The sequence below is a fragment of the Ranitomeya imitator genome, chromosome 2, assembly GCF_032444005.1.
Source record: "Ranitomeya imitator isolate aRanImi1 chromosome 2, aRanImi1.pri, whole genome shotgun sequence".
Taxonomy (NCBI): domain Eukaryota; kingdom Metazoa; phylum Chordata; class Amphibia; order Anura; family Dendrobatidae; genus Ranitomeya; species Ranitomeya imitator.
Window position 1 is genome coordinate 355,132,903 of NC_091283.1, and position 72,089 is coordinate 355,204,991.

Consider the following 72,089-nt stretch of genomic DNA (forward strand, 5'->3'; position numbering starts at 1 on the left):
AAATCGCTGGTCAAATTTTAACCCTTATAATTTCCTAGCAAAAAAAAAATTTCTTTCCAAAATTGTGCTGATGTAAAGTAGACGTGTGGGAAATGTTATTTATTAACTATTTTGTGTCACATAACTTTCTCGTTTAACAGAATAAAAATTCAAAATTTGAAAATTGCAAAATTTTCAAAATTTTAGCCAAATTTCCATTTTTTTCAAATAAACACAAAAATTATCGACCTAAATTTACCACTAACATGAAGCCCAATATGTCATGAAAAAACAATCTCAGAACCGCTAGGATCCGTTGAAGCGTTCCCGAGTTATTACTTCATAAAGGGACACTGGTCAGAATTGCAGAAAACGGCCACTCCAGCCTAGACATTGCCTTTCTGTATAGAGTTTGTAATGGAAGATGAAGCCCCGCCTCTTCCTGTGACCTCATCACAGGTCCTGTGCGCACAGAGCAGCCATATATGTGGTGTGGGGCTCTGCAGGTGGAGGTAGGTGCTGGAGATTCCCCATTACTGGGGGGGCAGTAACCCCTTCAGTGCTGAGACTATTTTGGTGGATTTGTGTTGTCACTATATGAGAATAGTAATGTTTTTGATTCTTTTCATCTGATAGATACATACCACACAACTATGAAATAACACCATGGAAACCCATATTACTTTCACAGTACAGTGCCCCTTTCTTGCTCCCCAAACAGTATAATGTTCCCACAGTAACGCCATCCCCCCACACACAGTATAATGTTCTCACAGTACCACCATCCCCCCAGTACCACCATCGCCCCACACACAGTATAATGTACCCACAGTACCGCCATCCCCCCACACACAGTATAATGTTCCCAGAGTACCGCCATCCCCCCACACACAGTATAATGTTCCCACAGTACTGCCATCCCCCCACACACAGTATAATGTACCCACAGTACTGCCATCCCCCCACACACAGTATAATGTTCCCACAGTACTGCCATCCCCCCACACACAGTATAATGTTCCCACAGTACCGCCATCCCCCCACACACAGAATAATGTTCCCACAGTACCGCCATCCCCCCACACACAGTATAATGTACCCACAGTACTGCCATCCCCCCACACACAGTATAATGTACCCACAGTATCTCCACCCCCCACACACAGTATAATGTTCCCCCAGTACTGCCATCCCCCCTCACAGTATAATGTACCCACAGTACCGCCATCCCCCACACACAGTATAATGTTCCCCCAGTACTGCCATCCCCCACACACAGTATAATGTTCCCACAGTACTGCCATCCCCCCCACACAATATAATGTTCCCCCAGTACCGCCATCCCCCCACACAGTATAATGTTCCCACAGTACGGCCATCCCCCCTCACAAAGTATAATGTTCCCCCAGTACTGCCATCCCCCCACACACAGTATAATGTTCCCACAGTACTGCCATCCCCCCACACACAGTATAATGTTCCCCCAGTACCGCCATCCCCCCACATACAGTATAATGTTCCAACAGTACCGCCATCCCCCACACACAGTATAATGTTCCCCCAGTACCGCCATCCCCCACACAGTATAATGTTCCCCCTGTACCGCCATCCCCCACACAGTATAATGTTCCCACAGTACCGCCATCCCCCCACACACCGTATAATTTTCCCCCAATACCGCCATCCCCCCACACCGTATAATGTTGCCACAGTACCGCCATCCCCCCTCACACAGTATAATGTTCCCTCAGTACCGCCATCCCCCATACACAGTATAATGTTTCTACAGTACCGCCATCCCCCCTCACACAGTATAATGTTCCCTCAGTACCGCCATCCCCCATACACAGTATAATGTTTCTACAGTACCGCCATCCCCCCACACACAGTATAATGTTCCCCCAGTACCGCCATCCCCCCACACAGTATAATGTCCCCATAATACCGTAACCCCCCCCCCCACACACACAGAATAATGTTCCTATAATACTGCCGTCCCCTCCACACACAGTATAATATTCCCACATGATGTATGTTTATTTTGGGGCGCCTACCATTATGGACTATTTACAATTAGATAACACTGTGATAAATACCTGTTGATAATAGTCACTTGCAGCATGCCTGTCCCTGATTTTGTTGGGATTCTCTAGACAGTTTTAGCCCTTTTGCGTTCCCTTTTTCTGTTTTTTTACTATCAATAAAGATCTAATATTTTAAATTCTAGCATGGGTTTAATGATTGTTTTTTGTTTTTTTGTAATTTTTCATTGCTAATGTGTATGGGAGTCTAAAGAGGGAACTTATTGGCCGCTACCTCTAGATCGGCCTAATAGACTTTTGTATACTACAGACCCATTATTAGGCATTTAGGTAGCATAGAAACCCAGCAGCCCCCCAGAATTGTGCGGATGAGGAGGGGAACTGAGCAGTCCAAGGGAGTCCTGTAACTGTGTCAACCTTATAAGGCTAGGTTCACATTGCGTTAGTGCAATCCGTTTAGCGGATACGCTAACGGATTGCGCTAACGCAATGTCCAAAAAGGGATTGCGTTCGGCAATCCCGCTAGCATAGATGCCCGATCTGCGCTAGCGAGGAACGGACCCTGAACGCTGCAAGCAGCGTCCGAGGTCCGTCCGAAACTAACGGCACACCGCAGACACATGCCAAAAATGGCATACGTTTGCGATGCGTTAGGAATCCGTTAGCACATTGCAGTCAATGGGTGCGCTAACGGATCCGTTACATAGCGTTAATTGCGACAATTGCGCCATGTAACGGAGTCTGTTAGCGGACACCCACTAACGCAATGTGAACCTAGCCTTAGTTGCCATAGGTAGTTTTGACAAATAAAGCATTGCCAGAATTAGCATTATAGCCATGCCCATAACATCTGCAACATATACGTATGATGTGCAAAAAAGCGATTTTTTTTTTTTTTTTTCTTTTTCATATTTGGCATAAAAGTTGCGCCAGGTGTCTCACGATTGTAGCCTGGTTTTTTACAATCGTTGTTGGTTCAATTTTATTTTTTATGGTGGTTTTCTTTTAATATAGAGAAGCCTAAGCAGAAAATGGCTGAAAAAACTTATCCATAGTAAAAAAAAAAATACTGTGCATGTTGATTTTTTTCTTCAAATAACTGCTGATCCTGGAAGCCGAGTGTCAGAGGTCACTGCCAGGAGCTGTCCCGCACCTCTCCTGGCACTTTAACCCACTAAGTGCTGTAATCGCGATTGAAAGTGATCGCAGCATTTAGCAAGCTGGCAGAGTGGCGTAGAGGGAAGAAAGCCCTTCTGCCCTTAGATCGGAGACCCTGCGACACCATTGCTGGGTTCCGATTGTGTCATGACGACATCTGGGTCACCAGGCGCTAGGAAGTTAGATCATGTACAGTGCATGATCTAACTAGCTTGTGTCTGCTGGGCTAACAGGCTGTAAAGTGTTGCAATACTGCTGCATTGCTCTTCCTTTTAACTGCGTGAAAGTCCCATAGTGGGACTAAATAAAAAAGTGGGGAGAAAAAGTGAAAAAAACTTGTACAAATATTTTTGGAAAAAAAAAATCACAAAATAATACAAAAAACTAAAATATATTGTACCCATAAGTCAATATTATTAAAAAAACAAACAATAAAAGTGCACATACAGCTCTGGCATAAATTAAGAGACCTCTCCAACATTTTCAGTTTGTCTGATTTTTCTCTTTATAAGTATATTTTTGAGTAAAATGTAAATTGTTCTTTTATTCTATAAACTACTGACAACATGTCTCCAAAGTTCCAAGCAATAAGTTTTGTATTTATTTTCTGAAAATGAGAAATGGTCAAAATATCAAAAAAATGCATTGCTTGCAGACCTAAAATAATGCAAGAAAACAAGTTCGTAATCATTTAGTAACAACAATACTAATGTTTTAACTCCGGAAGAGTTCAGAGATCAATATTTTGTGGAATAATCATGATTTTTAATCGCAGCTTTCATGCGTCTTGGCATGCTTTCCACCAGTCTTTCACATTGCTTTTGGGTGACCTTATGTCACTTCTGGTACAAAAATGTAAGCAATTTTTATTTGCTTGATGGCCTGTGATTATCCATCTTCCTCTTGATTACATTCCAGAGGTTTTCAGTGGGGTTCAGGTATGGAGGTTGGGCTGGCCATGATAGGGATTTGATGTGGTGGCCCTTATTGTCCTGCTGGAAAAACCAGTCCTCAGAGTTGGGGAACATTGCCTGAGCAGAAGGAATCAACTGTTTTTCCAGGATAACCTTGTATGCGGCTTGATTCATACGTCCTTCGCAAAGATTAACATGCTCAATTCCAGCCTTGCTGAAGCATCCCCAGATCATCACCGATCCTCCACCAAATTTCACAGTGGGTGCAAGACACTGTGGCTTGTACGCCTCTCCAGGTCTCCGTATAACCATTAGACGACCAGGTGTTTGGCAAAGCTGAAAATTAGACTCATCAGAGAAGATTACCTTACTCCAGTCCTCTATGGTCCAATCCTTATGGTCTTTGACAAACTTCAGCCTGGCTCTCCTTTGCTTCTCATTGATGAAAGGCTTTTTTTCTAGCTTTACATGACTTGAGTCCTGCCTCTAGGAGCCTGTTACGAACTGTTTTAGCCGAGCCCTTCACCCCAGCTGCCATTTGCCATTGCTTTTGTAGGTCACTTGATTTCACTTGTTCCTGTGGTTGCTGAGTGACATTCAAATAAGATGACAGTCATCCCGGTCAGTGGAGAGTCGTTTTCGCTCTCTGCTGGTCTGTAGCTTCATTGTCCCCAATGTTTTCTGCTTGACCTTGTTGTAATGGCTGCCGTCTTAGAAATTTTAAGGATGGAGGCAACATGGCGCTTACTGTGTCCCTCTGCTAGTAAAGCCAGAATTGAGCCTTTCTTTTTCTCACTCAAGGTTTTTCTTTTCAACTCCTTTGGCATGGTTCAATGTTATTTTTTCATTCCTATTACATTTGTGATATTACTAGCACTTCTTTTGCCATCCAGATTGTCCTATTGCAAGAGGATTGTGAACACAACAGCAGTGTTTTTTATACTTTCCTTCATTAAATAAGATTTTGATCAGGTGATCACCTAATCAGAAGCACATAACTGTGCAGTGGTCTCTTAATTTTTGCCAGAGCTGTATTTGGTATTGCCGTGTCCAGAATGACCCGTCGTATAAAACATTCCCACTAGTTAACCCCTTTAGTAAACACCGTAAAAAAAAGCCAAAAACGATGCTTTATCCTATCGCCGTACACAAAGTGCAATTAAATGCGATCACAAACACAAATGTAAATAAACATTGTACCACTAAAATTGTCATCTTGTCTCTCAAAAACAAATCTTCCATACAGCTCCATCAGCAGAAAAAGAAAAGAAAGTTATAGCTCTCAGAATAAAGCGATGCAAAGGAAATTTTTTTTTCTATAAGGCTACTTTCACACTAGCGTCGGTACGGGGCCATCGCCATGTTTTGGCCCGACGTACCGACGCAAACTGCGAACAAAAAGAACAACGGGGGCAGCGGATGCAGTTTTACAACGCATCCGCTGCCCCATTGTAAGGTCCGTGGAGGAGGGGGCGGAGTTCCAGCCGCGCATGCGCAGTCAGAAATGGCGGACTCGACGCACAAAAAAAGTTACATTTAACTTTTTTGTGCCGACGGTGCGCCAAAACACAACACATCCGTTGCACGCAAACAACGCTAGTGCGAAAGTAGCCTAAAATAGTTTTTATTGTGTATAAGTGCCTAAACATAAAAAACTAACTGTGGTATCGCTGTAATCATACTGACAAGAAGAATAAAGCTGCCTCCTCCATTTTACCATGCGTAAAAGCCCAAAAACCAATTCCTGTATTGGTAATTTTTGTTTTATAATAGGGAACAGGAAAAAGAGGTTAAATACCCCTCCCCTTCTTGCAACCACCAATGTTTTTCCAGTCTCCTATGGGGCATGAAGAGGTCCCTTATAGTGCTGCCGTGGCCTGCGATCGGGAGCGCTGTTACCTATATATGCCGGGCAGTCGAGGTCGGGGGCTCCGCTCTCCTCCTCCTCTTACTGCTCTCATCTCCACGCCTCTGTGTGACTCGGGACTTTCCATCCCGCCCTTCCTGCGCCTCCTTGCAAGGTAAAGCAGGGCGGTGACGTGCATCCGGGGTCCTCCTGTAGCTCCCCGGCTTCCTCCTCTCTCCTGATCTGGAGCCGCGTGTGCACTGTAAGTGACGTTGCCAAACTTCCAATTTGCCCCTATGTGTTCCAAGCTGGAAGAAGCCTGGTAGGTGAAACGACGCTGTCAGAGTGGCGGCACGGGCGCAGTACTACACTCTTTGGCACGGATGTAAGTTATATTCCCTTGGATGTATACATTCATTTGTTGTCCATATTGTTTCATTAGGGTAGCATATATGGGCCTTTACTATACGGACATAGATATAGCATTTTGCATTATGTTTAGAGCCTTACACAATTTAGGATACAACTGTTTACTTGCGGGGACTACTAGGTCTTCATAGGACCGTATGTCTCTAGCACTGTTTGCACCTTATTGCAGCTTTTCCACTTTCTGCAGACTTTCAGTCATTTTTCAGAATGTATTATGATTAGACCCCCCATAAAATTTTGGATATATATTTATTGCTGGTGGTGACTATTAGGTCTTCACATGACCATATGTCTTTAACACTTTTGCACCTTACTGCAATTTTGTACATTTTTTGAAGATTTTTAATTATAATCTGGGGATTACAATATTACTATAGGCTCACCATTCCATTTGCTATTTGTTGTGCTTTACATTTGCCTTGTTGCTGTTTTGTTTGTAATTGAGATTTCCTCTGTATTTCATGGATTCTGTGGTAGACCAAGTTTTTAATTATTGGTTATAATAAAATATTGTACATTTTATTTGCGTTTTATGCCTTTCTTTTTCCCCCTTTCACATGTGGGGAATATTGTGTTGATTTATGTTCTGCAGGCAGTTGTCCCTCCCTAAGGCCGGTTTCACACGTCAATGGCTCCGGTACGTGAGGTGACAGTTTCCTCACGAATCGGAGACACTGATTCACGTAGACACATTGAAATCAATGTGTCTTTGCACATGTCAGCGTGTTTTCACGGACCGTGTGTCCGTGTGCAAAACACGGAGACATGTCAGTGTTCGTGGGAGCGCACGGATAACACGGACCCATTAAAGTCAATGGGTCCGTGTAAAACACGTGCTGCACACGGACGCTGTCCATGTGCAGTCCGTGTGCCGTGCAGGAGACAGCGCTACAGTAAGCGCTGTCCCCTCAGCCTGGTGCTGAAGCCGCCATTCATATCTTCTCTGCAGCAGCGTTTGCTGGAGAGAAGATATGAAAAAATCCTTTATTTTTTTATTTTTTAAAGTGTTTAAAATAAAGTTTGGGGGTTTCCCAATATATGAGACCCCTAAAGTGATTTCAGACATGGATAGTTCCCTAAAAAAATAAATGTTGTTAATTTCCTTGAAAAAATGAAAAATTGCTGCTACATTTTTAAACCTCCTAAAATGCTAACAAAATAAAAGAACATTTTACAAATGGTGCTGATGTAAAGTCGACATGAGGGAAATTGTATTTATTAATGGTTTGCTGTGGTATGACCATCTGGATTAAAGGGATAATCATTCAAACTTTGAAAATTGCTAATTTTTTAAAATTTTTCTCAAATTTGTGATATTTTTATCAATAAACACAAAAACTATTGACCTAAATTTACCATTATCATAAAGTATAATGTGTCACGAAAAAACAATCTCAAAATCACTGGGATTTGTTGAAGCATTGTAGAGTTATTGCCACATAAACTGACACTGGTCAGATTTAAAAAATTTGGCTCCGTCACTAAGGGGTTAAATGAAAAAACACAAAAGAGATTGAAGCAAAAAGCAAAACATTGATCATTTCACATAAAACTCCAAAAATGGGCCAGACAAAAGTATTGGCACCCTCAGCCTAATACTTGGTTGCACAACCTTTAGCCAAAATAACTGCGACCAACCGCTTCCGGTAACCATCAATAAGTTTCTTACAATGCTCTGCTGGAATTTTAGGCCATTCTTCTTTGGCAAACTGCTCCAGGTGCCTTCTCCAAACTGCCATTTTTAGATCTCTCCACAGGTGTTCTATGGGATTCAGGCCTGGACTCATTGCTGGCCACTAGGGTTGAGCGAAATGGGTCGGCCATTTTCAGAAGTCGCCGACTTTTGGCAAAGTCGGGTTTCATGAAACCCGACCCGACCCCTGTGTTGGGTCGGCCATGAGGTCGGCGATCTTCTGAATCTGGTATCGGAATTCCGATACCGAGTTCCGATATGTTTGCAATATCGGAAATCGGTATCGGAATCCATATTTAAGTGTAAAATAAAGAATTAAAATAAAAAATATTGCTATACTTACCCTCTGACGCGCCCTGGTACTAACCGGCAGCCTTCCTTCCTTAGAATCAGCGCGTGAAGGACCTTAGATGACGTCGCGGCTTGTGATTGGTCGCGCGACCGCCCATGTGACCGCTCGGTGACGTCGCGGCTTGTGATTGGTCGCGTGAGCGGTCACATGGGCGGTTTCGCGACCAATCACAAGCCGCGACGTCATCTAAGATCCTTCACGCGCTGATTCTAAGGAAGGAAGGCTGCCGGTTAGTACCAGGGCGCGTCAGAGGGTAAGTATAGCAATATTTTTTAGTTTAATTCTTTGTTTTACACTTAAATATGGATCCCAGGGCCTGAAGGAGAGTTTCCTCTCCTTCAGACCCTGGGAACCATAGCATCCCATTGCACTGCATTGGGTTTCGTGTTTCGACCGACCCCGACCCCGACTTTTCTATAGGATCGGCCGATTTCACTCGACCCGACTTTTGAGAAAGTCGGGTTTCGTGAAACCCGACCCGATCCTATAAAAGTAAAAGTCGCTCAACCCTACTGGCCACCTTAGAAGTCTTCAGTGCTTTCTCTCAAACCATTTTCTAGTGCTTTTTGAAGTGTGTTTTGGGTCATTGTCCTGCTGGAAGACCCATGACCTCTGAGGGAGACCCAGCTTTCTCACTCTGGGCCCTACATTATGCTGAAAAATTTGTTGGTAGTCTTCAGACTTCATAATGCCATGCACACGGTCAAGCAGTCCAGTGCCAGAGGCAGCAAAGCAACCCCAAAACATCAGGGAACCTCCGCCATGTTTGACTGTAGGGACCGTGTTCTTTTCTTTGAATGCCTTTTTTTTTCTCCTGTAAACTCTATGTTGATGCCTTTGCCCAAAAAGCTCTACTTTTGTCTCATCTGACCAGAGAACATTCTTCCAAAACGTTTTAGGCTTTTTCAGGTAAGTTTTGGCAAACTCCAGCCTGGCTTTTTTATGTCTCGGGGTAAGAAGTGGGGTCTTCCTGGGTCTCCTACCATACAGTCCCTTTTCATTCAGACGCCGACGGATAGTACGGGTTGACACTGTTGTACTCTCGGACTGCAGGGCAGCTTGAACTTGTTTGGATGTTAGTCGAGGTTCTTTATCCAACATCCAACTTGCGTTGAAATCTCTTGTCAATTTTTCTTTTCCGTCCACATCTAGGGAGGTTAGCCACAGTGCCATGGGCTTTAAACTTCTTGATGACACTGCGCATGGTAGACACAGGAACATTCAGGTCTTTGGAGATGGACTTGTAGCTTTGAAATTGCTCATGCTTCCTCACAATTTGGTTTCTCAAGTCCTCAGACAGTTCTTTGGTCTTCTTTCTTTTCTCCATGCTCAATGTGGTACACACAAGGACACAGGACAGCGGTTGAGTCAGCTTTAATCCATGTCAACTGGCTGCAAGTGTGCTTTAGTTATTGCCAACACCTGTTAGGTGCCACAGGTAAGTTACAGGTGCTGTTAATTACACAAATTAGAGAAGCATCACATGATTTTTCGAACAGTGCCAATACTTTTGTCCACCCCCTTTTTTATGTTTGGTGTGGAATTATATCCAATTTGGCTTTAGGACAATTCTTTTTGTGTTTTTTGATTTAAGACAAATTAAATGAAGATAATAATACCAAAGAATTTGTGCTTGCAATCATTTTCAGGAAGAAAATGAGTATTATCTGACAGAATTGCAGGGGTGTCAATACTTTTGGTCATGACTGTAGAAGTGGAGGGAGTGGTGTCACCAGGAGGGATTTGGTTCATGGCAGGGGGGGGTACAAAACTTCTGAGTGTGCCCCTGATTATAACTACGGCAACGCACCCTAAGGCCGGTTTCACACGTCAGTGGCTCCGGTACGTGAGGTGAGTTTCCTCACGTACCGGAGACACTGACTCAGGTAGACACATTGAAATCAATGTATCTCTGCACATGTCAGCGTGTTTTCACAGACCGTGTGTCCGTGTGCAAAACACGGAGACATGTCAGTGTTCGTGGGAGCGCATGGATTACACGGACCCATTAAAGTCAATGGGTTCGTGTAAAACACGTACCGCACACGGACGCTGTCCATGTGCAGTCCGTGTGCCATGCAGGAGACAGCGCTACAGTAAGCGCTCCCTCGCAGCGTCCTCTCAGCGCCAGCTTCTCCTGTATGAACGGTCACGTGGTGCCGCCGAATACAGTCATGAATATGCGGCTCCACCTCCCATAGGGGTGGAGCCACATATTCATGACTGTAATGGACGGCACCATGTGACCGCTCATGCAGGAGAAGGTGCGGCGCGGAGAGGACGCTTCGAGGGAGCTGGGTGAGTATTTTAGTAGCAGCAGCCGGGCGCACAAGGGTTGGGAGGGGGCTGGGGACAGGGATCTTTATTTTAAACACAAAAAAAAAAGGATTTTTCAGATCTTCCCTCTAGCGAACGCTGCTGGAGAGAAGATATGAATGGCGGCTTCAGCACCAGATGCAGGGGACAGCACTTGTAGCGCTGTCTCCTGCACGGTCCGTGTGGTACCCAGTTGGCACACAGGCGGCACATGGCTGCCGCACGTGTGCCACACTGATGTTCACGGTAAGCACACGGACACATGGACACGGATAATTCCGGTACCGATTTTTCCGGTACCGGAATTATCTTGACGTGTGAGACTGGCCTAATAGTGGATGTAGGAGAACCTCAGCAGATGAATTTGCTATGACTAAAAATATTAAATGCTCCATATAGTATAATGCTTCCCATAGTCCTCCACATAGTATAGAGCAACTGGGTGACCTGGAATTAAGTTTTTATAAGTATAATTCATCCCCATAGGCCTCTATACCATATAATGCACTCCCTATAGGCCTCCATATAGTATAAAGCACTACCTATAGGCCTCTCTATAGTATAATGCACTTAGCCCTGTATCTAATCTCAGCATGAGTTGCTCTAAGTGAATCCAATAGCGCACGTGATACACTCCACGTGTCTAACCCCAGGTTATGATACAGCGAACAGTACTAACAGAATCGGTGGTCCCTGCCATCTTCCGTGACATTGTACTTGTCAGTATCACTTTCAGTCACCAGCAAAATGGCTCCTTTCTTATATTTTTACAAACACCCAGAAGGGGAGGAGAGGAGTGATGCGCAGACCCCCGCCCACATTTACTGCAGTCGTAATATGAGGTAGTTGTACACTAGGTTTTCATGGCAAATTTCAGCAGCTGCCCCCCTACTGTTTAAAAAAGGAAATACCAAAACTTTTAACATTATTTGTCATATTTTACTTAATTAAAAACAAATGATAATATTTATTAAAAAAAAACATTAACCCCCTTTACCTCTCAAGGTGGTTTGCATGTTAATGACCAGGACAAATTTTACGATTCTGACCACTGTCACTTTGAGGTAATAACTCTGGAACACTTCAATGGATCCCAGTGATTCTGAGATTATTTTTTCATGACATATTGTACTTCACGATAGTGGTAACATTTCTTCTATATGACTTTATGCATTTATTAAAAAAAAAAAAATACAAAATTTAGCAATTTTCAAACTTTGAATTCTTATGCTCTTAGAGAGATTTGTCACACAAAATAGTTAATAAATAACATTTCTCACGTCTACTTTGCATCAGCACAATGTTTGAAACATTTTTTTTGTTAGGAAGTTATAAGGGTTAAAAGTTGACTATCGAATTTTCCTTTCTTTTCCATCTAAATTTACAAAATCACTTTTTTAGGGATCACATTACATTTCTAGTGACTTTGAGGGGTCTATATCAGAGGTCCCCAACCTTTTTTGCACCAGGGACCGGCTTTAAGCAAGACCAGTTTTCCATGGCCCGGTGGGGTGGGGGTGGGGCTCTGGTCATATGGGGGTGGGGTTATGGAGGGGTGGAGCTTAGTGCATACTTATCATGTAATTATGACATTTATAATGAGAATGTGATTCACACATTCACATTCTCACACACACATTCACACACACACATTCACACACACACACATTCACACACACATACACACACACATTCACACACACATTCTCACACACACACACATTCTCACACACACACACACACATTCTCACACACACACACACACACACACATTCTCACACACACATTCACACACACACTCTCACACACACACACATTCACACACACACACACATTCACACACACATTCTCACACACACACATTCTCACACACACACACACACACACATTCTCACACACACACATTCTCACACACACATTCACACACACACTCTCACACACACACATTCTCACACACACACACACACACATTCACACACACACATTCTCACACACACACATTCACACACACACATTCTCACACACACACATTCTCACACACACACATTCTCGCACACACATTCTCACACACACATTCACACACCCCTCTCACCTCTCCTCGCACTCTACCACAGCATCTCATTGCCTTCCTCTGACACAGCCGGCCGCTGAATGATGACGTCATCCAGCGGCGCGTCTGTGTGAGAGGAAGCAGGAAGACAGATCGCTGGGCAACGGAGCTGCGGGGATTTCTCCCTGCCCGTCGCAGCCACCCTGCAGGGGCTCCCCTCCACCTCTGCACACGTTGGGAGCCGGTGCTCTGCAGCTTCTCTGTGCCGGCTGTCAGCTTGACAGTCGGCACAGAGAACAGCTGACTCCCTGACCGGGGGCGGCAGAATGCAGCCGCCGAGGGAGACACTGCGGACCGCCGAATGAGGCGGCCCGACTGCGCCCCTCCCTGCCGGCTGCGCCCGGGGCAAATGCCCCGGCTGCCCCCCCCCCTAGATACGCCACTGGGCGTGTCAGTGAGGAGAGCCTGCCGCCCCACCCCATCAGGAACACACCATGCTGCGCAGGAGGGCTGCGTCACTAAGACCCGCCTGACGCCCCGCCCCGTCCTGCATAATGTTGTCTGCCGGGAGCTGCGAGCTGTCACAGAGCGTGCTCTGACCAGGCCCAGGGCCGCGAAGCTAGCTGTCAGCGGCGCCGCGGACCGGCTGAAAAACCTCAACGGCCCGGTCCTGGTCCGCGGACCGGTGGTTGGGGACCTCTGGTCTATATGACAGAAAATATCCAAAAGTGAGACCATTCTAAAAACTCCAGCCATCATGGTGCTTTTAACCCTTTAGGTGTTTCACAGGAATTTTTGGAATGTGCAAAATTAATTAACATTTTAACTTTTTTTTCACAAAAATGTTACTTTAGACTAAAATTTGTAATTTTTGCAATCGTAACAAGAAAAATGGATCCCAAAATTTGTTGTGCAATTTCTACTGAGTACACAGATACCTCACATGTGGGGGGAAAACTGCTGTTTTGGCGCACGGCAGAGCTCGGAAGGAAACGAGTGCCATTAGACTTTTTGAGTTGAACATTAGCTAGAATAATTAGTGAACACCATGTCGTGTTTGGAGAGCCCCTGATGTGCCTAAACAGTAAAAATCCCCCACAAGTAACACCATTTTGGAAACTAGACCCCTCAAGGATTGTATTTAGATGTGTGGTGAGTTCATTGAACCCCCAGGTGCTTCACAGACGTTTATAACGTTGAGCCGTGAAAATAAATCATTTTCCCCACAGAAATGTTTTAGAGCCCTCCATTTTGCATTTTCATAAGGGTGACAAGAGAAATTGCACCATGAAATTTCTCCTGAGTAAGCCAATATTCCATATGTGGGGAAAACTACTTTTGAGGCACAGTGCAAAGCTCAGAAGGGAAGAATCACCAGATTTTACTGCAATGGTTTGAGGGTGCGATGTCACATTGGCAGAGCCCCTGAGGTGCCAGAACAACATAAACTCCCTTTATGTGAAGTAATTTTACAAACTGCACCCCCCCAATGAATCTAGTTGAGCAGTGATCATATTAACCCCACATGTGCCTCACAAGATTTGTTTACTATTGAGTGGTGAAGAAAGAATAAATTACATTCGTACCACAAAAATGTTGTTTTAGCCCTATTTTTTTATTTTTCTAATGGCTAATAGGAGAATTTTTTGTACAACAAACTGAGGTCCCTTTTTTCCCAAGGGGGCCAATACACTATATATAATCTGGAAATACTTTTCAGGCTCAGTGCAAATCTCAAAAAGGAAGGCACGCCATATTAAAGTAAATATTTTTCTGTTGTGGTTTGAGGTTGCCATGACCCACTAGGAGATCCCATGAGGTGCCAGCATAGTAGAACCCCCATAAGTGTCCTCATTTTACAATCTACACCTCTTAACAATTTCATCTACGGGTGCAGTGATCATATTGACACCACGGGCATGTCACAGAATTTTATACTATTGTGCAGTGCAGAAAAATAATTACTGTACATTTTTACCAACACAATTTTGTTTTAGCCCCAGATTTTGCATTTTCACACAATACCCCAAATGTGACTGTATAGTACTGTACAGTACTGCTTAGCCACACGGCGAGACTCGGGAGGGAAGGAGCGCTATTTGCCTCATAGAGCTCAGATTTTCCTAGAATAGTTTGCATATACTGAGCCCCTAATTGCTAGAAGAGCAGAATCCAACCCTCAAGTGACCCCATCTTGGAAATTATACAACTTTGGGAAATTAATTACAGGTGTAGCGATGATTTTGACTTCATGGGTGTTTTTCAGAAACAAGCAGCAGTGGATGTTGCTGAGTGAAAATTGCAAACTGCCGTTGTAGTGACCAGTACGTTATGCCCAGCTCATACTTCCGGAGACACGCACCCGTAAATTAGGCGGGTTGTCATCGCTATAGAAATGCCACAAACATGTGGACACTTTATGTGGTTTAGGTACACTGTGGCTTCAAATGGAGGGGGGAATTTGGATTTGGGAGCGCAGAATTTGCTAAATTTCTCTTGCAGGGTGAGGAGCTATTTAACTTTTCCAGGCCTTTGTGCTACCAGTAATGTGGAAGTCCCCTATATTTCCATTAACACATGACAGACTTTAGTGGGGACTTGCTTTTTTCATGGATTGAGTTGAAGCTTTTGTTAGGAATATTTTACATAACATTTGGGATCACATTTATCCTGCGCTTTACACTGAGCACTTACTTTGGGGTTTCCATCGAAATCTCTGAGTGACGTGATTCAGATGAAACCCCAGAGGGATCCATTCACAATGATGAGGCGGCAGCAGACTTACTCTGGACTCCATCTAGCCTCTGTTCAGCGGTATCCTTCTTTTCAGAAGTGCACAAAACTGTGGCTAACTGTACTTTTATGCAATCCTAAAAAGATGGACACCGCTGGATCACAGGTCAGACGGCGTTCACAGTGCCTCCATCTGCCTCATTAAAGGGTATCTTCCGCCAGAGGTTCCGTCTGAATCACATATTTCAGAGATTTACACGGAAACCCCAGTGTAAGTGCTCAGTGTAGAGCGCAGGATTAATGTGAGCCGAACCTTACTGCGAGCAATCTTTGGGAGGCAGAATGAACAAATCAACAGCAGGTAAATAATTGGTTTTATTTTTTTTTAACGCTGTTCCTCGTGCGGTATAAGTGATTAGGCGACTTTATTCCTCGGGTTGGTGCGATTACAGTGATACCAGATTCATATCGGGCTTTTATGTTTGGCTGCTGCCTCACACTAAAAGACATTTTTTCTTTTTGCAAAAAATAGTTTTTGCATCGCCATATTTTGCGAGCTATAATTTTTCCATATTTTGGCAAACAGAGTTATATGAGGCTTTGTGTTTTGCGGGACGATGTTGTTGTTTTTATTGGTACCATTTTTGGGCACATTACATTTTTTTTGATCGCTTTCTATTTGGAGTTGAACAAAAACCTGCAATTTGGGATTTTAATTTTTTTTTAGTGTCCTATGTGTGGTAAAATTGATAATGCAGCTTTATACTACAATAACAGACATACCACAAATATATACTTTATGTATACCACAGGTAATAGATATCTACTGTTCTGTAAGTCCCAGTTTTTATTCCACACACTCGTTCCTCCAATATTGCACTGACTGATATATGTAACTACATTATACTAATCTGCCTATTTTGGGCTTTTGCAGAGAGATTGTAGCTATATATATTGATTCTATTTGATATCTATTTTAGCTCTTAATAAGCTATTAAATATCTGCAGTAACTTATGAATCTCTTGCATTATATGTTTTCCCTTAGAAGTGTTAATATCGCACCTGCTGTGACATTTGTTGGTTCCCGCTGTGGCTTATTATTTGTAAACTGCAGCAATATCTTATCCTTTGCTACGCTGCGTGGGCGCTTCCTCCGAGCAACTGACTATTGTGATGACAGAGGAGGCATGTGCTCAGCATCGATGGACTCGTACTATGCATGCACCAGTACGGGGCACTATTATAGACATCCTGACATTATCTGAGGCCCAGGGCACATGCACGAATAGCGATCTTGATACAATATGGGGACACATTTTTTTCTCTCTGCATTAGCGCTCTTGCATTCTAGCTTGATCGTTTGGTTTTTTTTCTCTGTTGTGTTGCCTAAAATATATGGGTTTTATTAGTAGATGTCAGGAAAAAAATAGAATGTAGTAAAGATAGTAACACATTAATGATTCCGTACTACCACTGCTTGAGTCCTCCATCAGTCTCTGTATTTCCTGGTCAGTCCCAACAAACTTATGATACTTGTGGCCAATTAGTTGCCAAAGCAATGGCCATCATTGACAGCGATTAGAAACATAGATGAGATGACTTGGTCATCAATTCAACTGATGTTCCAATCTGTATGATACAAAAGAATAGAAAATCTACAAATTATATCTCCTCATATGTTTCCCCTTGTTATCTCCAGTAATTGTATTATTACATGGGATTCTTTGACATTACATAGGCCTTATTTTCTTTGCATTCAGGTCTCTACACTACTGATTCTTCTCAGTGGAGATCTTCTATATGTGACATGCAGAAGTAGTGCTAAATGCTGTGCTTCAAAAGCATCCAGCATCTAAAGGGCTTAACACAATCACAGGAGACAAGGAGTGGTTACCAGAGCCCAAGGGGGATTGTGGGAAATTTGTTTACTGTTCTGGCAGCAGCCAAGGGATGAGTGTTGTGTGTCAGTGATATGTCTCAAAAACCTTCAGGCAAGTGAACCATAAGGGACACAGGGATTCCATTACAGAGTGGAGCTGGGCTAACACTTGGACTCCTAGTTGAGAAAATCTATCAGGAGCCGGAAGATAGGTACTCTTAGGAAATTGTGTCACATGGATAATCTCCCTCAGCAAACCCTCCCCCCTCTTCTATTACACTGTGCTAGAAGGAATGCTGTGTACTACTGTGCCTTTGTAAAGAGTCTTGATCTGTGCAATCAAAAGAGACTGTCAGTCAATGCGCCTCTAAGAAGCAGCTGTAATGTTATGAAGCCTGTGCTTAAGAGACTTGAATTGTACTGAATGTGCTGTGACATTAAACTACACTGTTCATGTTCATGAGGACTCGATCAATTGTATTTGTGTGAGCAAATGGATCCATCTTGTGCCTGTGGAACCTGCAGTGCATGGTTGTCCTCAGTAACGGTTCCCCCAGAGTTCCAAAGAATTAATGAGACCTGTTCCGCCCCTATCTGAATCTAGCGGCGTACATGTAACATTTATTTAGAATTTTGTTTCTAATTTACTCTTCAAGGATGGATTTGGACAAGAAAAACGTGGGAGAAAGGCTATTACAACTCACCCTAGAGATCCTCTTGCGGCTTACTGGAGAGGTGAGAGATTCTGATGATGTCACATTACATCATTCTTATCTATGGGAATAACAGATGGACAGAACTGGAGAGGTGAGGACTCTGGAAATGTCTGTAGTGAGATTTATTAATGTGTCTCTCCATAACCAGGATTACAAAGTAGTGAAGAAAACTTCTAGTGAGCGCTGTCGGGCTGCTGTGTCTGAGGGATGGGGAAGATCCCTGAGACATGAGGACATCAATGACCAGAAGATTTTAGACCTCACCTACAAGATGATTGAGCTGCTGACTGGAAAGGTGACACTACTGTTAATGCTGGGACATTATACAGTAACGCTATGAAGGAATTGTGGAATGACTGTATCATTGTATGTGTCAGGTTCCTATAAGGTGTCAGGATGTCACCGTCTATTTCTCAATGGAAGAGTGGGAGTATTTAGAAGAACACAAAGATGTGTACAAGAACATCATGTTGGAGGTTCCCCAGCCCCTCAGATCACCTGGTAATAGACAGGACAAAATACACACAGCCTATGATGATATGTGCAAAGAATTATTTCAGTCCCTGTATGTGTTTCCTCCAGTTCTATCCAGTAAGAGTTGTCCCCATCATGTTCTACCACAGGACTGTGAACAAGAAGATCCCAATGTTCCTCAGGATCATCAGGTAGATGAAAAAAGGTGTCATGAGATCTATGATGTGTAGACGGTCTTGTGCTCAGTCTTGTTTTCTCCACCAGTATTATATGTTTTATACTTGTGTAATGAGAACAGTGGAGATGGCAGGATTAGAGCTGATCATAGATGTGACCTTCTCCATCTGTCTGTGACTTTTAATATATTTGTTTCAGGCTGAAGATCTGACGCATATTAATATTACAGAGACATATGTGAGAGGTAATGAGCGGTGTAAAGAGGAGATTCCTACAGAAAACCGACCAAGTGAGTAGTAACCACTAAAGGTTGTTTTGCCCATGCGATTGTCCCAGTGACCTCTGCTCACGTGACAGCCGAGACCTGGCTGTCCCTGCTAGGAGTGCTGCCTGCACCTCCGTCGGCTGTTTAACTCTTTAAATGCCACAATCTATATCGATTGCAACATTTGCTAGGGGCTCCCTATCCCATCTGATCGGCACCCCCGTGACATCATCATATATAAAACCAAGTGGCTCTTGCACCCAAATAGACAGTATATGAGATATCTAAGAAATAGTTCATAAACATATAAATAGTATCTGACTAAGCACCTATCTAAAAACATATATTTATGTTAATAAAGACTTAAAGATTTTTGTACCTTTGGCTTTAGCTTCCCTATTCTTGCAAGTTTAATTAACTTGTGGAAGTGCCACAAATATCTAGGCCAGTTGATGCATTTTTTCAATCGGTACTAAAGATGATAATATCATGCAAACACGCCGACGCACACTTTTGATGTGGCTCTAAAACTATATACATCAGCCTTTGGAATGTGGTTAGGGCCTCATGTAATCCAAAAGGTAAGAGGACATAGTCCTAGAGACCATTCGGTGTTATGAAGGCGGTCTTTTCTTTTACTGACTCTGTCAAAGGAACCTGCCAGTAACCCTTGATCAGATTGGGCATCGTGAAGTACTGGATCTGCCCCAGTCTCTCAATCACCTTGTGCATATTTTTACACTTCATTCAGTTTTCGTAAATTGTTACAAAATTGTAACGATGCGTCCGGCTTCAGAATCCGTATATGGAGGATAGCTCAGCCACTCCTGGACTACTCAATAACTCCTAGCCTGGAACATTTGTTTCACCTCAGCCAAAATGTTACGCCGCCTTTTCATACTTACCTGTCCGGCCGGCGCGCTCCCGATGCTCCCTCCTCTTCTCTGTCTTCCTGCTTTGCCGGTGCTCGTCCCTCCTGTGCTTCGCGCATGCGCCGATGCGCTCCTTTTGTCGCTGGGGCTGCTGGGAGGTCGTGACCCGGCGGCTCCGCCTCCAATATGGCGGCGCCCGTCGGGTACTTCTTCCCAGCGCCTGCCCTGCTTAGACGCTTTTGCGTCTATTGCGTTTGCTGGTTTAACTGCCAGCAATTCCTTAGGTTCCTTGGCTCTGATCCGTGTTATCTCCGCAGTGTCCTTTACGTCCTCTGTTTGCTGTCTCCTGCCTGTCCCGTGTTCCTGCCGTATCCTGCCAAGTCCTGTGTTCCTGCCGTACCCTGCCTGTCCCGTGTTCCTGCCGTATCCTGCCAAGTCCTGTGTTCCTGCCGTGTCCTGCCAGTCCCGTGTTCCTGCCGTGTCCTGCCAGTCCCGTGTTCCTGCCGTATCCTTCAAAGTCCTGCTTTCCTGCCGTGTCCTGCCAGTCCCGTGTTCCTGCCGTATCCTGCCAAGTCCTGTGTTCCTGCCGTGTCCTGCCAGTCCCATGTTCCTGCTGTATCCTGCCTGTCCTGTGCTCCTGCCTTGTTCTGCCGGTCCTGCGTTCCTGCCAGCTCTACGTTCCTGTCATATCTTGCCAGACCTGTGTTCCAGCCGTACCCAGCCAGTCCAAAGGCTCCATTGTCTCCGTCTCTCGAGTACCAGCATCTTATCAGTTAGTACCCTGTCTTTGCTGCCTTCGCCATTTTAGTCACTTCACTAGTCCCGTCTCCCCGCTGCCTGTCATTCTCTCTGAGCTCTAACTACAGTCGTCCCTTTGGCTCCGGCAGTTGCGGCTTCACCTTCCTTGGTCCTGTCCCTAACTCTCCCTGTACAGGGGGTGGCTTCATCTGGTCCACTCGTCCTCGGGGGCTCTGAAGCCGTGACCCAGAGGGTCCACTTCCTTAGACCTAATAGTACGCAAAGGCCATGGATCCCACTGGAGCTTCAGCTGCGCAGAAAGAGCTTTTTCTGCGGGAGAACCAATCCCGTATGATGTCTTTCATGAAGTCTATGGACTCCCGTCTCTCAGCCCTCCAGATCTCCGACCCGGGGAATGCCTCTCAGCTGGCCGGTTTACAACAAGAACTGGCTCAGCAGCGCGACGCTCAGTCCCAAATTCTGGGGTATATGGCTTCAGTAGATAGTCGTCTACTTTCTCTCCAGTCTGCTTCGTCCGTTTCTTCCCCAGCTTTTGCTCCTCATCCCACTCCCCGTTTGGCCAAACCTCCTCGCTATAACGGAGATCCCAAACAATGTCGGGGATTTCTCAATCAGTGCCGTCTTCATTTTGAGCTCCTTCCCATGCAGTATCCTACGGATCGGGCCAAGGTGGCTTTCATTGTTTCCCATTTAGAGGGAGATGCTTTAGCCTGGGTAAATCCTCTTTGGGAGCGGGATGATCCAGTGGTTTTTCAGCTCACACCATTCTTGGAGACCTTTCGTCAGGTTTTTGACGAGTCGGGTCGCTTGGCCTTAACTACTGAGGCTTTGTTCAATTTACTGCAGGGCTCCTTGACGGTGGGGCAATACGCTATTCAGTTTCGGACTTTATCTTCAGACTTGGGTTGGAATAATGAGGCATTAGTAGGGGCATTTTGGCGGGGGCTTTCTAGTCATATTAAAGATGAATTGGCAGGTCGTGATACTCCAACTAACTTGGAGGATTTAATTGCCTTGGCTACTCACATTGACCTTCGCTTTCAGGAGCGAGCTCGGGAGAGAAGATTCCCTCGCTCTTCCATACCCTCTCGTAGACCTCCCAGTCCACGGCCTAGAGCTTCTGCTTCGGTCTCTGCTCCTGAACTAATGCAAGTGGATCGCATAAAACTCTCCGAACAATGAAGGAAGGAGAGACGCGCCCAGGGTCTCTGTTTTTACTGTGGGAGCTCCTCTCATCTTCTTCGAGCCTGCCCTGAACGTCCGGAAAACTCCTCCACCTAGGTCAGGTAAGAGAGGCCTCCCTAGGTGCATGTGAAACCTCTCTACCCCTCACTCTGCCAGTTTTGTTACACGCTCATGATAAGCGCATTTCTCTTGAGGCCTATGTGGACTCCGGTGCTGCGGGAAATTTTATTAGATTAGAGGAGGTTATTAAGTTCTCTGTCCCCGTTAAGTTTTTAGAGAATCCTCTTTTTCTAGCTTCCTTAGATGGAAGACCTCTGCAAGAGACTGTTACTCAAGTCACTCAGGTAGTTGAGCTTCAAATAGGGGCTCTTCACAGGGAGCGAATCTCGTTTTTTGTTTTAGCCAATATTTCTCATCCCATTCTTCTCGGTTTTCTGTGGCTACGGGTCCACGAACCATTTTTAGATTGGCATAGGGGCAACATTCTTCGCTGGGGGGATTCTTGTCAGGCTCGTTGTCTGTTGCCGGTGCATCCTGTTGGTGTCCCCAGTCCTATTCCCATTCCCTCCGGGTTGCCCTCTGTTTATGCCTCCTTTGCGGATGTTTTTGACAAAAAGGAGGCAGATACTCTTCCACTACATCGTCCCTACGATTGTCCCATAGACCTTGTACCTGGTACCACTCCTCCTAGAGGAAGAATTTATCCTCTGTCGCCGGCAGAGACTCAAGCTATGTCGGAGTACATTCAAGAGAATCTTTCCAAAGGTTTCATTCGAAAATCTTCTTCTCCTGCTGGGGCTGGTTTCTTATTTTGTGAAAAAGAAGGATGGTACCCTTCGTCCGTGTATTGACTACAGAGGGTTAAATAACATCACTGTGAAGAATAAATTCCCTTTGCCTCTTATTTCTGAACTCTTCGACCGCCTGAGGGGAGCACAAATTTTTACCAAACTGGACCTCCGAGGAGCCTACAATTTGATCTGTATCCGTGCGGGGGACGAGTGGAAAACCGCATTCAACACTCGGGACGGTCACTACGAGTATTTGGTAATGCCTTTTGGACTTTGCAATGCTCCTGCGGTATTCCAAGATTTCGTCAATTATATCTTTCGTGATTGCCTCTATACCAGAGTCGTAGTCTATTTGGATGACATCCTCATCTTCTCCCCAGATTTGTCTACTCATCGGCGTGATGTTCGTCAAGTTTTACTACAGTTAAGACAGAATAATCTTTTCGCAAAGATAGAGAAATGTGTCTTCGAACAGTCCTCGGTACCTTTCCTGGGTTATATTGTCTCTGAAGATGGATCCTGAGAAAGTGTCGGCCGTTCTTAATTGGCCACGTCCTTCAGGAGAGAAGGCTATTCAGCGGTTCCTAGGCTTCGCCAACTACTATAGACAGTTTATCCCTCATTTTTCTTCTTTGACCAAACCAATTTCTGCTCTGATCCGCAAAGGGGCAAACTCTAATCTCTGGTCTGCTGAGGCCGAAGCTGCTTTCCAAACTCTAAAGCAAGAGTTTGCTTCTGCACCAGTACTCCATCGACCTGATTCCAACAAACCGTTTATCCTTGAAGTTGATGCATCCTCTATTGGAGCAGGAGCGGTCTTACTTCAGAGGTCTATCTCGGGTCGTTTAGTCACTTGTGGGTTTTTCTCCAAAGCTTTCTCTCCTCCGGAACGAAACTATTCCATAGGTGACAAGGAATTACTGGCCATAAAGTTGGCTCTAGAGGAGTGGCGGTACCTCCTGGAAGGGGCTGTACATCCTTTTGTTATTTTTACAGATCACAAGAATCTGTCCTATGTCCAGTCCGCTCAGAGGCTTAACCCCCGACAAGCCAGATGGTCTTTGTTTTTTGGATGTTTCGATTTTGAGTTGCATTTCCGACCCAGGAATAAGAACATTAAAGCTGACGCTCTGTCAAGGTCTTTTCAATCTCAGGATGAAGAGGAGAGACCAGCACATATTCTTGATCCGGCTAAGATTGTCACGTTGGCCCCTCTGAAAGTGATCACTACACTCCCGGGAAAGACCTTCGTATCCAATCGTGACAAACTGAAAGTTTTGCGTTGGGGTCATTCTTCCCAATTCGCTGGTCATGTTGGGGGCAAGAAGACTCTCACCCTGATTTCTCGCCATTACTGGTGGCCTTCACTTCGGCAAGATGTTCTAGATTTCGTTGCCTCTTGCTCTTCATGTGCTAGAAACAAAGTTCCTCGACAGCTTCCTACTGGACCTCTTCATCCACTTCCTGTGCCCTCGGTTCCCTGGAGTCACATTGCTATGGATTTCATCACCGATTTGCCAAAATCTTCGAATTGTACTGTAATTTTGGTGGTGGTGGATAGATTCTCCAAAATGGCTCACTTCATCTCTCTACCTGGTTTACCTTCTGCTCCTGAGCTAGCAAAGGTCTTTCTTCTTCAAATATTTCAGCTTCATGGATTCCCTCAGCATATCATGTCCAATCGTGGTGTTCAGTTTACCTCCCGTTTCTGGAGAGCTCTGTGAGGACTTATGAAGGTATTGCTAAATTTTTCTTCTGCATACCATCCACAGTCTAACGGACAAGTGGAGCGGGTGAATCAAATTCTTACATCCTATCTTCGCCATTTTACTAATGCTCATCATGATGACTGGGTGTCTCTTCTTCCTTGGGCGGAATTTGCCTATAATAACCATACTAGCGAATCTTCGTCTAAATCTCCTTTTTTCATTGTTTTTGGGCTACATCCCGGCATTCCTCTCCCTGTTTCCCCCACCTCAGGTGTACCGGCGGCAGATTCCTTGTCTGTGGAATTCTCCAAAATTTGGCAGGAGGCTAAGGAGGCGCTTCAGAGAGCAAGTTTCAGAATGAAAAAGTATGCTGATAAAAAGCGTTTAGATGTTCCTCCGTATCGTCCTGGTGACAAAGTCTGGTTATCCTCTCGTTACATCAGACTCAAGATTCCCTCTCAAAAATTTGTCCCACGTTACATCGGTCCCTTTGAGATTTCTAGCCAAATTAATGATGTAGCCTATAAGTTGAAGTTGCCCTCCTCGTTACGTATTCCTAACTCTTTTCATGTTTCACTTCTCAAACCCGCAATTTTTAATCATTTTCATTCTGCTCCGTCGCATTCTCATTTTCCTATTTCTTCCGATGCTGCTTTTGAGGTTAAGGATATCCTTGCTAGGAAATTTGTCAAGGGTAAGGCTTACTACTTAATCGATTGGAAGGGCTTTGGTCCCGAGGAGAGATCCTGGGAACCCCTAGAGAACATCAACGCTCCTGTGATCTTAAAAAAATTCCTTTCCAGTTTTAAAGAGAGGAGGGGGGGTAAGAGAGGGGGTACTGTTATGCCGCCTTTTCATACTTACCTGTCCGGCCGGCGTGCTCCCAATGCTCTCTCCTCTTCTCTGTCTTCCTGCTTTGCCGGCGCTCGTCCCTCCTGTGCTTCGCGCATGCGCCGATGCGCTCCTTTCGTCGCTGGGGCTGCTGGGAGGTCGTGACCCGGCGGCTCCGCCTCCAATATGGTGGCGCCCATCGGGTACTTCTTCCCAGTGCCTGCCCTGCTTAGACGCCTTTGCGTCTATTGCGTTTGCTGGTTTAACCACCAGTAATTCCTTAGGTTCCTTGGCTCTGATCCGTGTTATCTCCGCAGTGTCCTTTACGTCCTCTGTTTGCTGTCTCATGCCTGTCCCGTGTTCCTGCCGTATCCTGCCAAGTCCTGTGTTCCTGCCGTATCCTGCCAAGTCCTGTGTTCCTGCCGTACCCTGCCTGTCCCGTGTTCCTGCCTTATCCTGCCAAGTCCTGTGTTCCTGCCGTGTCCTGCCAGTCCCGTGTTCCTGCCGTGTTCTGCCAGTCCCGTGTTCCTGCCGTATCCTGCCAAGTCCTGTGTTCCTGCCGTGTCCTGCCAGTCCCGTGTTCCTGCCGTATCCTGCCAAGTCCTGTGTTCCTGCCGTGTCCTGCCAGTCCTGTGTTCCTGCTGTATCCTGCCTGTCCTGTGCTCCTGCCTTGTTCTGCCGGTCCTGTGTTCCTGCCAGCTCTACGTTCCTGTCATATCTTGCCAGACCTGTGTTCCAGCCGTACCCAGCCAGTCCAAAGGCTCCGTTGTCTCCGTCTCTCGAGTACCAGCATCTTATCGGTTAGTACCCTGTCTTTGCTGCCTTCGCCATTTTAGTCACTTCACTAGTCCCGTCTCCCCGCTGCCTGTCGTTCTCTCTGAGCTCTAACTACAGTCGTCCCTTTGGCTCCGGCAGTTGCGGCTTCACCCTCCTTGGGCCTGTCCCTAACTCTCCCTGTACAGGGGGTGGCCGTGACCCAGAGGGTCCACTTCCTTAGACCTAATACAAAATAGCTTGCCTCTGACACACTGTATGTTTCATTCTTATCCTTGCCTGAGACTCAGTGACAATGTCATGTTGGATGACAGATGTTCATCCGGGCAGCTCTGGGAATACCTCCATATTCTGCTGTACCAATTTCTGAGCCTCTAGTCGCTGCTGTATAGAGAGAGCATTGCTTATCTTTACCTCTCTCCAGGCCTTCTCCGGGACTGTGTTGGAGAGTCCACTAACAATATGACTGGAGTCACATCCGTAATCATATATTCCCGGTCTTTCCACGCCTTTAGCAGATTTACATGATATTTTTGCTCAGGCTTCCTCTTCCCAGGCTGATATACCCTGTAATTCACTTCCTCAACCTATTCTCGGACTTCCTATGGCCCTTGCCACTTAGCCATGAGCTTACTTTCTGCACTGGGCTCTAAATCTAATACCCTATCACCTTGTTTAAAGGAACTGACCGTGGCCTTTCTATTATATGCTCGGCTCCGCGTTGCTTTGGCATCCAAAAGGTGCACCTTTACCGCCGCGATTCGGTCCTGCATACTCACCATGTACTCTATTACACTTTTTATCCCTTTGGCTGCATCCAGCAGGCCTCGGGGATGTCTACCGTACAAAAGCTCGAAAGGAGAGAACCTCATTGAAAACTGCACTACTTTTCAGACAGCAAACATTAAATAGAACAGAAACCTATCCCAATCCCTTCCATCTTTGGAGTCCACTTTTTTTAACATAGATTTTAGGGTTTTGTTAAACCTTTCCACTAGACCCATCGGTTTGTCGGTGGTACACCGATGTGCGCAACTGTTTAAAGGGAACCTGTCACCCCCCCAGGGCGTTTTTAAGTAAAAGAGCCACCTTTAGCAGCACTAAAGCTGCATTCCGTGAAGTTGGCTCTTATGCTTAGTATCCCTAGGAATGCTCAAATAATCACTTTTATAAATTGCACACCATACCTCTATTGTGTCCAGGAGGTATGTCTTCTCCCCCGGTGTCAACCGTCTTCGAGACGTCAATCATCTCCCTCTTGCGTCTTTGCGCCGCCTCCTGTGTACAAAATACCTGCCCGGCACCTGCGCTCTGCCAACATTTCTTGGGCATGCACCGTGGGCGCTGCCCGTGAACTTACATCAGGCGAGAAATGTTGGCAGAGCGCAGGGCATGTATTTTGAACAAAGGAGGCGGCGCACAGATGCAAGAGGGAGATGATTGATGTCTCGGAGGCGGTTAACACTGGGGGAGAAGACATACCTCCTAGACACAAGAGAGGGATGGCGGGCAATATATAGGAGTGATTATTTTAGCATTCCTAGGGATACTAAGCATAAGAGCCACCTCAACAGAATGCAGCCTTAGTGCTGCTGAAGGTGGCTCTTTTACTTAAAAACGCCCTGGGGGGGTGACAGGTTCCCTTTAATCTGGAACAGCTTGCATAGTTCCTTTGGACATAAAAGGTGTCGCCTGATCCGTAGATATCCTTAGGTAGTCCATGGCGGCATAACATGGCAAACGGCTCATGGGCAATAAGTTTTTTTTGTTTCAATAAATTTTTATTTGAAAAGTATCACATAGATCTCCCAACATGGGAGTATTGAATGTACAGAAATCACATACATATCAACAATAACATGGTATAGTAATTGGGGGTTAGAGATGTTGATAATATTAAGACAGGACAAAGACAAGACAGAAACGAGAGGGGATAAGCTCAAGATCATAAACACTATAAAACGGCTCCACAATTTTACAAAAAAAAAAAACAAACTTCTCTCATATCAACAAATATTAGTCGGACACCATCACCGGCCCAATCAGGCATCCCCAGACCACCACAGAGTCAAAAAAGAATCGACGACTCACGGAGAAAGGGTAAGAGCCAACCTCACTTGATCGTCCGGATGTAATTCCAGCCATGGAGACCAAATTTGAAAAAAAGAGTTCCAGTTATCAATCCTCGTCGCTTGGATGCGCTCGTATATCATGATGGTGTTCATTCTATCTTTGACAAGAGAAATCGAGAGCGAGGGAGACCTCCACTTTGACGCTATGTGTATTTTAGTCGCCATTCCCAGCAGGACCACCAATCTGTGTAGGTTTTTGGATAATCCCTTCGGTTTTAATCCCAGGAGGAAGGTCAATGGGCTCATTGGTATCTCTTTTCCATACATCCTCTCCACCAAGAGCTTCACCTCTCGCCATAGGTCAGACACCACCGGGCAGGTCCACCATATGTGACCCATATCTCCAGGTGCGTCACAACCTCTAAAACATCAGAAACCTGAGGATATATGGCATGCAGCCTCGTAGGGACTAGGTAAGTTCTATGTAAGACTCTGAGAGAAGACTCCACTAGGGATACTTGGTGGGAGCCTCTTGATAAGGCGTTACAACAACTCTGCCATTCTCCTAGCGATATGTCAAACCCCAGCTCCTCCTCCCATTGTTGCATAAATCTAAGCTTCTTCTCTTCCTGTATAATGGCGAGGGAAGAGTATAAGTAAGAGATAACCCCCCCCCCCTCCCAGCGGATCACTTGAGCATTTCTGTTCAAATCCAGTGATTCGGAAAGGCCTCCCACCCGGTGCACACTTTCTAGCAAAATCAAAGATTTGATTAATACGGAATGCTTCCCGGACTGGCGGTTCATACTTTTGAATGAACTCCTGTTTAGATAGGATTACATTAAACGGGGAGCAGAGATGTTTTATAGTAGTTATTCCTCCCAGAATCCACCAGGAAAAGGGTTGGGGATCAAGACCCGGGGGGAAGACCGGGTTGCAAAATAGTGAATTTAGTGGCGTATTCCTAGTTTGCAGCTCATTCTTAAACCTCTCTTTCCTCCAGAGGAGCAGTGACTGAGCCGCGAAGGGTGAGACGTCAGCGATATGTTTAGGGAGTTTAGCTTCAGTCCATAGCAGGCTGTTGTGGATTCTGTTTTTGGGCTCCCTCTGGTAGTTACAGATGGTACTGGGTGACTTGTGTTTTCTGCGGTCTCTGGTGTCCACCTGTTCTATCAGGATATGGGAGTTTCCTATTTACCTGGCTTTCTTGTCATTTCCTCGCCGGCTTTCAATGTAATCAGTGTGTCTTTTTACCTCTGCTTCCCGCTTCTGTAATCTCCAGGACAAGCTAAGTTTTTGATTTTCCTGTTCCACGTTTTGCTTAATTTTTGTCTTAGTCCAGCTTGCAGATATGTGATTCCTTTTTGCTGGTTGCTCTAGTGGGCTGATATTACTCCTCATGTTCCATGAGTTGGCACATGAGTTCAAGTAATTTCAGGATGGTTTTTTTGTAGGGTTTTTCGCTGACCGCGCAGTTCACTTTTGTATCCTCTGCTATCTAGCTTTAGCGGGCCTCATTTTGCTGAATCTGTTTTCATAACTACGTATGTGCTTTCCTCTCATTTCACCGTCATTACATGTGGAGGCCTTTCAGGAACTTAAGCGCCGGTTTTCTTCTGCTCCTGTGTTGCGTCAGCCAGATGTTTCGCTTCCTTTTCAGGTTGAGGTTGATGCTTCCGAGATTGGAGCGGGGGCGGTTTTGTCGCAGAGAAGCTCCGATTGCTCAGTGATGAAGCCATGTGCGTTCTTTTCTAGAAAGTTTTCGCCCACTGAGCGGAATTATGATGTTGGTAATCGGGAGCTTTTGGCCATGAAGTGGGCATTTGAGGAGTGGCGTCATTGGCTTGAGGGTGCTAGACATCGTGTGGTGGTCTTGACTGATCACAAAAATCTGATTTACCTTGAGTCTGCCAAGCGTCTGAATCCTAGACAGGCTCGTTGGTCACTGTTTTTCTCCCGTTTCGATTTTGTGGTTTCATACCTGCCAGGTTCAAAGAATGTGAAGGCGGATGCTCTTTCTAGGAGTTTTGTGCCTGACTCCCCTGGAAATTCTGAGCCCACTGGTATCCTTAGGGATGGGGTGATTTTGTCGGCTGTCTCCCCAGACTTGCGACGTGCTTTGCAGGAGTTTCAGGCGGATAAACCTGATCGTTGTCCGCCTGAAAGACTGTTTGTTCCGGATAATTGGAGCAGCAGAGTCATCTCCGAGGTCCATTCTTCTGCGTTGGCAGGTCATCCTGGAATATTTGGTACTAGAGACTTGGTGGCCAGGTCTTTTTGGTGGCCTTCCTTGTCGAGGGATGTGCGTTCTTTTGTGCAGTCTTGTGAAGTTTGCGCTCGGGCTAAGCCTTGCTGTTCTCGCGCCAGTGGATTGTTGTCACCTTTGCCTATCCCGAAGAGGCCTTGGACGCACATTTCCATGGACTTTATTTCGGATCTCCCTGTCTCTCAAAAAATGTCCGTCATCTGGGTTGTGTATGACCGCTTTTCTAAGATGGTTCATCTGGTACCCTTGCCTAAGTTACCTTCCTCCTCTGAGTTGGTCCCTCTGTTTTTTCAGAACGTGGTTCGTTTGCATGGGATTCCGGAGAACATCGTTTCTGACAGGGGATCTCAGTTTGTGTCTAGATTTTGGCGGACGTTCTGTGCTAAGATGGGCATTGATTTGTCCTTTTCGTCTGCATTCCATCCTCAGACGAATGGCCAGACGGAACGAACTAATCAGACCTTGGAAACTTATTTAAGGTGTTTTGTTTCTGCTGATCAAGATGACTGTTTTACCTTTTTGCCGCTTGCCGAATTTGCCCTTAATAATCGGGCTAGTTCTGCTACCTTGGTTTCTCCTTTCTTTTGTAATTCGGGGTTTCATCCTCGTTTTTCCTCTGGTCAGGTGGAGCCTTCTGATTGTCCTGGAGTGGACATGGTGGTGGATAGGTTGCATCAGATTTGGAGTCATGTGGTGGACAATTTGAAGTTGTCCCAGGAGAGGGCTCAGCAGTTTGCTAATCGCCGTCGCCGCGTGGGTCCTCGACTTCGTGTTGGGGACTTGGTGTGGTTGTCTTCTCGTTTTGTTCCTATGAAGGTCTCTTCTCCTAAGTTCAAGCCTCGGTTCATCGGTCCCTATAGGATCTTGGAAATTCTTAACCCTGTGTCGTTTCGTTTGGATCTCCCGGCATCGTTTGCTATTCATAATGTGTTCCATCGGTCGTTGTTGCGGAAGTATGAGGTACCTGTTGTTCCTTCGCTTGAACCGCCTGCTCCGGTGCTGGTGGAGGGAGAATTGGAGTATGTTGTGGAGAAGATCTTGGATTCTCGTGTTTCCAGACGGAAACTCCAATATTTGGTCAAGTGGAAGGGTTATGGTCAGGAGGATAATTCTTGGGTGGTTGCCTCTGATGTTCATGCTGCTGATTTGGTCCGTGCATTTCATAGGGCTCATCCTGGTCACCCTGGTGGTTCTCGTGAGGGTTCGGTGACCCCTCCTCAAGGGGGGGTACTGTTGTGGATTCTGTTTTTGGGCTCCCTCTGGTGGTTACAGATGGTACTGGGTGACTTGTGTTTTCTGCGGTCTCTGGTGTCCACCTGTTCTATCAGGATATGGGAGTTTCCTATTTACCTGGCTTTCTTGTCATTTCCTTGCCAGCTTTCAATGTAATCAGTGTGTCTTTTTACCTCTGCTTCCCGCTTCTGTAATCTCCAGGACAAGCTAAGTTTTTGATTTTCCTGTTCCACGTTTTGCTTAATTTTTGTCTTAGTCCAGCTTGCAGATATGTGATTCCTTTTTGCTGGTTGCTCTAGTGAGCTGATATTACTCCTCATGTTCCATGAGTTGGCACATGAGTTCAAGTAATTTCAGGATGGTTTTTTTGTAGGGTTTTTCGCTGACCGCGCAGTTCACTTTTGTATCCTCTGCTATCTAGCTTTAGCGGGCCTCATTTTGCTGAATCTGTTTTCATAACTACGTATGTGCTTTCCTCTCATTTCACCGTCATTACATGTGGGGGGCTGCTATCTCTGTGGGGTGTTCTCTGGAGGCAAGAGAGGTCTGTGTTTCTTCTAATAGGGGAAGTTAGTCCTTCGGCTGGAGCGAGACGTCTAGGATCATCGTAGGCACGTTCCCCGGCTACAGCTAGTTGTGTGTTTAGGTTCAGGATCGCGGTCAGCTCAGTTTCCATTACCCTAGAGCTTGTTTTGTTTTTTGTGCTTGTCCTTTTGGGATCCCCTGCCATTGGGATCATGACAGCAGGCCTGACAGAGAGCAAGGTTTCAACAGAAATGATTCCAGTTGGACCCATCTAGGCTTATCTACAGTTGAGCAAACTCTGGTTAGTTGGGCAATCTGGGCCGCTTTATAATAATTTATGAAATTGGATAAGGAGAATCCTCCTTTTTTTCGGTAAATAAACATAATCTGTTGTTTGATTCTGGGTTTTTTCCCCTGCCATATAAATTTAGAAACCATTGAGTGTATATCACGTATTACTCTCGAGGGGACTGGGATAGGGAGGGAGCGGAACAGGTATAGAAACCTTGGGAGAGAGACCATTTTTATGGCATTTATTCTGCCTAGCCATGAAAGTGTCAGCGACGACCATTTAGTCAAATCCCGTTGAAAATTCTTTATTAGGGGGGTATAGTTCCATTTGTATAAAGTAGATCTGTTAGACGTGAGGTTAATCCCCAAATAGGTTAGATAATGTTCTTTTTTTTCAAATCCAAATTGCGACACTAGGTGTGCTTGATCTTTTTCAGATGTATTCAGGAAGAGAGCTTCTGACTTGTCTATATTTATTTTAAGCCCTGATATCAGCTCAAAGTCATGAAATAGTGAAAATAAATTTGGAAGGGTGGTATGGGGATTAGTGAGGGTTAGAAGTAAATCGTCGGCGAACAGACTAACTTTATATTGATCGCCCAGATCAGCAGGTCCTAAGATGTCGGGGTTTTTCCTTATGGCTTCAGCTAGAGGCTCCATTGCCAGGGCGAACAGCGCTGGGGAAAGTGGGCATCCTTGTCTAGTTCCTCTCATTATTTTTATTGGGGTAGGTTGCAGTGACGGGAGTTTAAGGTATGCAGTTGGTTTATCGTATAGTAAAGTTAGGCAGTTGACTAGTTTGTGGGGCAAACCGAACAAAGATAATACCTTGAAAAGGTATGGCCATGACACTGAGTTAAAAGCCTTTTCAATGTCTAAGGCTAGAAGCATAGTAGGCCTCTGAGAATTGGTTGCTGAGTGTATTATATTTAGATTACGTCTTATATTATCCGGTCCCTGTCTCCTCGGTATAAAACCCACTTGGTCTCTATGCACAAGAGAAGGGAGTACTTTATTGATTCTATCTGTAATAATGGATGTGAATATCTTTAAGTCTACATTAAGTAACGAGATAGGTCTGTAACTTTTAGTTAACTGGTGATCTTTTTTGGGCTTGGGAATCACTGCGACATGAGCTATATAGAATTCTGGGGGCATTTGGCTACCATTTAAAAGTGCTTTACAGAATTTTGTAATGTGTGGCGTGAGAGTTTCTTTAAATTTTTTATAGTATGGAGCTGTAAGTCCATCAGGCCCAGGGGCTTTATCAGTTTTCAGTTTTTGGATTATTAGCTCTACATCTTCGTTTGATATCTCAGCCTGCATTATCTGGGAAGAGGATTCATTAAGTTTAGGGAGTGATAGGTGTTGCATAAAGTTTTGTAGAAGATGCGAGGGAGGGGACTTGGGTGGTGAGTATAGATTTTGATAAAAACTATGGAACTCTTTATAAATATCTTCAGGATGGGCAGAGACAAGCCTGTTACTTTTTTTGATTGAGTGGATAGTATTTAAAGACTCTTTTTGTCGCAATTGTCGCGCTAGTAGTTTGCTTGGCTTGTTTGCCATTCTATAAAAAGAGGCCCTTGTCCATGTTAAGGCACGTTCTGTTCTATGTGTGAGGACGGTGTTTAACCCCTTAATGACCGTCAATACGTCTTTTAACTGACCTGAGATATAAGAGAATAGCCTCCCCATACAGATGACAATCCAGCATCTGTCGGCTGTCCACTATAGCTGACAACTTGCTGTACCAGCCACGATCAGTATTTGCACCATCTAAATCTGTTTAACCCCTTAGATGCTGCTGTCAATAGTGACTACATCATTATAAATGGTTAACAGAGTGTGGGGGCTTCTTCTTTGTCACAATTGGTGCCCTCAGATCATGATTCTGTTGTCCTGATGTTTGCCATGGCAATTCATGACCAAATAGCGGCCTTAAGGTACCGTCACACTAAGCGACGCTGCAGCGATACCGACAACGATCCGGATCGCTGCAGCATCGCTGTTTGGTCGCTGGAGAGCTGTCACACAGACAGCTCTCCAGCAACCAACGATGCCGGTAACCAGGTAAACATCGGGTTACTAAGCGCAGGGCCACGCTTAGTAACCCGATGTTTACCCTGGTTACCATCGTTAAAGTAAAAAAACAAACACTACATACTTACCTACCGCTGTCTGTCCCTCGGCGCTCTGCTTCTCTGCTCTGGCAGTGAGCACAGCGGCCGGAAAGCACAGCGGTGACGTCACCGCTCTGCTTTCCGGCTGCCCGGCGCTCACAGCCAGAGCAGAGAAGCAGAGCGCCGGGGACAGACAGCGGTAGGTAAGTATGTAGTGTTTGTTTTTTTACTTTAACGATGGTAACCAGGGTAAACATCGGGTTACTAAGCGCGGTCCTGCGCTTAGTTACCCGATGTTTACCCTGGTTACCAGCGAAGACATCGCTGAATCGGTGTCACACACGCCGATTCAGCGATGTCTGCGGGGAGTCCAGCGACGAAATAAAGTTCTGGACTTTCTTCCCTGACCATCGACAGCACAGCAGGGGCCTGATCGCTGCTGCCTGTCACACTGGACGATCTCGCTAGCCAGGACGCTGCAACGTCACGGATCGCTAGCGATATCGTCTAGTGTGACGGTACCTTTAGAGTCTGACGGCTGCAGTAATCTGTTTAGAAGTTAGCAACATTTAGGTGGTAAAAATACACATTTTCATTTCTGTCATACCACTTTGCATTAATTCCTGTAAAGCACCTGAAGCGTTAATAAACTACCTGACAGCAGTTTTCAATATGTCAGGGGGGGCTGTTTTTAAAATGGTATCACGTTTGTGGGTTTCCCAATATATGGGACCCCTAAAGTCACTTCAAACATGGATAAGTCCCTAAAAAAATAAATTTTGTAAATTTCTTTGAAAAAATGAAAAATTGCTGCTACATTTTTAAACCTCCTAAAATGCTAACAAAATGAAATAACATTTTACAAATGGTGCTGATGTAAAGCAGACATGTGGGAAATGTTATTTATTAATGGTTTGCTGTTGTATGACTATCTGGATTAAAGGGATAATCATTAAAATTTAGAAAATTGCTAATTTTTTAACATTTTTCTCAAATTTTTGATATTTTTTATAAATAAACACAAAAAATGTTGAACAAAATTTACCATTATCATAAAGTATAATGTGTCACGAAAAAACAATCTCAAAATCACTGGGATTTGTTGAAGCGTTGCAGAGTTATTACCACATAAAGTGACACTGGTCAGATTTAAAAAATTTGGCTCGGTCACTAAGGGGTTAACTGGAGTTTGACGTCCTGTATCTGCTTGATCAGGTACCGTGAGGGGGTCTGCTGGTTAGCTTGTTCTAGATTTAATAATTTGTTTTCTAGTTTGATTTGTAATTCTGATCTATTTTTTTTCCTGGCTGTTGCCAGTTTAATAATGGTTCCAGTGATAAATTTCTTATGGGCTAGCCATATGTTTCCCGGGGATGACTCTTCACTAACATTCGTCTGAAAGTAGAGCTTAAGGTCACTGTTGATAGTCGCCGCTATTTCTGGGTCTGTCAGTAGAGAGTTATTTAGCCGCCATCTGAACAGTTTAGATGTGCTTACGTTAAACTTAAATTCTGAGAGTACCGCGTCGTGATCCGACCGAGAGGACAGAACATGGCGGGAAAACAGAACCCCCGGCAATGTGTTTGCTGTGGTTATGTGTAAGTCTATTCTTGAGTAGGTTTTGTGTACAGCGGACAGAAAGGTATATCCTCTTGTGGTACCATTTGTCTCCCTCCATACATCGACCAGTCTATGCTCACTCATTAATTTAATTATCTTTCGTCTGTCTCTCTTGGATATATCAGATCGCTTTGCTGCAGTGCAGTCAAAAGTGGGATTCAAAGTGAGATTAAAGTACCCACACCAGATCAAATGTTGATAGGAGATTACGGATATCTTAGATAGTATTGATTTAAATACTAGCGTCTGAGTTGCAGTGGGCATGTAACTGTTTACTATACAGATGCTTTGTCCTTGCAAATTACCGTATATAATAATAAATCTGCCCTCCGTGTCTTCAACAGTGCCCTCTACCTGAAATGGCAGGCTATTTTTGAATAGTATGGCTACTCCTCTGGTCTTACGTTCCCATGCCGCCAAATAAAAACGGGAATAATTGGAGTCAAAGTATTTAGGGCTAGAAGTTTTAGAGAAGTGGGTTTCCTGTAAGCATATGATGTCTGGTTTGTGTTTGTGGTAGTCCAGAAACGCCTTTTTATGCTTCATGGGTGAGTTAAACCCATGTACATTATGGGACAATACTCTACACATGGATGCAAAATTTGTTACCGCTAATGATCCTCCAGTGACCATTGTCCGCTTTCCTCAACTTGCCGGGAAGTCGCATTAGAGATATGCTAAACAGTGGAGCACATTCACATCTGTAGAGAAACGAAAGGGGAAAAACAACACAAGGGGAGACAAAGACATTAAACAAAGAACAAATGAACATTTGGGTAGAATACCCTTTTGAGGCAATATTCTGGGGTCCCATAGCAAAGGGAATCCCAGAGATCAGCCCAGTCAGGCAGCACATACCTGAGCCCAACAGCCTAACCCTTGCTAGTTATAAAGTAAGTAGGGGTGGATTATGTATTGAACATAGGTTATAACCATCTGCAATAACCAACTGCAATTTTAACTTTCAACCACAGCAGATTGACTCTGCTAGTAACTATCCGGGAGTGTCTATAGTAGAACTAAGGTACCGGAGCTATATCACTATAGCTCTATTCATAGAGGAGTTCACCATGTGGTCCCAGAGGAGATTCAAGTAACCCGCGCATTCTGGCTCCTGGTTCTAGGGGTCTGTGTCCATTCTCTCGGCAGGCGTGATTTTCGTCTCGGTTGAGGAGGCAAGGCTTCCAGAATTGGTATTCTGGCTCGTTCGAGAGCTTTTGTTCCTTCTTCTAAGGACCAGCATATAAATGACTCGCCTCCATGGTTGAATAATAAAGCAAACGGGAACCCCCATCGGTACTTGACACCCACTGCCTGAAGTGCTGCTGTGACCGGTTTAAGTGACCTTCTCCTCGCAAGCGTAGAGGGTGAGATATCAGCAAAAAGTCGCACTGAGTTTGGTAGTCCAGGTAGGGAGGACATTTCTCTGGTTGCTGACAAGATTAAGTCTCTCCACTCCTCATAGTGCATTTTAAGCACAACATCCCTGGGGAGGTCTGATGCCCTCGGTCTGCCCAATACTCTGTGGATTCTAGTAATGTGAAGCACAGAGGGTTCCACATCTGGGAGTAGTGCTTTAAACAGCGCTGCAGCTGTGTCTTTAAGAGCTATGATGGACTCTGGGAGGCCCCTAATGCGTATATTGCCTCTACGGGACCTGTTCTCAAAGTCTATGCACTTCAGCTCTAAATCCATTATACGCTCTGTGTGGACTTTAATGGTCTCCGGGTCTTCCTCCAGGGCCCCCACTGCCGCCTCCATCTTATCCTCCAGATTGGAGGTGCGCTGTATGATCTCCTGGATCTGTGAGGTCACACTGTGCATGGCTGATTTCAGCTCAGAGCGGAATGTCTCTTGCAATGTCTTTATTAAGGCAGCCATGGGAACCACTGCCTCCCCTGCTGTGCTGGGCTCTTCTCCTTCAGTGCCGCTGCTTACCGCTGTGAGGGAGGCTGAGGAAAGAGCTGCTGCGGCGGCCATCTTGCCCACGCTGCTGTTCAAAAGGAGCTCTTCTATTGTGCGGTTAGCCGACTGACCTGCGCTCCCCTTCTTCGGCATAATCGCTCCTGCGGTGCTCTGTGGTGAGTCCCCGCTGTAGCCGTGGATTTCACTGCTTTCCCGATGCTTTAAGGGGTTAAATTGGCTCGCTAGGATGCGGAGCTCAGCCGGTCATGTCCGACACAGCCAAGTCCCGCGCATGCGCCCCGGGCAATAAGTTTTTAGCCCGAGGTGTGATGAAGCGGAATTTCCTCCAGGTAACGATCATCTACTACTACTACTACTACTAATATGTGTTGTTGGCCATGAGCTGACTTTACAATGGGCACTACCAGATCCATAGCAATTCGTTCAAATTGTACCTCTATAATAGGCAGAGGAACCAATGTACTATGTGGAAACTTGCATGGGGTGTGGTCAGGTGACACTATGCAAGACTCACAAAAATCTCTGTAGCATGGCATAAATCCCCGGCCAAAAGAAAAGCTGTAGAATCCACGCTTGCATCTTTTTAACCCCTAGGTGACCACCCAGGATATGTTTGTAGGCCATCTTGAGCATCGCCCTATGGTATGATTGGGGTACTACCAGCTGGTCCACTACTTTGTCCTGGATTTTGTCCACCCAATATAGCAACTACTGGTTGACCGCCATGCACGAAAAACCCGTCTCTGCCCAAGTTGCTGAGCTACTCCATTTATTTCATTTATTTCTATCACCCTTTCCTGGGCCCGGGTCAGGGTGGAATCCTGGAGCTGGGCTGTCCCAAATGTTGCCCGGAACACTTTCAGATCTGGGATTGATGGGGTCTCTTCATCCTCTCCTGCCAATATATCTAGGGGAAACCTATAGGGTTTACACTCTGATCTTAAGTGGATGACCCCTATAGCAGGTTTCCCTGACTCGGGATCTTTGGGTTCTGCACCCGGACAGACCTTTATCCGTCTAGCGTTAAGTTTACCCTCCCACAAGGACCAAAACATTGGTAAGTCTCCTCCCAACACAGTCCTGAAAAGAAGGTTTTTTTTCTACCCGTCTACATGTTTTCCACACACATATTGGAAAAGGTAACTTCCTCTGTTGGATACTCTCGAAGTTTACTGTGTATATAGATGAGCCAGACTTTCCCAACAGTGGGTTCTAGGCTGGAGATCAGTGACCCATTGATGAATATCACTAGGCTCCCTGTGTCCAAGAGAGCCTCTGCTCCGTCTCCATTGATACACATCTGGCACAGATGGGGTTCACCAGCTTCACCAACGGCATCCCAGGTATAGATGGTCTGAGCATACTTTAACACCCGGCGAGTAAACAAACAGTCTGTAGGTTCAGGGGGCATGTGGCAGTAACATGTCCTGATAGCGGTGGCAGTGCTAGTCCACGAGACCACTTTAGGGGTAACTGGTCTCCTGCTATCCTCACTCCAGGGTACCCCCTCAGTATGGGCACGGTTCTAACTGAGCACAGCGGAGGGCCGTGATCCTTTCCCAGGCTACAGGCCTGCAGGGGCTGTCATGATAGCTGCAGTGGGGCAGAGGCCCATATGAAGTCCTGGGTGCTCGTATAACACTTGATCAGGCTAACCATGTGGTCTATGGTGCCTGGGTCCCATTGCCACACTCAACGCTATATAGCCGCTGGCAGAGTTATCACCAGTCGGTCGACCACCATCCTCTACCATCTGGGAAGGAGTCAAGATTTCTGGATGGAGCTATATTTTGGCTACCTGCAACAAGTCATACTCCTGAGACCTAGTGGGTCGGGCCTCCACAAAGGACCATTGAAACACTCGTGCCCACACATATGTATTAACCCCCAGGATCCCACCTTACAGTTTCCTATAGTCCAGGGCATCCCGACAGAGGTCAAAGTAGACCTTCTGGGCACCTCCTATCAGAAATGGGGCCACTACTTCAGCCCACTGGGAAGTTGGCATGCTCTCCGGCTCCGTTGTGCGTTCAAAGGCGGTAAGGAAGGCTTTTACGTCGTCCTCTGAACTCAACTTTCTCAATGCTGACCTGACTTTGTCCCCAGCCTCATGATGAACCAGGGTCGGCGGTGAGGGCGTCTCTCGCAGGGCTGCAATCTATTGCAGAATCAGGTTGTTAGTCTGCTGCTGCTTCTCCTGCTGACCGAGGACCAACTGCTTTAGTAGCTTCTACATTTTGTTGGCAGGCCTGAGCTAAATGGACATGTGCCACTCCCAAGACCCTGAATGCGATCCATCCCACTACCCATCGTATTACCCATCATGCAGATCTCTCCAAAAATAAAATACCATGTCAGGTTTTAATAAATCTGACTTGGTCAAATAGTTTGACCAAATCAGCTCTCTCTTTAATTTTGTATTGTAAACACAGCTGTGGTTGTAATTACAATGCTCTCCAGCGGGTTCAGTATGCTTCTATGCTCATCCTGGGGGACACATAATGATTTCCCTCACTGCCTCACAAAGGACTAAGTAAAAAAAAAAAAACCATAAAATTATGCAAATAAATAGCTTTCCGTCTAAATCTGGCAGAATTCCAGTTTTCACTCAGCAACATCCACTGCTGCTTGTTTCTGGAAAACACCCATGGAGTCCAAATCATCATGACATCTGTAGATTAATTCCCAAAGGGGTACAATTTTCAAAATGGGGTCAATTGAGGGGGGATTCTGCTCTTCTATAGCACTTGGGGGCTCTGCATATGGAGTCCGCAAACTTTTCTAGGGAATGCTGCGTTCCAGGATGCCTCTTGCATAACAGTACTGCTTAGCCATATGGTGAGACTCTGGAGGGACAGATCACTATTTGCCAGTAGCACACCGTCCCTCCCGAGTCTCGCTGTATGGTTAAACAGTACTGTATTGCAGCATTTGGGGTATTTCTATATTCAGCAGAAATTGTGGGACAAATTTTGGTACCATTTTTACCCATTTCCCCATGTGAAAATGTAAAATCTGGGGCTAAATCAAAATTTGGGTGGTAAAAATATACAGTGGGTATGTAAATTATTCAGACCCCTTTAACTTTTTCACTCTTTGTTTCATTGCAGCCATTTGGTAAATTCAAAAAAGTTCATTTTTTTCACATTAATGTACACTCTGCACTTCATCTTGACTGAAAGAAAGCAGAAATGTAGACATTTTTTCAAATTTAATAAAGAAAAACTGAAATATCACATTGTCATAAGTATTCAGACCCTTTGCTCAGACACTCATATTTAAGTCACATACTGTCCATTTCCTTGTGATCCTCCTTGAGATGGTTCTACGCCTTCATTGGAGTCCAGCTGTGTTTAATTAAACTGATAGGACTTGATTTGGAAAGACACACACCTGTCTATAAAAGTCCTCACAGCTCACAATGCATGTCAGACTAAATGAGAATCATGAGGTCAAAGGAACTGGCCAAGGAGCTCAGAGACAGAATTGTGGCAAGGCACAGATCTGGCCAAGGTAACAACAAAATTTCTGCAGTACTCAATGTTCCTAAGAGCACACTGGCCTCCATAATCCTTAAATGGAAGAAGTTTGGGACCACCAGAAGTCTTCCTAGACCTGGCTGTCCAGCCAAACTGAGCAATTGTGGGAGAAGAGCCTTGGTGAGAGAGGTAAAGAAGAACCCCAAGATCACTCTGGCTGAGATCCAGAAATGCAGTAGGGAGATAGGAGAAAGTTCCACAAAATCAACTATCACTGCAGACCTCCACCGTCGGGCCTTTATGGCAGAGTGGCCTGATGGAAGCCTCTCCTCAGTGCAAGACATATGAAAGCCTGCATAGAGTTTGCTAAATAACACATGAAGGACTCCCAGACTATGAGAAATAAGATTATCTGGACTGATGAGACGAAGATAGACCTTTTTGGTGATAATTCTAAGGGGTATGTGTGAAGAAAATGAGGCACTGCTTCTCACCTGCCCAATACAATCCCAACAGTTAAACATGGTGGTGGCAGCATCATTCTATGGGGGTGTTTTTCAGCTGCAGGGACAGGATGACTGGTTGTCATTGAAGGAAACATGAATGCAGCCAAGTACAGAGATATCCTGGATGAAAACCTCTTCCACAATGCTCTGGACCTCAGAGAACTTGGTCAAGGGTTCACCTTCCAACAAGACAATGACCCTAAGCACACTGCTAAAATAACAAAGGAGCGGCTTCAGAACAACTCTGTGACCATTTATGACTGGCCCAGCCAGAGCCCTGACCTAAACCCAATTGAGCATCTCTGGAGAGACCTGAAAATGGCTGTCCACAAATGTTCACCATCCAACCTGACAGAACTGGAGAGAATCTGCAAGGAAGAATGGCAGAGGATCCCCAAATCCAGATGTGGAAAACTTGTTGCATCATTGCCAATAATACTAATGGCTGTACTAGCTCAAAAGGGTGCTTCTACTCAATACTGAGCAAAAGGGTCTGAATACTTATGACCATGTGGTATTTCAGTTTTTATTTTTTTTATAAATTTGCAAAAATTTCAGGTTTTTATCAGTCAAGATGGGGTGCAGAGTGTACATTAATGAGAAAAAATAACTTTTTAGAATTTACCAAACGGCTGCAATGAAACAAAGAGTGAAAAATTTAAAGTGGTCTGAATACTTTCCGTACCCACAGAAATTATTTTTTTCTTCATTGCCCAATGGTATAAAATTCTCTGACCCACCTGTAGTGCCAGTATGATCACTGCAACCCTAGATGAATTCATTGAGAGGTGTAGATTGTAAAATAGTCTCTTGTGGGGGGTCTGCTATTCGGGCAACTCAGGGGCTTTCAAACCAGTCCAGTGCCACCTACTGGAAGTAGCAATCCTAACAGTCAATGTCGACCCATTAACGAGCCTTGTCACATGACGTAGGATAATAGCCAAACCAGAATCTCAATTTGCAGACACTGTGTTTCGGGGTACTGCCCCTCGTCAGTGCAAAGTGGAGATCTGGTTTGGCTGATTGAGAGGCGTCTGACCGGGGATGTACCTGCGCCATATTGATGTTACCATTTTACTGGACTGGTTTGGGATCCAAGAAGTATCGTTTCTCCTTATGGAGAGTGACATGATAGGCATGTCGAGGTGAGGAGACTTAAAGCTGCAATGCTCCTCTGGGAAATATGCAAATTGTCTCTTCGGAGAGGAAGAGGACTAGAACGCTAGTTCCACCTATTGGAAGTGGTAATCTTAACAGTCAATGTCGACCCTTTAACGAGCCTTGTCACATGACTTAGGATAATAGCCAAACCAGAATTTTTGGGAGGCAGAATTAACAAAATCAACAATGCAAGAATTATTTTCGGGGCTTCTTTTAATGTCATTCTGCGTATGGTAAAATTGATAAGGCATCTTTATTCTCCAGGTACAATTATCTGAACAAGGGACCTGATGGAGCTGATTATTTCAGCTGAACAGCACATACTGCCAGACTGGATGGTACTACTGGTCCCTACTACCCTATTAGTGGCTGGACAGAGCATATGCCGCCCCGAGCTTCTGGTTCCAATGTCTCCCCAATCACCAAAGCTGCCCGCAGAATGAATGATGCCGGCAGCAGATATTGCAGATGCAGATCTCAGAGGAGATGCGACACCCCTTGCAGAAGCCCCAATGTTGCATAATAGCGGAGAATTGGACAACAAAGTGACTCAATTTTGTAAATTATAACCATCACTGATTTAATCTATAGGAGTAGTGACTCTTTTGACACCTGAGCGGGGGCTTCATTTTTGCTGAATAAGTAGAAGCTTTTATTGGTATCCTTTTTTTCCTACATAACAATTTTTGGTACCTTTTTATTCCAATATTTGGGAGGCAGAATGAACAATTAATTGAACTCCACTGGTTCATGCTATGAGGTCTTCTATTAGTCTTTGAGCTGTCATTCTTTTAGTGAATAATTCAGTTTCTCTACATACTGTATATACTCGAGTATAAGCCGACCTGAGTATAAGCCGAGGCACCTCATTTTGCCACGGAAAAGTGGGTAAGCTTATTGACTCGAGTATAAGCTTATTGACTCGGGTATGCATTGTCCCCTCATCCCTGTCCTGCTATGTGTGGTTCCCCTTGTTGTATGCATGGCACCCCTGTACTCCCACATGTATGCATGGCTCCCCCGTACTTGCCCTTGTATGCATGGCTCCCATGTGTATGCATGACTTCCCCGTACTCCCCGTGTATGCATGTCTCCCCTATACTCCCCCATATATGCATGGCTCCTCCGTACTCCCCCGTGTATGCATTACTCCCCCATGTATGCATGGCTCGTCCATACTCCCCCGTGTATGCATGGCATGGCTCTGCTCCCCCATCATACTCAACCCCTCCTGGCGCGGTCTCTGCACTTCCCTGCTTTTCCGTTGTCCCGGGGCCGACAGCTGCGTCCTGTGCAGTCACGTGGTACCGGTCATTAAGGTCATGAATATGCGATCCACGCCTATGGGAGTGGAGTCGCATCCATATTCATTACCTTAATGAGCGGTACCAGGTGGTTGCTCTGCACAGGAAGAAGCTGCAGGCTCCCTGACAGTGGAGATGCAGGGATGGAGATCCAAAGACGGAGGGTGAGTATTGATATCTGACTTGTGTATAAGCCAAGAGGGGCATTTTCAGCACAAAAAAAGTGCTGAAAATCTGGGCTTGTACACGAATATATACCGTAACTTCCCATTTCTATGGTCATTTTGAGTAGAAATTTTCAAAACTATAAATTCCAAGGATAGTTTATTCAAAATATTAATTGGTTTTATATCTTGGCAGGTGACTGTACCAGGAGATCAGAGGGACAACTGACAGCTTCAATTTTTAAATCAGATGAACTTGAGATCACACGGGGTACAATTGAAGAAAATGTCATTACTTCAGATATACCATCATCCCTTTACAGCAAAGATCTATCATCTGATCTTTCGAAACTGGTCCTAACTTCTGATTCATTACAAACTACTAAGAACAATAAAAGTCAGAAAAGAGGCATTAAAAAACAAACTGCACTTAAAGCAAAGAAGCCAATTACACATTCACAATATGGAAATAGTTTTCCCCTCAAAATCTCTTTTGTTAAACATCAAAAAATTCACACAGAGGAGAAGAGATTCCCTTGTTCTAAATGTGAGAGATATTTTAACTATAAATCAGATCTTGTCAGGCATGAGAGAATTCATACTGGGGACAAGCCATACTCATGTTCAGAATGTGAGAAATGTTTTGCAGAGAAAGCAAATCTTCTCACACATCTGAGAAGTCACACAGGGGAGAAGCCGCATCTATGTTCAGAATGTGGGAAATGTTTTGTACATAAATCACAGCTTGTTGCACATAAGAGAATGCACACAGGGGAGAAACCTTTTTCATGTTCAGAATGTGGGAAATTTTTTGGACAGAGATCATATCTTCTTATACATCAGAGAACTCACACAGGAGAAAAGCCTTTTTCATGTTCAGAATGTGGGAAATGTTTTGCATATAAAAAATCGCTTGTTGCTCATCAGAGAAGTCACACAGGGGAGAAGCCTTTTTCATGCACAGAATGTGGTAAATGTTTTGCAAATAAATCATTTATTGTTACACACCAAAGAACTCACATAGGGGAGAAGCCATATTCATGCTCAGAATGTGGAAAAAGTTTTGTAGAGAAATCACACCTATATAGACACCAGAGAAGTCACACAGGGGAGAAGCCATATTCATGTTCAGAATGTGGGAAATGTTTTGTTCAAAAATCAGTTCTTGTTAGCCATCAGAGAACTCACACAGGGGAGAAGCCATATTCATGTTCAGAATGTGGAATATATTTTGGACATAAATCATATATTCTTATACACCAGAGAAGTCACACAGGGGAAAAGCCTTTTTCATGTTCAGAATGTGGAAAATGTTTTGCACGGAAATCACACCTTAAGAAACACCATAAAACTCACACAGGGGAGAAGCCTTTTTCATGTTCAGAATGTGGGAAGTGTTTTAAAAAGAAATCGCACCTTGCTATACATCGGAGAACTCACACAAGGGGGAAACCTTTTTCCTCTTAATGTGAGAATTATTTTAAACATAAATGTCTCTTGTTATACACCGGAGAATTCACACAAGGGAGAAGCAATGTTCATGTTAAGAATGTGCGAAATGTTTTGAACGATTATGCTATTTTCTTAAATATCTAATATCCCACACGGGGAGAAGCACTTATCATACCAGGAATGTGAAAAATTATTTGCTACAAACATATTTTGATAACCATCAAACATAACTCACACGGGGAGAAACTATATACTTTATTGACAGATGGGACTATTAGATGTACTTTTAACATGAAAATAGCTTGCTAATAAGTGCTTAGCCTCTTATAGTCTGGAGACAGCTTCCTTTGATGGAGGAGAATGCTGAGACAGTGTCCTTCCCGATCACTGAGCGAACTGCTCCACACTGATCTATGTGATCGCTGCAGAGCATGAGAGGAAGATTGCAGGTCATTAACAGAAGCTGCTCCTCCTGAGTGAGCAGCTGAAGAACCTTCCACCTAACCTGGAAGGAACTGCAAAATGGACTAATTTATATGCAGTGTATGTGTATGCAAATGTAAACATGTAGTAGAGCTGTGTATGCAAATTTGTATGTAAATATGCAATGTGTGTATATATACTGTTCCTGTACTGCAGAGTGTTCATTAATGTCTGCTCTGTGACGTTTTATGTAAATATAACACATGGCGCAGAGAAACGCTATTAATAGATTTTACTTTCCAATTCTACCTCAGTGCATTACAATTAGTGATATTGACTCCTCCACTTTACCAAGGAGGGTTTAATTAGTAAAAAAAATGTTTTACTATTTTCTATTGTCGAAAAATACAGAATTATAATTACATAATTAGAATAAAAAATATCTGAAGTTACTAATATCTTTCATGTAATAAGCAAATAAAAAGTAAGATTATATGTGCACTGAAAATTTCACATCTATATATGGATAAATATAGCAACTCTTATCCCCATCATTAAAAAAAAAATGTGCCAAGTGTGAGGGTGATCTCTTAAAGGGCCACTGTCACCACCCTCCAGCCGTTATAAACTAAAAGAGCCACCTTGTGCAGCAGTAATGCTGCAGTCTAACAAGGTGACTCTTTTAGTTTTTGTTGCTGATATTCACACAATAAAGGTATTTATAATTTTGCTCAAATACCTGTCTTTGTACCTGGAGGCGGGTCTGAAGCCTCCTCTTTGAAGTGCCCAACTGCCGTCAGTCATCTCTTCTGGGGCGATTGTCGCCGCCCCCTCAGCACTGTTATTGTCCAAAATCCGGCGCCTGCGCTCTGCTCTTCTGCCTGGAGCAGGCGCATAGAGCAGCGGCCGTCCTATCTCTGATGCCGGGTTCCGGTCTGCGCCTGTGCTAGGACGGCCGCTGCTCTATGCGCCTGCTCCAGGCAGAAGAGCAGAGCGCAGGCGCCGGATTTCGGACAATAACAGTGCTGAGGGGGTGGCGACAATCGCCCCAGAAGAGATGACTGACGGCAGTTGGGCGCTTCAAAGAGGAGTTTTCAGAACCGCCTCCAGGTACAAAGACAGGTATTTGAGCAAAATTATAAATACCTTTATTGTGGGAATATCCGCAACAAAAACTAAAAGAGTCACCTTGTTAGACTGCAGCATTACTGCTGCACAAGGTGGCTCTTTTAGTTTATAACGGCTGGAGGGGATGATAGTGGCCCTTTAAAGTGAGATCAATATGATTGCTTGTACCTGACCAAATATAAGCTGAGTGCTAGCTTAGAGGCTAGGAATGCATCGGAGACACAGACGCACACTGCCTCTCTCAGTCAAGGTTTGTTCCCAGCTGAACTTTATTCTCAAAACAAAAGCATATACTAAGAGTAGGAAATAGGGGAGGTCGCACAACTTCTGTACAGCTAGTCACTTTGTAATTGGTTTAGTCCAAGCTTCATTTCCAAATATGGTATATTCATGTCTTCACTCCTGCGTTCCAAAGATTCTTTCCAAGACCGTTTCAAGGATCCTCAAGACAGTTTCAAAGACACAATCGCCATCTTGCTACACCATATCTGAACTGACTAATATAAGGTTTAATAATTGATTTCATTAGACATTTTCTCCTTCACACAAGTGTTCTCCCTCTTCTTCCTATCTCCCAATGTCAACGATCTGCCATTCATTACAGTTACTTTCAGCGCAAAATCTCCACCTCTCCACACAGGGTCGATGAACACATTTTCTATTATTTTAAATGCTTTTGGTTTTGTATCCAAATTGTATAATATTTGACAGCACATAGAAAATTGTTGGGAAAGTGGACCAGTATTGTTTTTAGAATCAGATTTTTTTTAAAAGGAAAATTAGAATTAAATGTCCTCAATCCCCCTTTTCCTTATTGAAAAAGCTGGGGTAAGATTATCTCTAGAGATCCCTGTACAGAAATATTAGGGCTACAGCCACATCACATATGTTATATGCAGAAGAATAGCGCTATCTCCATTGTTCTTTATACAAGGACATATAGATCATACAAGGTCCTCATAATCAGGCAGTTTCTATTATTCCCACACACTCTTTATATGAACAGAATCTCATTTTACTGAGTAGAGAAGCTCCAGGGACAAAGACCCCGTCTGGTCCTAACTATTCAGCAACACGGTCCTGGTTTCTCTCATTTTTGGCTCTTAACGGTTCTTGTAGAATAAATCTGTTTCATACAGTTTTGTAGTAATGGATTTGTTATCATGTTTTGTAGGAGGGTTTGTCTGAATCCATCTAAATGTTATCATTTTATGTACAAGAAACAAATGTCCTACCACAGTTTTACCGTGTGTGCCCAGTGTCCGTTCTTCTATGTTCCCTAATAAAATACCTTGGTGTCTCCAACCAAGGCGGCTGATTATAATTATACAGTTGTACAGTAATAACTCCTAAAACTTATTTAGAATCCCACAGCATGTGTATAAGATCAGCAGCTTCCGCTTTCCTCTTTTCGTGGGAAGCTAAATGTTCAAGTCACAAAATAAGGGATCTAGTAGGACATGTAGTAGCAATACTAGGTTTAGTGATGAAGATACAGATGACCCCAGGACATAGCACCGACCTCCTAGGTCAGTTTTCCCGAGTCTGGGAATGTGGATCTAGGACACCCAGCAGATCTGCTGTATGAGGGGCTGTTATTAGTGATGAGCGAGTGTGCTCGTTACTCGGGTTTTCCGAGCATGCTCTCTTGTTCTCCGAGTATGTATAGCGTGCTCAGAGATTAGGTTTGTGTTGTCGCAACTGCATGATTTGCGGCTGCTAGACAACCTGAACACATGCAGGGATTGCCTGTTTGTTGGGGAATCCCCAAATGTATTCAGGCTGTCAAGCAGCCGCAAATCATGCAGCTGCGATGACACAAACCTAATCTCTGAGCACGCTATAAATACCCAGAGACCACCCGAGCATGCTCGGAAAACTCGAGTAATGAGCACACTCGCTCATCACTAGCTGTTATGATTGGTCCTTTCTGGTGTACCTCAGATAAAATGGAGGCAGCCCTCTCTTTCCCATTATTATAGATGGATTGTACAGTGTAGTGTCTATGAGAAACAGCTGCTGAGTTGGTCAGGAAACACCAGTTCCCAGTAATGTATCAGGAGGCAGGAAACTGAAGAACGTGGTCAGGGACAAGAAAAGTCTTTACCATCAACCACAATAGAGAAGTAGCTGTGCCCACAATGGAAATCACAATACCTAATGCTGAGCTCATAAAACCTTATATAGCAGACTGTAAAGAATTTAAAGGGGACATGTCATGTACAATAGCACTACTCACCTGTACATGTTTGGCTAATCTGCAGGTAAGTAGCATTTTGACACTGTGTGGTGCTTGCCCTTAGAGCCCCATTGCCATAGGATGTGAACGTTATTTCCCCCAGTAGCTCTGCTCTTCCAGTCATACGGGATTGGCCAGTATGGATTCAGTCACTGCATTGTGTATAGAGAGTGGTGCCTGTAAATGCGCCACTGGCACCGACAGCTGACTCATCATTACAACGGCTGTCAGTGAGTGACGGGTACAACAGTAACTGAAGCTATGTCGGTGCCTCCCCTTTGTCTGAAAGAGTGAAACTGCTGGGGGGAAATAAAGTTCCATTCCTCCCAGCAGTGGGGCTCTCCGAGTTGGCGCCACAGCATTTCAGAACGCTTTAAACCTGCAAATTATCCCCATATCTGCAGGTTAATAGTGATATTTAACATGACAAGTTAATATCCCCCTTGATTATCCGCTCTCCCCATCTTCTACTCATCCTCTCTATCTAACCTCCTCTCTTGACCTTTAACAGATACTAATAAACTTGAGAAGACTGTGAAAGCGAAATACACTCCCTTCTATGTCTTTCTAATGCTAAATAAATAAGTCTTGCTTTGCAAGCCCTCACGAAATCAATACAACACAGCCTTGTATTGTGTACTCAGGACTTCTGTGTTATTCTGCACATGTAGAGGTAAATGAACCAAGGGTCGAGCTGCTGGTCTATGACGCCCTGGCACTTTGCAGGAAAATCATGTGTCCGTCCCAACGTGCTGTCATGTGTGGGGTATATCGTATTCACTTGTAGGCCGCAAGCCTTTGCCGTCTCCAGGCCTCTATCTTCAGGAGCCGCCGCACTTAGATCAAGGGACACCCGGTTCGTTTTTACAACCAAAAGTTTACTGGTCAGTTCAAGTTCATCAGATTGTAACACATAGTATTGGGCACAGCACTTATTGTTTTCTTAATACAGTACGTTTTAAGCATTGCTGTCTGTTCTTCCTGGACTATCCCTACATTTACTGGTTCCTTTAGCCCAAGAAATTCCCCTTCCGGTTCCGCAGTACAGACGGGATCTGTTACCTTCCTTTCACATGGTTCCACGTCCACCATCCCCTGTGTTCCGTTGGATAAGGCACTCTCCATCATACCAGTATCGAGCTTTGTGCTCCAGACATTGCAGGAATATCCGCAAGGTATTCCAGTAAGGCCTCCCCTTGCCATGAGCGATAGATCCTTGCTGACACTAGTAGCCCACTACACTTGACCTTGGTTACTGTACTTACATATCTGAGTAACTCTCAGGAAGCAGTTCCTTTTTACTGGGACTTGTCACTCCCACTATGGGTTAGTCCCAAACTATAGCTCTGTTTGTCCCTGAAGTATGTAGCTGGGCAAAGCACCCATCTGTCAAAACCTATAGTAACTTATCTTTACATTAACCCCTTTCTACATTAAAGGGACTATGTCAGCTGAAATTGGCGGGATATTAAAATTATTTCTTACCTGTCAGATGGGCGACGTATCCTCTCTATTTCTCCAACCCATCCGTCCCTGCTTTCCACATTATTTTCGGGAATAAGAGTATGCGTGCGCCATAGTTGGCGCGTGCACCATACAGTCTTCGGTAGCGCACGCGCAGTATGCTTTGCCCTACTGCGGGCAAAGCCGAAAAGCATTACTGCGCATGCGCCCTCGGAACACAGCGAAATACTTCTGGGACATAGTGAGATGATGAAAACTCCCAGAGGTGAAGCAGTTACTGCAGGGTAATAGTTGGCCCCAGAAAGACACTTTAGAAAATAACAGATCACAGAAAAGACAGATCCACTGAGGGAATTTCCTGTTAAACTTATAATCCTTCTAACGTCCTAAAACATAAGAAGACATTGAAAAATGTAATATCGCCATATAGTAGGCATCCGGTGACTGGTGATAATTCCCTCGTGTGGGGTCTATTTGTCTCCAAGCAGAGAAATTGAACGTTACATTCCACACATAAGGCCGGTTTTACGCATCCTGATATTTCCAGTTTCATAGATATCCGTGTCCTTTTGTGTAATGCTTGCGAGATACGTGTGCCGCATCAGTACAACATGTACCAGCGCCTGAGAAGCAGCAGTACAGTAAGCGATGTTCCCCAGCGCTGGTTGCTGAAGACCGCTCTCATCATTCTCCCCTCCTCTGCCGGTGATCAGCACTAGTAGGGGAGAATGATGAGAGTTATATTCAGCGGATAACAGCTAAAGCTGACAGCTAGGGCCTGGTATTCTCAGGCCGGTATGGGGCCATGGATGTTGACCTGCTGATCTGCGGTGACTTCATCTCAGTGAGTTGGCCGCAGAGATCTGCGGTGAAAGATCTGCGATGAACTCACTGAGCTGAACTTTTTTGCATAGTGCTGAGGTCACCGCAGTGCAGACTGGCTGGGAACATAGCCTGAGTGACCTGCGGTAACCTCGCTGAAAGGGAACCTATCACCCCGTTTTTTCAGTAGGAGATAAAAATACAGTTAAATAGGGCCTGAGCTGTGTTTTACAATAGGGTATTTTTTGTCCCCTGATTCCCTACCTATGCTGCCAAAATACCTTACAAAAGTGGCCTTTTTCGCCTGTCAATCAGGCTGGTCAGGTCAGATGGGCCTGGTCACAGCGCTGTTTCTCCCCCACATCTTGCTTATGTTCCCGTTGGTGGCGTAGTGCTTCTCGCATGCGCAAGTGCCGAATGCACTGTGCAGCTGTAGAAAAAGAGCGCGCTCGCCGCTATTCAGCGGTTTCTCAGTGGGCGCGGCCATCTTCCTGAGGCCACGCATGCGCAGATGGAGTCTCCTGCTTCTCGGGGCTTCAGGAAAATGGCCGCGGGATGCCGCGCGTGCGCAGAAGGACATCGCGGCGGCCATTTTCCTGAAGCCGAGTTTGAATCTCAGCTTCAGGAAAATGGCCGCCGCGATGTCCATCTGCGCACGCGCGGCATCCCGCGGCCATTTTCCTGAAGCCCCGGGAAGCAGGAGACTCCATCTGCGCACGCGCGGCCTCAGGAAGATGGCCGCGCCCACCGAGAAACCGCTGAATAGCGGCGAGCGCGCTCTTTTTCTACAGCTGCGCAGTGTGTTATGAAAGGTAATTCAGTATCACAATGGACATAGAGGTCAGCGCACATACAGTGACCTGGCAATAACCCAAAAAACAAGAATGAGCTCTGAGACATGGGAACTCTGTTGACCGCAATCCCTAATCCTCTCCAACCACACTAAAGGCAGCCGTGGATTGCGCCTAACGCTCCCTATGCAACTCGGCACGGCCTGAGAAACTAGCTAGCCTGAAGATAGAAAATAAGCCTACCTTGCCTCAGAGAAATACCCCAAAGGAAAAGGCAGCCCCCACATATAATGACTGTGAGTTAAGATGAAAAGACAAACGTGGAGATGAAATAGATTTAGCAAAGTGAGGCCCAACTTTCTGAACAGAGCGAGGATAGGAAAGGTAACTTTGCGGTCAACACAAAACCCTACAAAAACCACGCAAAGGGGGCAAAAAGACCCTCCGTACCGAACTAACGGCACGGAGGTACACCCTCTGCGTCCCAGAGCTTCCAGCAAGCAGAAAAAAACAAATTGACAAGCTGGACAGAAAAAAACAGCAAACAAATAGCAAAGCGGAACTTAGCTATGCAGAGCAGCAGGCCACAGGAACGATCCAGGAGCAAACAGGTCCAATACTAGAACATTGACTGGAGGCCAGGATCAAAGCACTAGGTGGAGTTAAATAGAGCAGCACCTAACGACTTCACCACATCACCTGAGGAAGGAAACTCAGAAGCCGCAGTACCACTTTCCTCCACCAACGGAAGCTCACAGAGAGAACCAGCCGAAGTACCACTTGTGACCACAGGAGGGAGCTCTGCCACAGAATTCACAACAGTACCCCCCCCTTGAGGAGGGGTCACCGAACCCTCACCAGAGCTCCCAGGACGACCAGGATGAGCCATATGAAAGGCACGAACAAGATCGGGAGCATGGACATCAGAGGCAAAGACCCAGGAATTATCTTCCTGAGCATAACCCTTCCACTTAACCAGATACTGGAGTTTCCGCCTTGAAACACGAGAATCCAAAATCTTCTCCACAATATACTCCAACTCCCCCTCCACCAAAACCGGGGCAGGAGGATCAACAGATGGAACCATAGGTGCCACGTATCTCCGCAACAATGACCTATGGAATACGTTATGTATGGAAAAAGAATCTGGAAGGGTCAGACGAAAAGACACAGGATTAAGAACCTCAGAAATCCTATACGGACCAATAAAACAAGGTTTAAACTTAGGAGAGGAAACCTTCATAGGAATATGACGAGAAGATAACCAAACCAAGTCCCCAACCCGAAGTCGGGGACCCACACAGCGTCTGCGATTAGCGAAACGTTGAGCCTTCTCCTGGGACAAAGTCAAATTGTCCACTACATGAGTCCAAATCTGCTGCAACCTGTCCACCACAGTATCCACACCAGGACAGTCCGAAGACTCAACCTGCCCTGAAGAGAAACGAGGATGGAACCCAGAGTTGCAGAAAAACGGTAAAACCAAGGTAGCCGAGCTGGCCCGATTATTAAGGGCGAACTCAGCCAAAGGCAAAAAGGACACCCAGTCATCCTGATCAGCAGAAACAAAGCATCTCAGATATGTTTCCAAGGTCTGATTGGTTCGTTCGGTCTGGCCATTAGTCTGAGGATGGAAAGCCGAGGAAAAAGACAAGTCAATGCCCATCTTACCACAAAAGGCTCGCCAAAACCTCGAAACAAACTGGGAACCTCTGTCAGAAACGATATTCTCTGGAATGCCATGTAAACGAACCACATGCTGGAAAAACAATGGCACCAAATCAGAGGAGGAAGGCAATTTAGACAAGGGTACCAAATGGACCATCTTAGAGAAGCGATCACAGACCACCCAAATGACTGACATCTTTTGAGAGACGGGAAGATCAGAAATAAAATCCATAGAGATATGTGTCCAAGGCCTCTTCGGGACCGGCAAGGGCAAAAGCAACCCACTGGCACGAGAACAGCAGGGCTTAGCCCGAGCACAAATCCCACAGGACTGCACAAAAGTACGCACATCCGGCGACAGAGATGGCCACCAAAAGGATCTAGCCACTAACTCTCTGGTACCAAAGATTCCAGGATGACAAGCCAACACCGAACAATGAACCTCAGAGATCACTCTATTTGTCCACCTATCCGGGACAAACAGTTTCTCCGCTGGGCAACGATCAGGTTTATTAGCCTGAAATTTTTGCAGCACCCGCCGCAAATCAGGGGAGATGGCAGACACAATTACTCCCTCTTTGAGGATACCCGCCGGAGAGTCGGGCACAAAACTCCTAGACAAAGCATCCGCCTTCACATTTTTAGAGCCCGGAAGGTATGAAATCACAAAGTCAAAACGGGCAAAAAACAACGACCAACGAGCTTGTCTAGGATTCAACCGCTTGGCGGACTCGAGATAAGTGAAGTTCTTATGATCAGTCAAGACCACCACGCGATGCTTAGCTCCTTCAAGCCAATGACGCCACTCCTCGAATGCCCACTTCATGGCCAGCAACTCTCGATTGCCCACATCATAATTTCGCTCAGCAGGCGAAAACTTCCTGGAAAACAAGGCGCATGGTTTCATCACCGAGCAATCAGAACTTCTCTGCGACAAAACAGCCCCTGCTCCAATCTCAGAAGCATCAACCTCGACCTGGAACGGAAGCGAAACATCTGGTTGACACAACACAGGGGCAGAAGAAAAACGACGCTTCAACTCTTGAAAAGCTTTCACCGCAGCAGAAGACCAATTGACCAAATCAGCACCTTTCTTGGTCAAATCGGTCAATGGTTTAGCAATACTAGAAAAATTGCAGATGAAGCGACGATAAAAATTAGCAAAGCCCAGGAACTTTTGCAGACTTTTCAGAGATGTCGGCTGAGTCCAATTATGGATGGCTTGGACCTTAACAGGGTCCATCTCGATAGTAGAAGGGGAAAAGATGAACCCCAAAAATGAAACCTTCTGAACACCAAAGAGACACTTTGATCCCTTCACAAACAAAGAATTAGCACGCAGGACCTGAAACACCGTTCTGACCTGCTTCACATGAGATTCCCAATCATCCGAGAAGATCAAAATGTCATCTAAGTACACAATCAGGAATTTATCCAGGTACTCTCGGAAGATGTCATGCATAAAGGACTGAAACACTGATGGAGCATTGGCAAGTCCAAATGGCATTACTAGATACTCAAAATGGCCCTCGGGCGTATTAAATGCAGTTTTCCACTCATCGCCTCGCTTAATACGCACAAGATTATACGCACCACGAAGATCTATCTTGGTGAACCAACTAGCCCCCTTAATCCGAGCAAACAAATCAGATAACAATGGCAAGGGGTACTGAAATTTAACTGTGATCTTATTTAGAAGGCGGTAATCTACAGTCATGGCCAAAATTTTTGAGAATGACACCAAAATTATATTTTCACATGATCTGCTGCCCTCTGGTTTTTATTAGTGTTTGTCTGATGTTTATATCACATACAGAAATATAATTGCAATCATATTATGAGTACCAATAGGTTATATTGACAGTTAGAATGAGTTAATGCAGCAAGTCAATATTTGCAGTGTTGACCCTTCTTCTTCAAGACCTCTGCAATTCTCGCTAGCATGCTCTCAATCAACTTCTGGACCAAATCCTGACTGATAGCAGTCCATTCTTGCATAATCAATGCTTGCATTTTGCCAGAATTTGTTGGTTTTTGTTTGTCCACCCGTCTCTTGATGATTGACCACAAGTTCTCAATGGGATTAAGATCTGGGGAGTTTCCAGGCCATGGACCCAAAATCTTTATGTTTTGTTCCATGAGCCATTTAGTTATCACCTTTGCTTTATGGCAAGGTGCTCCATCATGCTGGAAAAGGCATTGTTGGGCGCCAAACTGCTCTTGGACGGTTGGGAGAAGTTGCTCTTGGAGGACATTCTGGTACCATTCTTTATTCATGGCTGTGTTTTTAGGCAAGACTGTGAGTGAGCCGATTCCCTTGGCTGAGAAGCAACCCCACACATGAATGGTTTCAGGATGCTTTACAGTTGGCATGAGACAAGACTGGTGGTAGCGCTCACCTCTTCTTCTCCGAATAAGCTGTTTTCCAGATGTCCCAAACAATCGAAAAGGGGATTCATCAGAGAAAATGACTTTGCCCCAGTCCTCAGCAGTCCACTCCCTGTACCTTTTTCAGAATATCAGTCGGTCCCTGACGTTTTTTCTGGAGAAAAGTGGCTTCTTTGCTGCCCTCCTTGAAACCAGGCCTTGCTCAAAGAGTCTCCGCCTCACAGTGCGTGCAGAAGCACTCCCACCAGCCTGCTGCCATTCCTGAGCAAGCTCGGCACTGCTAGTAGTCCGATCCCGCAGCTGAAACAGTTTTAAGATACGGTCCTGGCGCTTGCTGGTCTTTCTTGGGCGCCCTGGAGCCTTTTTGACAACAATGGAAGCTCTCTCCTTGAAGTTCTTGATGATGCGATAGATTGTTGACTGAGGCGCAATCTTTGTAGCTGCGATACTCTTCCCTGTTAGGCCATTTTTGTGCAGTGCAATGATGGCTGCACGTGTTTCTTTAGAGATAACCATGGTTAACTGAAGAGAAACAATGATACCAAGCACCAGACTCCTTTTAAAGTGTCCAGTGATGTCATTCTTACTTAATCATCATGACTGATTGATCGCCAGCCCTGTCCTCATCAACACCCACACCTGTGTTAATGGATCAATCACTAAAACGATGTTAGCTGCTCCTTTTAAGGCAGGACTGCAATGATGTTGAAATGTGTTTTGGGGGTTAAAGTTCATTTTCTGGGCAAATATTTACTTTGCAAGTACAGTAATTGCTGTTAAGCTGATCACTCTGACATTCAGGAGTATATGCAAATTGCCATTAGAAAAAATGAAGCAGTAGACTTTGGAAAAATTAATATTTGTCTCATTCTCAAAATTTTTGTCCATGACTGTATACAAGGTCTCAGTGAACCATCCTTCTTGGCTACAAAAAAGAACCCTGCTCCTAATGGCGACGATGACGGGCGAATATGCCCCTTCTCCAAAGACTCCTTCACATAACTCCGCATAGCGGCGTGCTCAGGCACAGATAAATTAAACAGTCGACCTTTTGGGAATTTACTACCAGGAATCAAATTGATAGCACAATCACAATCCCTATGCGGAGGTAGGGTATCGGACTTGGGCTCATCAAATAAATCCCGGTAATCAGACAAGAACTCAGGAACCTCAGAAGGGGTGGATGACGAAATAGTCAGAAATGGGACATCACCATGTACCCCCTGACAACCCCAGCTGGACACAGACATGGATTTCCAATCTAATACTGGATTATGGACTTGTAGCCATGGCAACTCCAACTTGACCACATCATGCAGATTATGCAACACCAGAAAGCGAATAACCTCCTGATGTGCAGGAGCCATGCACATGGTCAGCTGGGTCCAGTACTGAGGCTTATTCTTGGCCAAAGGCGTAGCATCAATTCCTCTCAATGGAATAGGACACTGCAAGGGCTCCAAGAAAAACCCACAACGCCTAGCATACTCCAAGTCCATCAAATTCAGAGCAGCGCCTGAGTCCACAAATGCCATGACAGAATACGATGACAAAGAGCAGATCAAGGTAACAGACAGAAGAAATTTAGACTGTACCATACCAATGGTGGCAGACCTAGCGAACCGCTTAGTGCGCTTAAGACAATCAGAGATAGCATGAGTGGAATCACCACAGTAGAAACACAGCCCATTCAGACGTCTGTGTTCTTGCCGTTCAACTCTGGTCAAAGTCCTATCGCACTGCATAGGCTCAGGTTCAAGCTCAGGTAATACCGCCAAATGGTGCACAGATTTACGCTCGCGCAAGCGCCGACCGATCTGAATGGCCAAAGACATAGACTCATTCAGACCAGCAGGCATAGGAAATCCCACCATGACATCCTTAAGGGCTTCAGAGAGACCTTTTCTGAAAATAGCTGCGAGCGCACCTTCATTCCACTGAGTGAGTACGGACCACTTTCTAAATTTCTGACAATATACCTCTATTTCATCCTGACCCTGACACAGAGCCAGCAAATTCTTCTCTGCCTGATCCACAGAATTAGGCTCATCGTACAGCAATCCGAGCGCCAGGAAAAATGCATCGATATTACTTAATGCAGGATCTCCTGACGCAAGAGAAAATGCCCAGTCCTGAGGGTCGCCACGCAAAAAAGAAATAACGATCCTAACTTGTTGAACTGGGTCACCAGAGGAGCGAGGTTTCAAAGCCAGAAATAGTTTACAATTATTTTTGAAACTCAGAAATTTAGTTCTATCTCCAAAAAACAAATCAGGAATAGGAATTCTCGGTTCTAACATAGAATTCTGAACCACAAAGTCTTGAATACTTTGTACTCTTGCCGTGAGCTGATCCACACATGAAGACAGACCTTTAATGTCCATTGCTACACCTGTGTCCTGAACCACCCAAATGTCTAGGGGAAAAAAAAGGCAAAACACAGTGCAAAGAAAAAAAAATGGTCTCAGAACTTCTTTTTTCCCCTCTATTGAGAATCATTAGTACTTTGGGCCTCCAGTACTGTTATGAAAGGTAATTCAGTACCACAATGGACATAGAGGTCAGCGCACATACAGTGACCTGGCAATAACCCAAAAAACAAGAACGAGCTCTGAGACGTGGGAACTCTGTTGACCGCAATCCCTAATCCTCTCCAACCACACTAAAGGCAGCCGTGGATTGCGCCTAACGCTCCCTATGCAACTCGGCACGGCCTGAGAAACTAGCTAGCCTGAAGATAGAAAATAAGCCTACCTTGCCTCAGAGAAATACCCCAAAGGAAAAGGCAGCCCCCACATATAATGACTGTGAGTTAAGATGAAAAGACAAACGTAGAGATGAAATAGATTTAGCAAAGTGAGGCCCAACTTTCTGAACAGAGCGAGGATAGGAAAGGTAACTTTGCGGTCAACACAAAACCCTACAAAAACCACGCAAAGGGGGCAAAAAGACCCTCCGTACCGAACTAACGGCACGGAGGTACACCCTCTGCGTCCCAGAGCTTCCAGCAAGCAGAAAAAAAACAAATTGACAAGCTGGACAGAAAAAAACAGCAAACAAATAGCAAAGAGGAACTTAGCTATGCAGAGCAGCAGGCCACAGGAACGATCCAGGAGGAAACAGGTCCAATACTAGAACATTGACTGGAGGCCAGGATCAAAGCACTAGGTGGAGTTAAATAGAGCAGCACCTAACGACTTCACCACATCACCTGAGGAAGGAAACTCAGAAGCCGCAGTACCACTTTCCTCCACCAACGGAAGCTCACAGAGAGAACCAGCCGAAGTACCACTTGTGACCACAGGAGGGAGCTCTGCCACAGAATTCACAACAGCAGTGCATTCGGCACTTGCGCATGCGAGAAGCTCTACGCCACCAACGGGAACATAAGCAAGATGTGGGGGAGAAGCAGCGCTGTGACCACGCCCATCTGACCTGACCAGCCTGATTGACAGGCGAAAAAGGCCACTTTCTCTAGTCACCTTCCACGACGGCATATGGAGGTTGCCTCTTTGCCCTAATGGGGAACAGGAAATGGAGAGGTTAAAAGGCCCTCCCACCTCCCTCTCACCAGTGTCTTTCCTGTTCCCCATGGGACAGGAGAGGTTTACTTCGTATGCAGTGGTGGCCGGTAACTACTGCTACGCAGGCTCTGCCTAAATTACAAACCGGGCAGCATGGGGTCGTTTCTTACCGCCCCCTTCCTCTTATGCTGTTCCCGTCGCGCCGCGCTGCGGTGTCCTCGGGACCTGGTCCTAGCCTTCCCGCGCCCCCGTGAGGGCAAAGCAGGCTAGCGTTCCTATCTGGAGTCCTCCTGGAGCTCTCCGGTGTCCTCTCCTCCACATGCCACTGGCGACCCGGAAGTGATCGCACGCGTCACTTCCGGTCTTTTCTGGGCGCCCTGGAGGCACTTCCGCCGGCGGTATCTCGTGCAGGATGGCGTCCTCCACCCTGGACCATGGAGGGGAGGAGGAATTTTACAATCGCTGGGGGCTGGGACATGCCACAGAGCATAAAACCTGCCAGAAGACGTCGCAGGTAAGACTATCCTATCATGGAGAGCAGTACCTGCCCTGCACTTGCAGAGCCCAGCGCTGCCCCTGCCACAGTAAGTGCCGCAGGGACAAGGGGTCCTTAGATAGTATTTGAGGGTATTACTATTAGCATGACTCTCTCTCCCCTCTCATTGCAGGGAGAAAAGTCTACCCCCAAAACTACTACAAAAAAGAAGTGTGCCATCTGTAACATTAAGCTGCCACCATCTTGGGAGAAAAAACTCTGCAAGACCTGTACTGACAAGATTGTCAGGGCAGAGCAACCTTCTTTACTAGAAGAAATACGCTCCTTGGTCAAACAAGCGGTGCAATCCTCCCTAGCGGCCTTTACCCCCCACCCCCTCAGCCACCCTCCCCAGCTAAAAAAAGAAAAATCCAGGAGGAGGATTCTGAATCTGAATCAGACCTCTCCTATGCCTCATCCTCGGGTAGACGGGAGGAACCTACGTCCCCTATAACCTCTGAAGTTCGGAAGTATCTTTTCTCTTCAGATTGGGTTGAGGATTTAGTAGCTGCTGTACGCAGTACTATGGGGCTGGAGGAAGAGCCAGAGCCACAGTCCATACTGGACCAGATGTTTGGCGGTATATCCAAGGGTAAACGGGTGGGGTTCCCGATCCACTCAAATATATCTGATATGATCGATCAAGAGTGGGAACTTCCTGAAAAACATCTCAGTACTCCATCCGAGATGAAGCATAGATTCCCCTTAGAAGGAGATCTGACCAAATGGGATGTTCCGAAAGTTGATTCACAGGTGGCAAGAGTGGCTAAGAGAACGGCTCTTCCATTTGAAGACTCGTCTCAATTGAAAGACCCGATGGACAGAAAAATTGAAAGTCTATTAAAAAAATCATGGGAAACCTCCTCGGTAGCCCTCAAAGCCAACATTGCTTCAACCTGCGTGGCTAGAGCACTTTTTCGTTGGTTAGGTGAACTAGAATCCCACATATCCCAGGGTACATCTAGAGCTGAATTGTTAGAATCGCTACCCAGTCTCCTTAGAGCCGCGGGTTTCCTAGCAGACTCTTCTATGGAAACCATCAGAATTGCTGCCAGGTCATTAGTACAGACCAATTCGGCTAGGAGGGCGCTTTGGTTAAAAATGTGGTCTGGTGATATCACCTCCGAGGCCAAATTATGCGCCATACCATTTAAAGGTAATTATGTCTTCGGGCCTTCCCTGGATGACATCTTGGAGAAGGCAACCGATAAAAAGAAAGCCCTCCCAGAGCAAAAAACTCCCAAAAAGAAGTTTTTTCGTCCCTTTCAGGGCCAAACCTCTCAGAGAGGGAAAGGCAAGTCTGGGAGGTGAAGTTACCGAAGGGAGGCGGGAGAAACATCCTTATCCCTCAGCAACAGCAGCAGCAGTCTCAACAAGAGAAGCGGTGACTTCAACCCGGTGGGGGGGGGGGGGAGACTCTCAGAATTTATACTCCAGTGGCAAAAAATCACCAATTGCTCCTGGGTCCTCGAAGTCATCGAAGAGGGTCTTCTAATAGAACTCATTTCCTCTCCCCCACAGGGTCTAAAAATCACCTCCCTTCCCTCAGTGAAAGACCAGTCCACTCTAGAATCGGGTCTCAAGACCCTAAAGAGGTCAAATGTGATATCCCAGGTTCCGGAATCAGAGAGGGTTCGGGGACACTATTCTCGTCTATTTCTGGTTCCCAAACCATCGGGCGAGTCCCGTATTATTATAAATCTGAAGGGCCTCAACCGGCATGTCAAATGCCGAAAATTTAAGATGGAATCAGTGAAAAATGCGATTCCCTTGATAAGCCCGCACTCCTACATGGCCACTATCGATTTGAAAGATGCATACTTTCACATCCCCATTCATCAGAGACATCGCCAGTACCTCAAGTTTGCAGTGCAGAAGGGACGTCTGATAGAGCACTATCAGTTCAACGTCCTTCTGTTTGGGATCTCCTCTGCTCCAAGAGTTTTTTTCCAAAGTAATGGGGGAAGTAGTCTCCTTCATCCGGAGGCAAGGCGTCTGTATAGTGCCATACCTAGACGACCTTTTGTTAGTGGCTCCCACCAAACAATCTCTGGAGTCTCATGTATCAAAGACACTCGATATTCTGACATCTCTGGGATGGGTGCCGAATTTAGAAAAATCTCACCTACGACCCTCCAAATGCAGGAAATTCCTGGGAGTTCTTCTGGACTCTACAAGACAAATGTCCTTCCTCCCATTGGAACATCGTCTGACTCTACTATCAAAAGTCAAGATGTTCAGAGACACCAGATCCCCTACAATCAGAGAAGGCATGTCTCTGCTAGGATCGATGACAGCTTGCATCCAATCGGTACCCTGGGCCCAAGCCCATTCCAGGATTCTTCAGGCACATATCCTACAGAATTGGAATGGTCAGCCCAGTTCTTTGAACAGGAGACTGTACACACCAGGCCGTGTCAAGGCCTCTCTGGCGTGGTGGATGACTCCGAAAAATTTACAAAAAGGAGTCAGTTGGACTCAGGTTCCTCTGACTACGGTCACAACAGATGCCAGCAAAAGAGGCTGGGGGGCCATGATAAATCGCACCCCTTTCCAAGGGCTCTGGGACCAATCGACGAGCAAGAAATCATCCAACTACAGAGAGCTAAAAGCTGTAGAGGAAGCCCTTCTGATGGGGGGTCATCTTATCAAGGGATATCATGTCCGAATATATTCAGACAATGTGACCACGGTGGCTCACATCAGACATCAGGTCAGTTCAAAAAACAACAACCTGAAGAACATATCTGCCAGAATATGTTCCTGGGCAGAAAGACATCTGTTATCCCTGACGGCAGTTCACCTGAAAGGCTCATCCAACACTCAGGCGGATTATCTAAGCCGTCAAGACATACATCCTGGAGAATGGTGTTTGAACAACCAAAGTTTCGAGATGCTGGTGAACAAATGGGGTCTTCCAGAAATCGACCTCTTTGCATCCCGGCAAAATGCGAAAGTCGAAGCCTTCTCCTCCCTAAACCCCAGAGACAGCTCCAGAGGAGTGGATGCATTGGCCCAGGAATGGAATTTTCGACTGGCCTATGCGTTTCCACCAATTCCGATATTGGCAAAAGTCTTGCAGAAGGTTCGGGAAGAACGAACACCAACTATATTGGTAGCCCCATTGTGGCCAAAGAGGAGTTGGCACAACCTAATTATGAATTTACAGGTGGATGGGCCATTCCAGTTTCCGATGGAAGAAAACCTTCTTTCTCGAGGACCAATACATCTCCTAGACGTCCACAAATGGAATCTGGCGGCATGGCTACTGAAGCCCAGGTGTTGAGAGCCAAAGGACTATCAGAAGCAGTGGTTTCCACCCTTCAAAAATCAAGGAAACCGGTGACCATTGCTATATATAATAAAATCTGGAAGAAATTCTCATCCTTTTGTCTTCCCGAAGTACCGGATCCCCTTAATCCGAATCTGTCGCAAATTCTAGATTTTTTGCAAAAAGGCCTAGAAATAGGCCTCAGGCCGAGCACCCTAAAAGTCCAAGTTTCTGCACTCAGTTCAATATTTGACCAGGATCTGGCAAATCATCGCTGGATTAAGAGGTTCATGATATCAGCCTCTAGGATGAATCCTAAAAAACAAATTACAGTACCATTATGGGACTTGAATCTGGTATTACAAGGACTTACAGGTGCACCCTTTGAACCATTATCCTCCTGCTCGCAGAAAAATCTGATTTATAAAACAATTTTTCTAGTTACCTCAGCAAGGAGGGTAGGAGAACTACAGGCTCTCTCAATAAGAGAACCATACTTGTCTATCCGAGATGACTCTATAATACTGCGCCTTGACCCCTCCTTTCTTCCAAAGGTCGTATCAGATTTCCACCGCTCTCAGGAAATCATTTTACCTTCTTTTTGCCAGAATCCAACAAATCCAAAAGAAGAGAAATTTCATACTCTGGATGTCAGACGCATTGTATTATTTTACCTAGAGCAGACCAGCTCTTACAGAATTGACCAGAATCTGTTTGTCCATCCATCAGGACAAAATAAAGGAAAGAAAGTAGCAAAAAGCACTATTGCCAACTGGATAAAGAAAGCGATATCAGAAGCATATCTCGCTCAAGATAAAACTCCTCCAGTGGGAATCAAGGCTCATTCGACTAGATCAACCTCAGTCTCTTGGGCCGAAAGAGCAGGTGCATCAACAGAGCAAATCTGCAGGGCAGCCACATGGTCTTCGTTGCATACTTTCTCCAGACATTACAGACTAGACGTAATGTCCAACAAGGATTTAGTCTTCGGCCGGAAAGTACTCCAGGCCGTTGTCCCTCCCTAGTGCCAAAATTAGTTGGTATTCCTCCATATGCCGTCGTGGAAGGTGACTAGAGAAAATAGAATTATTCTTACCGTTAATTCGGTTTCTAGGAACCTTCCACGACGGCGCTAGTTCCCTCCCTATATACTCCTGGATTTTAATCTGGGATTTAAGGTAAACCGGTGCTATGGTTTTCAGTTATAAGTCACTTCCTGTTCCCCATTAGGGCAAAGAGGCAACCTCCATATGCCGTCGTGGAAGGTTCCTAGAAACCGAATTAATGGTAAGAATAATTCTATTTTTGTAAGGTATGTCGGCAGCATAGGTAGGGAATCAGGGGACAAAAAATACCCTATTGTAAAGCACAGCTCAGGCCCTATTTAACGGTATTTTTATCTCCTACTGAAAAAACGGAGTGACAGGTTCCCTTGAAGTCACTGCTGCTCATTGATGCTGCGCTCGCAGCTGCTTATTCGCCAGTGGTTCTCAGTCTGGACAGTCGCATATTGGCAGTGTCGTAGCTGTTTTTCATTCTGACCCAAATGTCAGCTGACAGATCACCAGTGAGGGCCAAATTGTGGAGTTACGCCCATCATTTTACAAGCGCGCTTGGAGACAAAAAGACACCTCACACATATCCTGTGAGCAAGTCACTTTTATCTGAAGTAATAGAGCAAGAAGCAATATATTATACCATTTACACATAATGCATTTCAATGTAACTCATGTAGCCCCCACCATCACCCAGGGTCATACTTTATTTACCATAACCCAGAATATGTTGTACTGACTCTTGAGAACATACATGATAAGAAGTACAGTCTCCTTGAAGAGGAGACCGTCAGACTACTGAGTCAACAGATTCTAGTAATTCTAACACTTTAAGGCAAAATGCACTTAAAGGCAAGGTAGTTAAAGGCAAACTATTAACCCTTCTATATCAATTTCCCCCTTTTGTAAATGGTATAACCTCTGCTATGGGGTCAGCTGATGTCCACAAAGGAGCTACTGTCTCATGGGTCTAGTACCCACAAGGGGACTTCCTACCTGCTTCGCCCATCCACCCTCAGTGTGGACACTCACCTCCCCCGTCAGCAGTGGCTACACGGGGCCTATGATACACTACAGAAGGTTCAGCCTTAGATTTTTCTCTACACCTACATTATTCCATAGCTTAGGTAATATATATATTAGCGCTTTTACGGCTACATAAAAGAATAAGTAAAGCAACAAAATTTGCATACAAGTCTGTAAAACACCAAAAATAATCCATCCCGCTAGGCCGCTAAGCCAATTGGCTGGAAAAAAAAAGGAGTCTCTATATTGTATTAGTCTCATTAAGAGCCTTAAGGAACCACGAAAATCTGAGTCCAAGTCTCACTTGTGCATGCAGTGTGGTGTTAATACCTTCCTTGGGTCCTGGGGTAAGGCTAAGTACAGCATAGTCCTTGTAGATACTGGGCTGTGTGCACAGATCCAACAGTCCAGCAGTTTTTGTCTTTTTTGTCTTGCGTCTTTTATAAGAAAAGCAAGATGTTGAATAAGTTTGTTTATCCAGTGTCTCTGTAAGATGCAAACATCCTAACACTGCCAGCAAGGTGATTAGGACAACAGTCATTCTGCTGGTGAAAAGATCTTTTTGCAGTGACTGGCATGGATCCAGGTGGGCTTTCCCTCAAGTTTCCCTGAGGTGAATGTGGTCAGCTGGACTTTAAAACGGGCCGTCAAACCGTGGATCTAGGCTCCTTCTCACGTGTTTGTGTATGACCACCAATCACCTGGATTCAGCTGATGTACATCTGTGTATGACCACCAATCACCTGGATTCAGCTGATATACATCTGCACTGGCATTAGGATCTGGAATGGATGAAAACACATGTTTATGCACCACATTAAGTCTTTTCTGTAAGGCCTGGACATGGGCTGTCATAGCACCGTGTTGCTTTTGTAGCACCTGTGGAAAGTACAGACCAGCCTCTGGCAAACTACTAAACAGGACTTCAAAAGGACACAAGCCTGTCTTTCTATTTGGAGTGTGTGTGACTGAAAAGAGTGCAAGAGACAAGCACTCTACCCCGCTCTTTCCTGTGTCTGCCATGGCCTTTGATTTTCCAGTTTAAGTGTCCCGTTTAGTCTCATCACTTTCCCACTACTTTGTGGTCTATATGGTGCATGATATGCTTGCTGTACTCCCAGGACCTGCATGACTTCCCTCATTATTTCTCCCGTGAAGTGTGTGTCCCTATCGCTTGTCTATGGTTTCTAGGACACCCTACCTGCAGATCAGTTTTTATCAGTTTGTCTGCAGTCGCTTTAGTATTTGCACATTTTACCAGATAGGCTTCCAGCCAACCAGAGAAGAGATCTACACATACTAGGATATTTTTCACACACTCCTACCTTGGGTAGCTGTATGTAGCCAGTCTGCAGTCTCTGAAGCGGGTAGAGAGGCCTGGGTGTCGCTTTCTTAGGGATTTTTACTGTTTTACCTGGGTTGTGCTGTGCACAGATAAGGCATGACCGTACGAGCTTTGCGGCTGCGTAACTGAAACCAGGAGCGATCCAGAAGGCATCTTGTGTTGCTTGCGCCATGATTGGGAGCAGGGATCTTGGTATATACGATTTATCCTGATTCTCCCATACTCCTTCTGAGTTCAGCTCAGCTCCCATTCTCCCAGTGTTCCTTCTCTGTTTGGGCAGCTGGAGGGATTTCAGGACATCTATGCTCAGTGTGGCTGGAATACGCTGACTCCCCGCCACCGTCCACTGCTCCCTAGGCCGCCTTGCTGCTACTTTAGCAGCCTCGTCCGTCCTTCTGTTGCCCTTTTCCTCCACAGAGTCACCGTCCGTGTGTGCTTTTTACCTTGACAATGCCAACCTGGACTGATGATAACGTCAATGCCTCCACTAATTGTTTCACCAGCTCTGCATTTTTAATGGGCTTACCGGCTGATGTAAGAAACGTTCTGCTTCTTCAGATTGGGCAATAATCATGGGATATTCCCCATGCACAATTCGAATCTGTGTAACTGTTAGCGACTTTATCTGCAGCAGCTCTACACGCTTCAGTGAGTGCCTACAACTCTGCCTCCTGCATCGACATGTGAGGAGCGAGTGGTTCAACTCGGATTACCTCATGTGAGGATACTACTGCATATCCAATGTAGAGTCGCCCATTCTGGTGGTATCTGAAGCCATCTACAAAAATAAAAAAACTCAAAATATGCATTAGGAACAGGTTTTTTTCCTTCCCACGAACATATGTAAAACCCACTGTCTCCTGACTCATCAGTTCCTATGCAGTCATGTTCGTGCGTCATGTGTCATGTCAACGTCATGTCATATTCTCTTTCCCACCTGCCAATGCTGTCACCAATTCCCCCTTTTCTGAATCCACAGGCAGATGAGTGGCTGGATTCAGAACATTATGTCTTTTGAGGGTGACATATTCAGGGATTAGTATTAGAGCACATTCAAGTCTGATCTGTCTGATCTTAGACAGGTGTTTTGGTTGAACTTGTACGAGTATGGCATTAATGTCACGTGGGGAACAAATTGTCAAAAAGAAAAAGTCAGTGTGATCTCACATGCCTTTCAGTAATACAGCAGCTCTTACAGCACGTACACATGTAGAAGACCCTCTAATCACTGGGTCTAATTGTGCTAGTAAGCTATCGGTCTCTGTTTCTTTCCATGTTGTAGTGTCAGTACTGCGGTAGCATGTCCACCCTGCTCTGTGAAAAATAAGAAAAATGGCTGATCATAGTTTGGAATGTCTGACACAATGAGCAGCTTGAGAGAGTGGAAAGAGTCAATTGCTTCTTGAGTGAGATTGTAGGGTTCTGATGGCAAACAGTCATAGAGTGGGTGCATCATTTGTGAAGCAGACCTTATCCAAGGCCTACAGTAGGTCACCAAACCTAGAAAAGTGCGTAGATGCTGGTGTGACCTGGGTAAAGGGAGATTTGTATTGCCTGTTTTCTGTCTTCAGTCAGGTGTCTTGTACCTTCAGCAATACAATGTCCTAAAAATGTCACCTTTTGTTTGCAATACTGTAATTTGTCACGTGAGACTCTGCAACCCTTTTCTGCCAAAAAAAAAACACAGCAAGGAAACTGCAGCTTCCGGACATCTGGTCCGGGCAGCAGAGCAAGAGGTCATCCACATACTGTAATAGTACAATCTGTGGATGAGGTGGTTGCCACTGCTCAAGAATCCCTACCATCGCTGTTGAATAGATGGTTGGGGAGTTCTTTCCCCCTTTGTGGGAGGACCGTCCAACAGTATTGTTTACCTTCGTGAGTGAAAGACAAAAGATACTGACAGAGTGCAGTGGTACAAAGAAGAATGCATTTGCCAAATCAATAACTGTGAAACATTTTGATGTCGCTAGGATTTGTGACCGTACGGTGTGTTTATTAGGGACAGTTGAGGTCACACTCACTGTAACATCATTAATAGCTCGTTAGTCATGAACTATTCTGTAAGTGTCAGGGGAACCCTTGGGTCCTTTTTTTTCTTAATGGGATACAAAGGGGTGTTGCAGGGGGAATATCTCTGCACTAGAACCCCTGCCTTAACATACTCTTTAATATTCCTGCTCAGGGCCATTGATTTGACTAGACTTAAGGGGTATTGCCTTAACCAAAGAGGAGTGATTACTTCTCTTGATTTATCATGACAGGTGGAATGGGCAGCCGACCCATATCAGATTTTCCCCTTGCCCAAACGGTGTCTGGTACCTGACTCTTTTCCCTGTCCTCAGACATTCTGGTGTCAGGTGTTACTTTCACTACTCTTGCCATATACACCATTTCTGCAATATTACACAAGTGTTTATATGTCACACATTAATGTCCGAATATTTATACCCGTATTTGATTGGGTAGAGTATCCCTTAAAAAAAACTAAATTTGATTCACAAAATGTTACCAAAAGAAAATTATATATATGAATATATATATATATATATATATATAATTACGAAAGATACTGAGTCATAAAACGGGGGAGCACAATGCCATAGGCCACAGCAAAGCACAAGCTTATTCTAAGAAAGTAACAGCCCTATATAAATCCATAACTAACAGTTCCAAATACAAAAAGAAGGGATTTGAAAAAATACCAAATATCGATGTCAGTTGCCTGCGATAAGGTATAAGAACTGGAAAAGACAAATAAACAGTGACTATGGTTTGAGCCAATATAATGAATGGCTAAAAAACTATATATCATATGAAGACAACCTAGAAATACATAGTAACTATACCATCTTTGTGTAAGGAGACTACTAAAACTGGCAAATGAATGGAATTAAGTATAACTACAATAGGGCATGATTTACCTGTGGCATAATGTGCACGTGGAAGACCCTGGCGTCCCTCTGCCCTAAGTGTTTATATGAAAGTGGACTTGTGACTGTAATACCCTCAGGAGAGCACTGTATAGTGCCTAGACAGCACTCAACTCTGCTCCCAGCAAATTCATAAGGGTATTGACACTAACAATAAGTTTGTAAGCACCTCTTGACTGTCTCGTGACTCTAGTCTTTTCTTGTTTAGTCATAGGGGCTTCAGTCGCTTGTCCCCCTACCCTCACGTATTCCACAGTCTCGTCAGTAATCATGTCTGGCAGTATCAAGTCTTTGTGTACTAGTCCCAGCTGCCCCAGTGTCGGTCAAGAATTCTGTCTATTTCCCTCCCAGCATTGGTATGGTGGTCATCAAGGCAGGACCAGGTCCGGAGGGGACAAGAACAGGGCACACATTTGTCACTGGGTTGTCAGTTTCCTAGTCTGAAGGTGAAGGAGGTGGAAGATTGGTCTGAGTGTCCATTTTCTCCACAATTCCAGCACTTCACTGTTTCTAAGTCCTTAGGTCCCTTACTACGTCTCTACTGTTTTCCTTGCGCTCCAGCATACATGACACGTCGTCTTATTGTCCTCATTTCTTCAACTCCAACTCCTGAGCAACCTTCAGGAGGTCTTTGGATCTACATTTCTCCATTTAGGTCTGGCTGTCTGTACTGCGTCTCGTAAGCCTTTTGTCATACCGTCAATTAATGTATTTACCAATATTTTAACATCAAGTGGGTTTACTGGACTGTACCCCATGTCTGCCCATTTCAGCTGTAACCGTCCAGAGTACATCTCTACTCTCTCTCCTTTAGTCACATCTGTAAAAGTCTTAATTTGCATCCTAGTACGTCACCTGCTTTGGTGCTCACAACTCTCTAGGTCTGCTCAGGTGCACTTATACGTCCATCATATTATCTTTGTCTGTAAAATGGGAAAGGTTTGTTCTCAGGGTCTCCCGACTGAGCTTCTTATGTCACTACATGATCTTGTCTGGAGAGGATTCAGTCTAATTCACTTAGGTTGGGTTACATCACAGATCATACAAGTATTTCTCCAGTCTGGGTTTGTCTGACCGCAATGTTTACAAGTCCATCTGTCTTGTCTTGGTCTCTGGTTATACAAAAGGTATGACCGTAGCAGTAATGTGTCGGACTTTTAAGCATCAAAACATTCATAATACACCTTACTTCCATCCTGCTGCACTCTCTCTCAGATGCCATTTTATTCACATGCTATTTTCCTCATTTGTCTGTGCCTTTTTGAACATCCAAACATCCATCCACTCACTGGCATTTTTGCCTGTTTCAATATTGGTCTCACATCTTTCACTGCTTCCTTTTTCCAATCCGTACAGCGGTTTTTGGATCCCATTGGGGGCCCTGACTGCACACAGAATAAGTTGCCCATG

General features: G+C 45.1%; 1 protein-coding gene across 1 annotated transcript; it reads left to right on the forward strand.

Moving 5' to 3' along the window:
• Nucleotides 1-431: 431 nt before the first annotated feature.
• LOC138663792 (oocyte zinc finger protein XlCOF22-like) lies at nucleotides 432-47,034 on the forward strand. Its single transcript, XM_069750130.1, has 7 exons — nucleotides 432-491; nucleotides 18,049-18,127; nucleotides 18,257-18,403; nucleotides 18,486-18,609; nucleotides 18,691-18,773; nucleotides 18,958-19,048; nucleotides 44,812-47,034. Exons 2-7 carry the CDS (start codon nucleotides 18,050-18,052, stop codon nucleotides 46,080-46,082), a joined length of 1,794 nt encoding a protein of 597 aa, XP_069606231.1. The 5' UTR covers nucleotides 432-491; nucleotide 18,049; the 3' UTR covers nucleotides 46,083-47,034.
• Nucleotides 47,035-72,089: the final 25,055 nt, after the last annotated feature.

Coding starts and splice junctions, on each gene's coding strand:
- LOC138663792 (XM_069750130.1), top strand. CDS start 18,050: ATGGATTTGGACAAGAAAAACGTGGGAGAAAGGCTATTACAACTCACC. Junction 18,128..18,256: donor TCTTGCGGCTTACTGGAGAG/GTGAGAGATTCT, acceptor CTCCATAACCAG/GATTACAAAGTAGTGAAGAA. Junction 18,774..18,957: donor ATGTTCCTCAGGATCATCAG/GTAGATGAAAAA, acceptor TATTTGTTTCAG/GCTGAAGATCTGACGCATAT.